The following is a 59,946-nucleotide window of genomic DNA, read 5'->3' as shown; positions in this document are numbered from 1 at the left end:
AATAAAATATATATATATATATATATTATTTATTTATTTATAAAATTTTGATTTTTCGGTTCAAACCAATTTTTTTTTAAAACCGAAAACCGAATCAAAAAATCGAAATTCTAAAATTACAAATCGAATCCGATCCGAAAAATGAAAAATCGAAACCAAAATTAAATTTCGGTTTGATTTTTTGGTTTTTTCGGTGTAAACCAAAATATGTCCACCCCTAATTCAAACGGACTCTTAATTGATCTTAAATTAAAAATATATAAACTATATTCAAGTATTCTTAACTTTTATGATTTTAAACATATCATGTAAAAAAATTAAAATTAATTTCTTTTTAGAAAATGAAAAAAGACATTTTTTTTTAAATGAACTTATAGAAAAATGACATAAATAAATTTAAACAAAAAAAATACTAAATAAATTTGATTTGGTTGCAAATATCTACAAATAAAAATTAGGAAGAAAAGAAAACCATTATTTCTATTAGTTTCATGAACACGAGAAAATTTATAAAGTAAAAATAAAAAAGACAAAAAAAATAATAAATAAAAATTTAACTCTAAAATAAAAGAGTAAAAAAGATGAGTTGTCTTAAAAAAAAAAAAAAAAAAAAAAAAAAAGGGCAAAGGAAAAAGGAAAAAGAGGTAGAGGCAATTATTTTGATAGATGGACCTCATAAAGTTGAGGTGTCAAAATAATAGGGCCTCTACAAATATGATGTGGTGCATGAGGCCCATAGTAAAATTTTCCATTAGGATATATATATAACAATATTATATATTGAAATGTAAAGTATATTGAAAATTTTTCTGAAAAAGCTAAAACCTTTTAATGCGGTAATCTAAGATATTGATATTTTAATAGATAAATATGAGTATTAGGAAAAATATAAGATTAAATCTAAAAAAAAAATTTTAAATAAAAATAAATTAATAAATAATACTTAAATCTATTATAACTTGCAATTAAAAATATAATTTAATAATTAAAAAAAATAGTGTTATAAGTTGCAATAACTATCTAATAAGTATATACGGGATAATTTTCACTATTATTATTTTGCAGCAACCCCAGCGAGATGCAGTGGGCTGAATAGGGAAGAATTAGCAGCTTGTATACGTCGTCAAGTAAACAATGATCTCTGCAAGACTTATAACATATGTTAATTACATGATTATTAATAAAATTAAATTAGAAGCACAACTTTGCTTCGAATTGTGATATTGTATTAAATTATGTAGTACTATTATCAATCTTGTTTTAGATAAACAATCAATTAGATGATTTGTAAAACTTTGTTTCAATTTTTTATTTTTTTTTAAAAGTTGAAGACGCCTGAAAGTTTATGAGTAATAACCTCAAGTTCTATCTAATATCGATAGAGGTAAGATAAGTATATAGTAGCGAAACTATATACACGCAAAGAAGCTAAAATAAGTATACATAGAGAAGCTAAAAGATGTTTCACAACAATTATATATTCATAAAAAATAATTTTTCATGTAACAAGATAGGGATTAAGTCAAACCTCACTCTGCCTTAGGAGAATGTATCTAATGGGTGGTGAAATTAAATTAGAAAATGAGGGTGGAATTCCATTTTTAGGTTCTTTTCATTAAATTCATTGAATTTTTTAAATCAAGCGTGTGTGTATATATATAGCCAAAAAGACTCTTTTTTTGATCAAAAATTTGAAAGGGATCACTTGATTTGGAAATAAATCAAAGGAGACAAAACGTTATCGGTTCAGTGACTTGAAAGTCGCTTGGCCCCAAGTGACTTACATGGCTTTTTTTTCATTATTTGAGCAGTTTTTTGTTGTGAGTCATTTCAACTCGCTCTACACTCCCGTTTCAACCCGTATTTTTATTCTTGTTCATTTTACTGTTTCACTCGAGTATTTATTCTTGTTCAATTTATAGTTTCATGTATTAAAAATGAATCAAGATATAGTAAGAGTAAATTTATATTGGGGTGGTAAAGTTTTATATAAAGCTGGTTCTGTAATATATAGTCGACGACTTGAAGTTATGCACCGCTTTGGGACTTGAGGTAAAATTCATCAAAATGAGGCGATATAATTTTGTCATCTCTCTGGGACTCCATAATCAGAGATCATATAAAACTTTATCATATAAAATCAAACCAGGTTCATATAGAACTTTACCACCCCAACATAAATTTACTCTTACTGTATCTTGATTCATTTTTAATACAAGAAATTGTAAGTTGTATAAGAATAAATACTCGAGCGAAACTATAAGCTGAACAAGAATAAATACACAGGTTGAAACGAGAGTGTAGAGCGAGTTGAAACGATTCACAACAAAAAACTGCTTAAATAATGAAAAAAAAAAACATGCAAGTCGTTGGGTCTCAGGCAACTTGCAAGTCATTAGACCAACAACGTTTTGTCCCATTTGGTTTCTTTTCAAATCAAGTGATCCCTTTAAAATTTTTTATCAAAAAAAGAGCTTTTTTGGCTCTGAACTCTAATATTTTACTCCTTTCGTTCATCCTTACTTATCTATTTTCTTATTGACACAGAAATTAAGAAACAGTAAATGATAAGGATAATTTTACCATGTTACTTGTTAAATATAATAAATTTAATGTTTTAAAAAATATATTAGATAATGAATCATATTTAATATTAAGAATAAAATAGTTAAAAATAAGTAAGTCATCCATTAGTTTTATAGACCGAACAAGTATTATTCAACGTTTCAAAATAAAAAATTACCGGTTAGAAAGTCCTTTAAAAGTGAAAAAAGCTAAAGGACTATTTCATAATTGACTCTTATTGGGAGTTGAGGAGATGTTCAACCACTTGAAGAAGAGCCTTCTATTGTAGTGAAGGTTGCTGCAGGAAGATCCTTGAGTCAATTAATTTATTTTTAAAAAAAAATTGTCTCTTTTCAAAAAAATATTATTTTACTATAATTAAAAATAATTTAACATTAAAATTCTTCTTTCACTTTTAATGAAATAATTTACAATCATACAAATATCTAAGAATTATTTTAAACCATAAATTTTTTACAAAAAAATCTTAAATATCATATTAAGGCCCCGTTTGACCATGAAAATTATAATTTTTCGAAGTTAAAGTTGGAATTGAAGTTGAAGTTGTGTTTGACCATGAATATAAATTAAAGTTGTTTTTGAAATTTTGTAAAAGAAGTATTAGTGAAAAAAGTGAAAACAAGTTACTTGTTTTTACTTTTCCAAATACACTTTTGAAATTGTATTTGAAGCTCTCATGGCCAAACACTTACAGTTTTTATTTTTTCACTAAAGTGAAATAATTTTTCGAAAAAAGTAAAAACTTTTTATGGCCAAACGGCTACTTAGGCAATGTCATATAAAATAAGATGGCCAAACATATCGACAGGTTGCTTAACTTGCCACCATCTTTCACTTTGGTACTTCAAGTGGACGTTGTTCACTTTTAGCACCTCGAGTAGCTATAAAGTGTGTCACTTTGGCATCTTTTGCTGATTCAGCTCATTGTGTTTGCTGTACTACACTAAAGGCGCGTGAGGAGCTCTATTTTTTGTTGTTACTGTAGTTCTTGTTGTCACACTGGTGATTCGATTTGTTGGTGTCTGTTCAGTTTTTTGAAGTTTGATTTTTGTTCTTTGTGGTTGTACAAACAACAATTTTGATGTTTTTGGTCACTGTTAATGTTCTCAGCGTCTGTGTTACTTGGGTGTTGGTGTTGCTGGGTTGATTTGTTGTTATTCTTGGTAAAAATGATGTATTTGATATTAAATAGTGATATTGTTGCTATTCTATTGAACAAAATTTCGGTACTGTTATTTTTCCTGCAACAGATGAATCATCTGCTGCAATAGATGAACAATCTGTTGTTTGAAATCCTATCAACTATTCCAACAGGACGACATGTCCAAAACTTTGATTTCTCCCAACAGATAATTCATCTGTTGCGATAGATGGGGCTTCTGTTGAAAGAAATCTAAACAATATTGATAGTTGACTGTTGCACAGAACAGTCATCTGTTTCAACGGATGAGTGATTTGTTGAAAGAAATCTAAACAATATAAAAAATATTTTTATTTTCTTCACTTTTTCAAATACAATTTTAAAATTGTATTTGAAGTTCTCATGGCCAAACACTTATAATTTTCATTTTTTTCACTAAAGTGAAATAATTTTTTAAAAAAGTAAAAACTTTTTATGGCCAAACGACTACTAAGTTAATCGGTGTCATACATAAAATAAAACGGAAAAAATAATAGTATAAAACATGTCCATTCCGTGGGTGGGTCCAATTTCAGTCGTAGCTAAACTACACACATCATAGTCATCAACTTGTGAAAACACCTAAGTTGACCAATTATAACAAACTAATTCAACCATTTTAAAATAATTAAATTGTTAAAATATTTTTTAGTGTTCAGAATAAGTAAAATTTTAAAGTCCAAAAGAATTGTTAATTTTTTATTTTTTTTTATATTTATCCTTTCATTTAATGAGATTCTTAAATACTTCGCATTTTTTAGAAGAATATATTAAGAATCATTAAAAGGATAAAAGTGAAAAGTAATTTACAAATTATGTCCTTAAATATTTTTCGTAAAAGATGTGTCATATCACAATAAATCAATTATTTTGAAATGAAAAGAGTATCATAAATGATACTTTCTTCATTTTAAAATAAGTATAAAAATTTTAAACAAAAATTTATACAAAGTTTATTCAATTGTATCCTTATATACGATCTTCTTTAATAATAATTTTCAAGAGACATCTATTAAATAGAAGGTAATTTAATAAAGGCTTAAATCATTAATAAGTCCTTAAATTTGTTTCAAAATTTCACTTGAATTCCTCAACTAGGACTAGTACCTATTGAACACCTATACCATCTCGAAAATTATTCCTATTAGACACTTTTGAATATTTAGCAAAAATTGTAAAGTGTGCACGGTATATTTGCGGTGACATGATAAAAACGGCTAATTAAAAGATGACATATGACATTGGAGGCCCAAATAATTATTAAAAAATAATTATAAATTATTTAAAAAATAAAAATAAAAAAGCTCTCATTCAGTCTCCTCTCCCCGCCCCTTTGCTTCTTCTTCTTCCCCATTTTCTTCTTCATATTTTGACCTTTGTTATTCTTTTTCGCTAATCGCAAAATTTATTTTTTTTCAAATTAATTTCAGATATAATCTTCTAATTTTTTTTTTCATATCTGACTTGGGAAAGAGAAAGATATGTAGAGAGACAATAATGGTGAACCATTTTAAAATCAACGACGAGAAATCGAGATGATTTAAAGATTGAAAAAATCCCAAAGTAATTTTAGATTCATATTAAGTATGTCAAAAAAATAAAGTTTTGACGATTAATCATTTTTTCTGTCTTGCAGCTTTTTCGGTGAAGATCATTACAACAACAATGTTTGATGAAGACGGAATTATGATATGAAGAAAGAATGAAGGATAGTATTGAAAATGGGAGTGGCGGAGGGATTTAGCCATTGAATGGCGGAAAACTTTTTCTTCAATTTTTATAGATTCAATTTAGTATCTATGATAAAGTATATTTGACATAATAGAAGTTTGATGATAAATCTTTCCACTATCACTCTTGACCATTTCAACAAAAATTATGTGAACTAAAATTGAATGTCAGACCAAAATAGTAGCATGGTAGATCAAGATCTTTGATCGTCATATATAGCTAGATTGATGAAGAAAAAATATCTAATTAAAATGTAAGACGTAATTAAGGAGTGTTGATTCAAAAATATTTTCATTTATTAAAATCAAAATAAAATAAAATAGCAAAGAATAGGAAAAAATTAAAGTAGCTTTGACAATAAAAAAAATGGAGGTGAAGAAGATGAATAAATGGGGGGAAATTAATTATTTTTAAAAAAATTATTTTAAATGTAAAAGTTGAATAAAAAGAAAAAAATAATTTTTAAATCTAGTTCACGTGCCTTAAGTGCGTGAGACGCACTTTTTTTGTCATGTCAGCATTTTGTGTCTAATAGGAAAGACTTTTGAATAATTAAAGTGCTCAATAGGTACAATGGTAAGTTGAGGGGTCGAAGTGAAATTTCAAAATAAGTTTAAGGGTCTATCGAAGATTTAAGCATACAATAAGTTATACATTATATTTATTGATTTATTAGTTATTATGATTCTGCTAAGATAAAAATTGTTACCGAGGGAAGATAAAATGTGCGCCAACCTTAATTACCTCATCTTTGCAACTTTACGACTCTCTTCAATTACTTTTACTTGTTACGTTTCATCTTTTGAGGGTCAAATTAATTTTATGAATTTTGATCAGTATTTTAAAATGTATCTTTTTATCATATGGATATGAGAAGGATTGCAACTCATGGTATTTTTCATATGAACATTTAAATTTTATAAATATTAAATTAATCTAATTCAACTTAACTTCAGACGCTTATGCCTCACCCAATAGGGACAACACATAACACCCCCCCCCCTCCTCTCCCCTGCACGCTCTCTTGATCACACACCTCTTCATCGACTGAATCACATATTTGGCCAGTCTAGTCGGAAGATCCAGTAAACCACGTGCCTTATTTAGATGTGTACGACATAGGGCTTGTAGTATCTCCTTTGATTGATTCAATATTTTCTTCGCTAACTATGGTGAATCACCTACTAAAGAGATAGACATGCAAGTCTTATTTGAGATACTAAGACAGACGGTAGACATTTTCCCCTCAATATAACTTTAACTTTGTCAATCTTGTATGAGTAGTAAAGAAGTATAAAATACTTCAATTGATTGTTGATCAATAAAAAACATGAAAAAAAAATTAAAAAAAAAATTGATTAAATTAATTTTCATAAAGAAAAATATGACAAGTAAAAGTTAACGCATAAAATATATTTTTCTCTGGTAAAAGTGCTCATTGAGTTATGACTCATTCAACTCATCAACTTGGGAAGACTTTAAAGTTGACCAACTAATTATTACTATAAATATTATTTATTCCAAAAAGACTTCACTAGTCAAGTCAAGAACCATAAAAAGGTTTATAAACTACGTGACAATTTTCCAATACTAAAAGGACCAAGTCCACATATTTCCAACATAGAAAAAAATTTATAAGTATAAGCTTATTAATAAAACTCATCATATTATAGAGAATTTTCATTTTTCTTCAATACTTTGAAGCTATGAATCACAAAACATTATTCATACTCTTTTTTGTCTTAATCTTTTGTCTATCCTCAACAATGGCCTCTCGAAGATTATTATCAGGTTTGTTATTAATCTTCACTTTAATCTATTTGTTTTTATTTTGATCTAAATTAATTTTCAGTAAACAAATTCATTACTTTTAGATATACATATACAATGTGGATAATTCAAATTAGTACAATGCTATTTTGGACTAAATAACAACTCTATTTTCTTTTTTTATATTTCTTTTTGTTTTATTCTTCTGATGCTTTCTATTTTTCATGAGTTTTGGTAATTGGAATTGGAATTTTAAGAAATTTTGCTATGTATTTTATTTTTCCTATTTGTGTCCAAAAAAAAGGTGTGTGCCCACATAATACTATTTTTCGCTGTAATACATATTGATTGATAGCTTATTGCCGTCAGGGTTGTGGTGGAGTGACAAGTACTTCTTCGGAGGCGGACTTAGGTTCAAAAATGTGGTGCTCCGCCACCCGTTAAACTCGATGCAAAATAGACATAATTATATATTAAATGTATAAAAATTGGTATGGAAAAAAAAAGACACCCATGAAATCAAGAAAATAGTTGGGTGTTTTGATTTCTAAACGGATTAACCTTAAAGCTTTGGATGTTAATATCTATGTTTGAACCTCCCGAACTCCCCCGATCCTTGAATCCCTGGTCACCACTATACTCCTTCATCCTTAACCAGAGGTCTCGAGTTCAAGTCGATCTCTTTGGGTATAGAGTCGCATTTATTAGGGAGCGTCTTTATCGCCAATGTGGGACTTTTAGACATGAATTTAACTATGCATAACTTTTACCTTTTCTCTTACAGAAATTACTTTCACGGTTTAAACCTATGACTTCTTGATCATATGACGAAAGCTTTATCAGTTATTTCCAGGATATATAACTTAAATTCCATTTGAATAATAGGTGGCAATGGAGGCAGTAAAATTGGTATGCTACCTAATCCCTCTAGATCAGCTCCTTCAGCAACTGAACAACCACCACCAGGTAATATTTTATGTAATTATCTTTTATTTTAATTAATAGTAAAATTCGATATTCAGAATCTTTTTCTCACAATAAATTTTGAATAAATCGATTATATGTAGTCCTTACTAAAAATAAATATTTCATAATATTTATTTTTTTTAAAGGGGAAAGGACGATAATGACCAGTCGGCCAAATAAATTCTACCAAAAGTAACCTAAGAATTGTAATTCCACTAATTAGCTATTTCGGCTCTTTTTTAATATACCAATTCATTGTTTGCTCTTTTTCTTTTTTCCTTTGTTGGCTTCTCTTCTCACTCTCTCTCGCTATTCTTTTTTAAATTTTAAAAAGTTACTTTTTTTATTTTAACAATTAACTATAATTTTATGGAGTTTTTTTCTTAATAATTTATAGTTAGAACAGAAAAAATCAGCACATTATATTTTTTATTCCTATTATTTATACTTTTATATAATAGAACTGTTAAAGATATATATTTATATATAATAATGATACAGTTTCTATATCATTGAATTTTTAAAACATAATTACAAGCCCTTTATGATTCCTTCATCAAACCACCAATTCAAGAAACAACAATGCAATAGCATCACCACATTCTAATTCAAAACTCTTCGTTCCAAAATATTCCGACAAAACTCACCGGAAAACGATTAAAACAAACTCAAAAAAATATATGAAGAAGATGAAGAAATGAGGGTGGGGGTATGAAGAAGGTGGTTTATATATATATATTATTAAAAAGTGGGGCCATATCAGTTTTTAAATTAAAAAAACATACTTTTATTTTTAAATTCCACGTTAGCTTTAGGGGTGAAAATAATATACTTTAAAGATATTAAGGAGAGTAAATAAATAGAAGTTAAGTTTAAGTGATAAAGTGAGTATGGTGGATAAGTTGCGGGGGGAGGGGGAGGGAATATGTGTTTTCTCTTATGACAAAAAAACTTGTTTAAGGTCAAAACTCAAAAAGAGACTTTTAAGTGTTATTCAGCTTGACCTCGAAAAATAATAATCAATATTTATTTATCAATAGAATTGTCATTTAAAAAAAAACTCACTTTATTAAAAAAAATTAATAATACTTTAGTAAAGATATTTTTCACTCCTATTTCTCTCGAAACAAGTCTAATAAATTCTATCAAACTAAAAGTCTTTAAAAAAAAAAAAATATGCAAGGTATAGCGCACTAAATTAGGCGATATATGAAGAGGCAGAATTAGAATATCTCCTGAGGAGGTTCAAAATCTGAAGAAAAATTTATCAAAGCGGAGTTCAACTAGGCTGGCTCCGCCTCTCTATATATATATGAGATTTTACACGTTGACGGTCGTTAAGATCGGATTTGTATAAAAGCCTGATATAGCGCATTAATTTAGCATGCTTTATTTATTTTGGTTCGAATTTTCAATTGTATTCTATTTCGATCACTTTTTAATTTTCGTTTGTCATTTAGATTTATTATTATTATTATTATTATTAATTATTTATTTTTAGTCTCAGGAGGAAAACCTTTAACCTATCGTGCATTACAAAAACCAATATGCAACGGGAAGGTATATGCCAGTTGTATAGGACGAAAAGTTCCAGTTCGACGATGCAATTTGGGTGAAAGATGTGAAATGACTCCCTGAAATTATAGAGAGTCGGAGCTGAGATTTAAAATTTATGAATTATGAATTTATTATTAAATTTATAATTCGTGTAAGTTAATTACTTCTTTCGTTTCGTATTAATTGTCCTTCTTTTTAAAAATATTTGTTTTGATTTAGTTGTTCAAATTCTAAAATTAAGAATATTTTATACATGTGTTTCTCATTTTACCCTTACTAGGAATACTAAATACATTCATAATTTTCAAAATTATTGAATGATGCATACATGATCTCAATTCTCAAAATCAAAGTTGAATTATTTATTACTAGTTTTAATTATAAATATTCAATTTCTAAACGTAACACATGAGATAAAATAATATGTATCAAATTTCAATATTTAATCATTGCATTGATTATTATACTCCAACTAATATATAAGAACAAATATATAAAATACATCTCTGCTTATTGATTTCTTATGTAAAAATCGATAGAGACTACCTAATACAAAACGTACAAATTATTTGTGCTCATAGTAAATTGTAAACAATAGATTTCAGTTTTCCAAGCAAGGAAAAGAATTCTGAATAAATAATTTGATGTTTATCATTTTAGTGTGTACTATTTTATTCAATTAACTTTTCATGATAATATATATGTTCAGGGGTGTTTTGATTGACTTTTTAAAAGTAATTTATAGACTAAAAGTTAAATGTCATAAGTTAGGGTTAATCAACTTTTGACAAAAAAAAAAAAAAAAAAAACTTAAAAGACAAAAGTAATTTGAAAATAAGTTAATTTAAACACCCCTCACGAGAATATAACACATTATTCGTCTCATGAATAATAACTTTAAGGTCAACAAGTTTTGTGTTTAAATCTAGAAGGTTTGCCAATGAGATAAGCGAGAGTTAATAGTTCAAGATCATTCATTTTTAAAGCTATTCACGGACATTTCTTGTAATAAATTGTATTGGCAAAATGATATTTTGGATCCCTGTATTATGTTGGTTTTGTAAGTTGGACACTTCTACTTACATGTTTGTCATCTGGACCCTTGAACCCATAAAAAAACAACATTTTGCACCCTTTGACCGTTGACCCTGCCTATGTGGCAAAGTCATGCTGACTAGGACAAAGAGAGTGTAATCACTCGCCTGGAGGTGCGAGTGGGGTCCATTTTTGATCAATTTTATATTAAAATAATTAAAAAATATATTAAAAATTAAAAATAAAAAGGGTCCTTTTTTTGTGTCTATCTTTTTAAATTTAAAAATATTTTTAAAAAATTAAAAATAATTTTAAAATATTTTTAAAAATTTTAAAAATAATTTTAAAATTTTACAAATAATTTAAAAATATTTTTAAAAATTTAAAAAAAAATAAAAAAGGATCATTTTTTTTCCTCCATCTTTTTAATTTAAAAATATTTTTAAAAATTTAAAAATATTATTAAAAATTTTAAAAATATTTTTAATTTTTTTTTTTTAAAAAAACTCCCTCCCCACCCCCACACCCCACCCCAGCCACCCACCCCACCCTAACACCCGTCCAGCCCTTCCCCACCCTAACACCCGTCCAGCCCTTCCCCACCTCCACCCCAGCCCGTCCCCACCCCCCACCCTACCCAGCCCCATCCCATCCCATCCCACCTCCAGCCTCTCCACCCCACCTCAGACCCGTCCAGCCCCTCCCCACTCCACCTCCAGCCCCAATACCCCTCCCAGCCCCGTCCTCACCCCACCCCAGCCCCTTCCAGTCCCCACACCCCATCCCGACACTCTTCCAGCACCCCCCCACACGTTCACTTTTTATTTTTTATTTTAATTTTCACTCTCAATTCAATTCTTTTCATTTTTTTTAATTAAAATTCAAATTTAAAATCTTTTTATGTTTTTGGGGATTAAATTAAATTTAAATTGAAAGTGAGTGATAGTGAATTTCGCTTGAAAAAAAATTAAACTTTTCGTAAATTTGTTAAAAATATTCAAATTTAAAAATAAAAAATTTATTATGTTTGTATATATGAATTTATAGTTAAAAATTTAAATTAGTTGAAGAAGAATTTTAATTATTTGGAATGAATTTGATGTTTAATTTGTAAGCAAAAATAAAAACATGATTATCCAAAATTTTCTACAATTTATAAATTATTATTATTTAATTAAATTAATTTTAATATTTAACTTGTTATGTAGCATTTTAAAAATGACTTGAAATTTAATGTAATATTTTTTTATTTTTTTTAAATGACGTGGCAGACGTGACAGCTGACATGGCAGCTGACGTGGGGGAGAGTGTGTTACACTCACCAAAAAAAGGTTTAAAATATTATTTTTTTAGTGGGTTCAGGGATTCAAATGACAAACATGTAAGTAGAAATGTCCAACTTACAAACCGACATAGTAGTACAGGGTCCAGAAGGTCATTTTGCCTATTATATTGTATATATATAGAAATCTTTTTGCATCCCATTTTATGCAGTTTCCAAATGAGGAGAATAAAGAATGGAAATTTTACATAAAGGATATAAATCTCTTAAATGGTTAAATACATAGATTATTTTTAAAATTTGTTAGTAAAGTTTATTTAAGCACTCGAACCATGGTTTTATATATTTGAGTTAGTGAATTTCGAATACACAAGAAACAATAATAATAACATACTCAGTATATTTGAAATAACAGGGGCGAGATAAAGGCTGTTTTTGATAGATCATCGGCTCAAAACAAAAACAGTTTATATAGAAATGATAAAAAAAAAAAAAAAGAAACAACATATATTTAAAAACAAATAAAAGTATAAACAAAATTAACACCAAGTAATACCACAAATGAGCAATTCCTAAATGACATACCTCACCAATACTCTAAAACAAAACTATCGAGAATTATCGTCAAGAAAATACTTGACAATTGTCGTCGTCAAGGCAATCAAATTTATTTTACAGCTACTCATCCCTTGGATAGAGACGCCAGGATAGCCTTCGTACTAAAGCTTTCGCTATGCGTGGGGTTCATAGAAGAGCAGGACCATAAGAGTCTATTGGACGCAGTCTTACTCTACATTTTCGAGAGAAACTATTTTCATGGCTTGAACTCGTGACCTCCTGGTCACATGACACAACTTTACCCATCACTCTGATCCAAAGCTCCCCTTCTTTACTATCATAGCTCTTAAGAAAAATTGTGATAATTGTATGAAGAAATGGATAGGGTTAATATATGTTCACTATTCCTACCTCCAAATATACCTATATGCAAGTAAATGTATAATTGTATATATTCCTTGTAAACATCTCCATATCTTATGGCAAGCTCCAACCATCAGAAACTCTTGGTGACTCGTTAAAATAATTTGTATTGAACCCTTGGTGGTTACCATGACTTGTGACAAGTCCATCCATTGAAAAATCGTCTAATGACCTAAGAGGACAATTTATACTAAACATCTAGTGGTCGCAGAAATAATTTAATATTAAAATTCTCCTTTTATTTTTAATGAAATGATTTACAATCACACAAATATAAAAAAAATTATTTAAGGCTATAAACTTTTTTTTTTTAGATATTATATTAAATTAAATAATGTCATATAAAATAAGAGAAGTAAACAATATAAAACATGTCCATTCCGTGGGTGGGTCCAATTTTAGTCGCAGCTAAACTACACACATCGCAGTCATCAACTTATGAAGACACCTAAATTGACCAATTATAATAAATTATTATAACTGATACTTTCTCCGTTTCAAACTAAGTGTCAATATTTCAAATAAAAATTAATACAAAGTATTTTCAATTGTATCCTTATATACCATTTTCCTTGAGCGGTCGTTTGGTTGGAAATTCGAAATAATTAATTTTGAGATTGATAATTTCGAAATTAATTATCTCACCATGTATATTGGATAACTTATTTCATTACTATGATTTAAATGATGGATGAATAATTTTTCTACTAACTAATACCTCCAACCAAATATAAAATAAAATTATCCTTCACTTTATCTCGGGACTATTTATCCCTTATAGGACCTCACAACGAACGACCCCTAATAGTATCCAATTTTCAAGAGACATCTATCGTATAGGGTTAATTTAGTAAACTGCACATTGTATTTATTGATTAATTAGTTAACATGATTTTGCTAAGATAACACTTACCTTGACACTAAGGGAGGATGAAATGTACGCCAACCTTAATTACTTTATCTTTGCAATTTTACTACTCTCTCCAATCACTTTTACTTGTTATGTTTCGTCTTTTGAGAATCAAATTAACTCTATGAATTTTGATCAATATTTTAAAATGTATCTTTTTATCATATTAACACAAGAAGGAGTACAATTCGTCGTGCTTTTTTTCATATGAACATTTTAATTTTAAACATTAAATTATTCTAATTCAATTTAGCTTTGGAAGCTTATGCCTTGCCCAATAGGAACAACACACAACCCCCACCCCCAAGACGCATTCTTCACACGCGCTTCTTTATCGATTGAATCACACATTTGACCAGTCCAAGATCTAGTGAAACACACACATTGCTTAGATGTGTGGGGCAGCAGACTTATCTCTCCTCTGATTGATCTAACATTTTCTTCGCTAACAACAATGAATCACCTACTAAAGGGACAGACACGCACACCTTATTACTTGAGATACTAAGACAGACGATAAACTTTTATCCTCTATATAACTTTGTCAATCTTGTACGAATAGTAATGAAGTATAAACTTCAATTAATTATTGATTGATGGAAAGCGTGAGAAAAAAAATGAACAAAGCAAATCAGTTAAAATGATTTTCATAAAATAAAATGTGACAAGTAAAAATTAACCGATAGGGTATCAGTGCTCATTGAGTTATGACTCATTCAACTCATCAACTTGAGAAGACTTTAAAGTTGACCAACTAATTATTACTATAAATATTTTTTAGTCCAAAAAGACTACAAGTCAAGTCAAGTCAAGAACCATAAAAAGGGTCATAAACAAAATGACAATTTTCCAATACTAAAAAGGACCAAGTCCACACATTTCTAACATAGAAAAAAAATTATAAGTATAAGCTTATTAATTAAACACATCATATTTTTCTCCAATTCCTTGAAGATATGTATCACAAATCATTATTCATACTCTTTTTTGTCTTAATTTTTTGTCTATCCTCAACAGTGGCCTCTCGAAGATTATTACCAGGTTTGTTATTAATCCTTCACTTTAATTTAATTGTTTTTATTTTGTCCTAAATTAATTTTCATTAAACAAATTTATTACGTTTAGATATACTAGTTTAATTACACGTGCTTCACACGTATAATGTTTGATATTTAAAATTAAATGATTTTGTTTATTGCAAAAAATTTTAATGAAATGTAAAAAGTTCAAATCACTTATCAAAATCCTTAACATTTTGATGGATAACCTCATTTGAACTATTCTGGAGTTTTAAATTTAATTAAACTTTAGCCACTTCTTAATAGGAGAATATTATCTGGACAATCCTATTCCAGATCATAACATGAAAACCATGAGAGAAATAATAACTATATTACCAATAAGAAGGATTACTTACTCATAACTATACCAATAAGAAGGATTACTTACTTATCTATAATCATCCAAATTATGAAAACTATACCTAGTAAAACTACTTTTTCTTTTAGAACAAATTTTCCATAATTTAGATGATATATTAAATTAATTCGCGATGAAAGTGGTTGAAATAGGAAGGTCCAATATATATACCAAGATTTTTTTTTCTCTATTGGTTATTATATTGCAAATTTAAAACTCCAAAAAAAGAAAGGCAAAATAGAAATTTTTAGTTATTAGTAATGACTTCTGTTTTTCCTTTTTAAAATTGGTTTCCATAGACAAATAAACTTGTAAAATCCTGTGAATTGGACTTAATTCTATGTATAGATACTAGAAAATACATATAATAAAATTACTTATGAAGTCCTCCGGAATGACTTAGTTGGTTCGGAGGGTGTTATCCACATGAATGATCTGATATCGATTCCCCCTTAATGTCTTTTGAGTTGAGTTTGTCACACAATACATGCCTAGTGCTATTTACCTTCCCTATGTGGTTTACATGTAATTACACATTAAGGGGTTTATCCAGTGTTAATCATAGAGTGCTCACTCGAAGCACTGAGATTGTGATGAAAGTTATAGCGGCAATGCGTTATCCTCAACAAAAAATCTTATAGAAATTAGACAAATCAATTTATATAATTCAACTTTCTTTTTTAATAGAATTATTGTCATGATAGGTAATGAGGGAATCCCAATTAGGCCTAATCACTCTGGAACAGCTCCTTCAGCAACTGAACTACCACCACCACAAGGTAATATTTTATGTGATTTTTCTTTGTATTTTAATTAATAGTAAAATTAGATATTCATAATTATTTTCTCACAATAAATTTTGAATAGATTGATTATGAATAGTTCTTACTAAAAATAAATATTTCATAATATTTGTTAATTTAAAAAATCAAGACATACTGTAATTACATATTTGTTGAAGTCTTTTATCTTTAGTCATAAATATTGAGTGATATTAATAGAGTGCAAAAACTAGAAATATTAAATAGAGAGAAGTTATAAATAAAGTTAATTTAGTTAAATTAACTTCTAGTTAACATTAGTGTTAAGAGGTATGCAAATAAAAAAAATGTGACAAATATTTAGAAACGAAGGTAGTATATGATATTAATTACCTAGTATATTAACCTTGATGATAAATGTTTCATTTTTCTTTATGATTTGTCTTTTAAAACTAAAAAGATGCTTATATTCTTTCTTTGAAGTGTAACCCAACAATCACCTGGAATAATACTGCTTAAAATCTATATATTATTATTATTCTCATTTTTAAAAGCTTAATTTCCACAGTTATCTAAATATTCAGGTTAATTGTCAATTTACAATAAATTTTGGACTCCATATTTGTAGTCCTAGTTTTTATTTAATTGCATGATTTGTTTTTTAAATAGGTGGATCTTTAATTTTTATTTTTATTTTTATTTAGCAATGGAACTTACGCTTCTTAATAGCGGGGGACATAGCTTACAAAATATTATGATACAAAATTATAAATGCATACCTTATGAATTTTTCTTTTTTTAATCTTGAAGGGCAAAGATTAAAGATCGACACAAAATAGAGTCAAAATGCAAATGACCCTTATTTATGTGACAATAAGACGAAAAAAAAATAATATAAAATAAGTCCATTCCGTGGGTGGGTCCAATTTTAGTCGCAGCTAAACTACACACATCACAGTCATCGACTTCTGAAGACACCTAAATTGACCAATTATAATAAATTATTATAACTGATACTTTCTTCGTTTTAAAATAAGTGTCAATATTTCAAATAAAAAATAATACAAAGTATTTTCAATTGTATCCTTATATGCCATTTTCCATGAGGGGTTGTTTGGTTGGGAATTTGGAATAATTAATTTTGAGATTGATAATTTTGAAATTAATTATCTCATCATATATATTGAATAACTTATTCCATTACTATGATATAAATGATGGATGAATAATATCGATACAAACTAATACCTCCAACCAAATATGAAATAAAATAATCCTTCACTTTATCTCGAGATTATTTATCCCTTATACCTCAAGCCAAACGACTCCTAATAGTACCCAATTTTCAAGATACATCTATCATATAGGGGTAATTTAATAAACTTCACATTGTATTTATTTATTTCTTAGTTATTATGATTTTGCTAAGATAACACTTTGACACTGAAGGAGGACAAAATGTTCGCCAACCTTAATTATCTTATCTTTGCAACTTTACTACTCTTGTTGGAGTCCCACATCGCTGGGTTAAAGGGTCTTTGGTCTCCTTATATGGTCTTGGACAATTCTCCCCCCATGAGTTAGCTTTTGAGGTTGAGTTAGGCCCAAAGTCTGTTTCTTTATCAACTCTCCAATTATTTTTACTTGTTATGTTTCACTTTTTAGAGTCAAATGAACTCTATGAATTTTGATTAATATTTTAAAATATCTTTTTATCATACGAGAAGGATTACAACATCGTATTTTTCATATGAACATTTAAGTTTTAACTGTTAAATTAATATAATTCAATTTAACTTCGTGTGTAGGGACAACACACAATCCCACCACCAACACACACAGAGTCTTCACACTCTCTTTTTTATCGACTGAATCACATATTTGACCTGTCTTATCGGTAGATCCGTTTAACCACACACATTGATTAGATGTGTGCGGCATAGGACTTATAGTATCTCCTTCGATTGATCCAACGTTTTCTTTGTTACGGGAGCGAATCACCTATTATAAGGTCAGGAATGCACGCCTTATTTGAGATACTACGACAGGCAATAAATTCTTTCCTTCAATATATCTTAACTTGGATAATCTTGTATGATGTAAAGAAGTATAAAGTACTTCAATTAGTTGTTGATCAATGAAAAGCGTGAGAAAAAAATAAAGAAAATTAATTTTATATGAGTAGTAAAGACGTATAAAGCACTTCAATTGGTTGTTGATCAATAGAAAGTATGAGAGAAAAAATGAATAAAGAAATATCAATTAAATTAATTTTTATAAAGTAAAATACGACAAGTAAAATTTAACGGATAGAGTATATTGTGTTTTAGTGATAGAGTATATTGTGTTTTAGTAAAAGTGCTCATTGAGTTATGACTCATTCAACTCATCAACTTGAGAAGGACTGTGACAATTTTCCAATACTAAAAAGGACCAAGTCCACACGTTTTGTAATATAGAAAAATTATAAGTATAAGCTTATTAATTAAACACATCATATTATAAAAAAAAAATCATTTTTCTCCAATCCTTTGAAGCTATGAATATCAAAATATCATTCATACTCTTTTTTTGTCTTAATTTTTGGTTTATCCTCAACAATGGCCTCTCGAAGATTATTATCAGGTTTGTTATTATTACTTCACTTTAATCTAATTGTTTTTATTTTTGCCTTAAATTAATTTTCAGTAAGCAAATTCATTATATATACTAGTTTAATTGCTCGTGTCTTACATGTACAACAATTGATTATTTAAAATTAAATGATTTTGTCTATTATAAAAAATTTTAATGAAATATAAAAAATTTAATCACTTATCAAAGATCCTTAACATTTTGATGGATATCCTCATTTCAACAATTCTAGCGTTTTAAATTTAATTAAACTTTAGACACTTTTTAATATGAGAATATTATCTGGACAATCAAATTCCAGATCATAATATGAAAACCATGAGAGAAATAATAACTATACTAATAAGAAGGATTATTTACTCGGGTCGATCCTAAATAATTAAATCTTCAAATAGTTGATTCAATTTTCAAGAACTCGAACTGCTATTGAGAGTCCTATCTAAATTTGTCTAATGAGGACCCTGATTGTAGCGAGAGGAATAATAATTCAGAGATGAACTTGAAATTTGGAGAGCGAAAGTTTAGTGCCAATATAGAATAACCATAAGTTGATGAGGTCAAGAATTGCTCGAGTGATTCTCGTAACTTGAAAACGTAAAATAATGAAATATAAGGCGGTGAAAAAGGATGTTATGAGGAAAAAATTGAAGAATTGAATTTTGCCTCTTGATTTGGATTTTTTTAATATGGATCGGATCGGATTTTGAAATAGAATAAAATGGTTTGATTATTAGGTGGATTAAATGGAGTGATTTTCCACGTGTATGTTGACATGGATTGATTAAATGATTTTTTTTAATTTACGTGTTGTGCTTGGTGGCATTTCATTAGAAAGAAGGGTATTTTTGAGTTAAAAAAAATAAAGGGATATTTTTGAGTCAAAAAATTAACGGAGGGATATTTTTGAGCCAAAAAACAAACAGAAGGGTATTTTTGAACCAAAAAACAAATGAAGGATATTTGTGATCCATTTTGAATAGTTCAAGGGTATTTTTGACCCTTTTTCATATAATAAAATTACTTATCAATTCCTTCAGAATGACTTAAGATGGTTCGGAGGATGTTATCCACGTGAATGATTTGAGATTGATTCCCTCTTAATATCTTCTCAGTTGAGTTTATTGCAAAGGACTTGCCTAGTACGATCTATATTCCTTGTATGGTTTATATGTACTTATGCAATGAAAGATTTACCCAGTATGCACAAAGTGTAGACTACAAAGTGCTCACTCTAAGGACTGAGATTGTGATGAAAGTTATAACAACAGTGCGTGATCCTGGATAAAAAAATCTTATAAAATTAGACAAATCAATTTATATAATTCTAACTTTCCTTTTTAATATAATTATTGTCATAACAGGTAATAAAAGAATACCCACGAGGCCTAATCACTCTAAACCAGATCATTCAGCAACTGGCCCACATCCACCACAAGGTAATAGTTTATGTGATTATCTTTGTATTTTAATATATAGTAAAATTAGATATTCAGAATTATTTTCTCACAATAAATTTTCTAATAGATTAATTATGAGTAGTTCTTACTAAAGATAAATATTTCATAATATTTGTTATTTTAAAAAATCAAGACATACTGTAATTAAATATTTCATATTATTTGTTATTTTAAAAAATCAAGACATAATGTAATTAAATGTTTGTTTTCGTCTTTATTTTTAGCCATAAATATTGTATGATAATAATATAGTGCAAAAATTAGAAATATTAAATAAAGAGAAGCAATAAATAAGGGTACTTTAGTTAAATTAACCTCTAGGTAATATTAGTGTTAAGAGGTATGCAAGCAAAAAAATGTGATAGATATTTAGAAACGAAGGGAGTATATGACATTATTAATTTATATAATTCTAACTTTCTTTTTTAATATAATTATTGTCATGACATGTAATAAAAGAATAACCACGAGGCCTAATCACTCTAAACCAGATCATTCAGCAACTGACCCACATCCACCTCAAGGTAATATTTTATGTGATAATCTTTGTATTTTAATTAATAGTAAAATTAGATATTCAGAATTATTTTCTCACAATAAATTTCCAATAGATTGATTATGAGTAGTTCTTACTAAAGATAAATATTTCATAATATTTGTTATTTTAAAAAATCAAGACATACTGTAATTAAATATTTCATATTATTTGTTATTTTAAAAAATCAAGACATAATGTAATTACATGTTTGTTTTCGTCTTTATCTTTAGCCATAAATATTGTATGATATTAATATAGTGCAAAAATTAAAAATATTAAATAAAGAGAAGCAATAAATAAGGGTACTATAGTTAAATTAACCTCTAGGTAATATTAATGTTAAGAGGTAGGCAAGCAAAAAAATGTGATAGATATTTAGAAACGAAGGGAGTATATGACATTATTAATTACCTAGTGTATTAACCTTGATGATAAATGTTTCATTTTTCTTTCTGATTTATCTTTTAAAACTAAAAAATATGTTTGTAATTCTTTCTTTGAAGTGTAACCCAACAATCACCTGGTATAATACTGCCTAAAATCTATATATTATTATTATTCTCATTTTTAAAAGCTTAATTTTCACAATTATCTAAATATTCAGGTTAATTGTCAATTTACAATAAGTTTTGGACTCCATATTTGTAGTCTTAGTTTTTATTTAATTGCACGATTTGTTTTTTAAAATAAGTGGATCTTTAATTTTTATTTTTTTTTCATTTAGCAATCGAACTTAGCCTTCTTGATAGTGTGGGACATAGCTTACGAAATATTATGATGCAAAATTATAAATGCATGTCTTATGAATTTTTCTTTTTAATCTTGAAGGGCAAAGATTAAAAATCGACACAAAATAGAGTCAAAATGCAAATGACCCTTATTTATGTGACGATATTTGATTAGACAGCGAATTTAAAGAAGAAATAAAGATTTTTCAAACTTTATAGCAACGAGTCTAAATCACGCGATAAGAAATTTTAAAAACTTGCCATTAAAGGTCAAAATAGGCTTTAAAGAATAAAGTATTTAGTATCTCTGAATTATGACCAAATTTACTACGACATACTCTAATTTTACGAGGTTTTATTACCCCTGAATTAAATTTTAGCGTATTTTTGTCAACTTTTTTAGCTGATGTGACATCTTTTGTCAATCTTTTTAGCTGACGTGACATCTTTGACGTGAGCCTCATTTTATGTAATAAAGATGTCACGTAAGCATAAAAGGATGACAAATTACGCTAAAATTGAGTTCAGGAGTTAATAGGATCCCTATGAAGTTGGAGTGTGTCGTAACAACTTTAGTCATAGTTTGCAAGGAGGGTATTGAATGCTTATCTCGACTTTAAATCATTTTTAGAGATGGAAAAATGTCATTCTGTTTGATCTCGAAAAGTAATCATCTATGCTTATTTGTTTGTTTGTTTGTTTGTTTATTTATTTTTAATTAAAATTTAGGGGCGGCTCAAGCACTTCGGTGGCCCAAGACGAAAATTAAATGGAGGTCTTAAATTTTTAAGAAAAATAAATATATTTCTTTATTACTTTTTTAAGAAACTAAATATCTTTTTTTATTAATTAAGTTCATATTTTAAATTTTTTGAGATGCAAAGTCGTTAATATTTTTTTATAGCGATTTCTTCTAGTAATTCTTTTTCCTTCAATATAACTTACGCATTTAATCATTCTTAAGACATAATACTTTAAAGTTTAAATACACATCAAACTTCTTCTAATAATTCCTTACTTTTTTATAAGAAATTTATTTTTTCTATGAATAACATTTAATATTTTTTTTTATAAAAGATACATATTTATTATTAAAAAAATGGAGGTTCCTCAAATTTGAAAGCTTAAGACGATTGCCTATTTTCTGTAGATAGATGCAATGGGAAGATTTATGGTAGTTGTATAATCCACTCTCCAACAGTATTCCCCAGAGGCTGCGATGTTGGTACTAGATGTAGATACGGCAGGACTAGGCCCTAATTAAATTGAAATAATATCAGTAGAGTCGGAGTTAGGATTTGAAATTTATGAATTATAAATTTCGGAAACAACCTCTATAGCTACCTCGCAGAGGTAGAGGTAGTGGTAAGGTATATGTACTTTATCTTTCCTAAACTTCACTTGCGGGATGGATATGTTATTATTGTAGTTACTGATTCATAGTAAATTGTAAACGATAAACTTTATCATTTCAATTTACTTAGCGATATTCAAAGAAACGATAAACATCTAGTGGCGGCTGGTTGTATCGATTCGAACTTAATGGCGATCTGTCAAGACTTGCATAAGGACTCTAAAGCCACACTAACTTAGGTTAAAATCTAAATAATGACACTGAATTGGTCTACTTTTGCAAATCTCCCATCCAAACAAGTTTGAATGGGCTGAGCATTCAAAAGCCCAAGAGTTCCTTGTTAGGCTATTCAGAATAGTTGCTACACGTGAAATACAGATAACAATTTCGAAATAAAATTCGAGATCAATTTTATTTGAGGTATGAGTTAATTTGAGATTATATTATTCCATCATTTATTAAAATTATGAAATTTATTATTCATACAAAATGGAAAAACAAAATAATATTGTAGACCGGCGTGAGATATCTTTATTTATCTTATCGAGTGTACTTATTGTCATTTAACTATGAGGTGACGAGTTCAAATTCTATAATAGATTCTTCTGATTAGCCCTTTAGCAACTCGTGTCCATAACAGAAGTTTTAGTGTTATAGGCGCCAATGAAATATTAAAAAAAATATTCATACCAAATAAAAACTTAAAATAATATCATAGAATATTCATGAGATATTTTTACTTATCTTATCGAGCGTACTTGTCATTATTTCATCAAGAGGTTACGAGCTCAAACTCTATAATAAATTCTTATTATTAGAATATCTTCAACAAATCCCTGTATAACAGAAGCCTTAGGGGTTGTTTGGTTGGGAAACAAGTTATCTCGAATTTACTAATTTCGAGATTAGTTATTCCATATTTAAGGAGAGATAAAATTAACACTACAATTCAGATAACTTATATCGAAATAAGTTATCTCACGAATTTTATATCAATCAAACATGGAATAATCTAATCTTAAAACTAATCTCGAAATTAGCTATCACTTATTTTTCCTACCAAACGGGACCTTAAGGATCATTTGGTAGGAGGTATAAAACGGAATATCTCATAAATAAAATTTATATCATATTTAATTGATGATATAAATTTATACCGAAATTAATTTATACCTTCAATCAAATATTACATAAAATTAATACCGTCACATTTAATCTTGATATTACCCATATTACCCATCAATCATGTGACTATTTATACCACCGCCCATATATGATAGTATAAAATAGTCGAGAGATTATACTTCTGGGACAATTTAGTTTACGTACCAAACCAGACCTTAATTAAAATTTATTAGTGTAATATAAAAAGTGGCGGGACCCACCAAAACTTTTCAAATACTATAAATACTCCCACACGCATACTCCATTTTGATTCTCCCCGTAAAATTTATTCTGGTGCCGGAGAAATGGAAAACGGAGCTCCGTCAACCGGAACGCCGCCTTCACCGCCACCGTCTCCGATGCCTAAAGTCGGCGTAGCGGTATTTCTATTGAACGGAAGTAAAGTTCTGTTAGGAAAACGCCTCTCCGCCATCGGTCATAGTACTTTTGCACTTCCCGGCGGCCACCTGGAGTTCGGTTAGTAACCTAAAAATATCTTTAACTTGATTGTCTAAGTATAAATTCACATATTGGTTACTTTAGAATTGTTTAATAGTTTAAATTTTAAATTTAAATATTTGAAAATTTTATTATGTACTATCTTTGTCATATTTATATATTGAAAAAGTATATGTTAAAATGTTGGTCAAAATTTATGGAGTCAGAGGTGTAATATGTTAATTAAAAAGAAAAGAGGGAGTATAATATGATTTCATTGCTTGTCTTTACTTTGTATTAGATTTTTGATGATGCTTGTGATCTCAAATAGATAGTTTATAGTATTGCTGTGTATTGTTCTTTTATTATCTTGCTGTGTTATCCTATTTTATTATTTATTTTTATATTTTTTTGTTTATTATACTGTTATCTATCTCAACCTCTCTACTTCATATGAGATGTAGTATGGACTGCATATACTTTCCCTCTTTTGTGGAAATACACTAGGTATGTTGTTGCTGTTGTGAATTTTAATTTGTCTGATTTTGATTTAACACGGAGTTTAAAAGAGTAAAGAAAACTTGTAAATATTGTAGTTTTAAATTAACGATATGTATAATGTACCAAAAATACTCTTTAATTTCATAGTACCACGTGTAAAGTTGAAATTAAAGAATTGTTAAAAGAAAAAGGAAAAATTACCTAAAACAACACGTTAACTTTTTAATATTACTTAAAATCCCATCTACCTAAACTAATTACAAAAATACCTTCTAAACCACTTTACACACTATTTTTCTGATACATTACTATCCACTTCAATAAACAACAAACAACTCCTAAAATTTTGCCTTAAATCACGATTTCATTGACTTAGATTACACCAAATCCCATGTTTAATGCAAAAACATCTTCCATTTGAAGTAATGGTCTTCCATTGATGCAAATTACTCCATAAATTTCGTGTTTGATTTTTAAGTTTATTAGTTCTAAAATTGAAGCAAATCGTTTTTTTAATTTTATGTTATTTCACCATTTTAACAAAATTAATGGAGTCGGGTATTGGTCTTATTCAGTTGTTGCAACTCTTACTGAAGTTAATGTTGAGTTTGTGCCGGATAACTTTGATTTTGAAGACAGTGATTTTAGTGAAAATAGATATAAGCATCGAAACGATCTGACAATAATGAAGAAGTTACGGGATGTTGTTGAAAGTAATGAGAAAAAGCTTGTTGTTGTTGTTTCAAAGAGAAAAAGAATGTTGTTTCAAAGAGAATAAGAAATAGAAAGAAAGTTGCGAAAAGAGACCCACTATCAAAGATATGATTTTTATGTATTTGATAGATGAATTTCGCCCATATACATTATAATTATATATCATAATACAAAATATAACAAACGATAATGTAAACGAGGCATCCGATACAGAGCTGTAATGTTACAGAGATATTGCCTGTTTTATGATACATAGTAAAAGTTGTATGTGTTTTGGGTTATTTTTCACCTGATACATTAAATATACTGAGTTTGATACATAGGTCAAATTTTACTGAGAGATATTGCATGTTTTCTAATACATACTGAAATTTGTATATTATTTGAGTTCTTTTACATATGATACATTTAATATACTGAATTCAATACATAGATTTAACTTAGTGAGATATTTCATTATTTCTGATACATAGTAAAAGTTGTGTGTGTTTTGGGTACTTTTACACCCGGTACATCCAATGTAATCATGTTATTTATGTTAAGAAATATATTATAAAAATAAATATATCTTTATTATTCTATTACGTTATATTATGTTCAATATTTCTGAACGCGCGTGATGAAATATGTTATCAAATCCGTTCCACCTCATCCTATGAGGTTTGGTAGTGCAATCATAAATTTGCTATCGATATTAAGAATTTTGCGGGTAAAAGTACTCAAATTGTTTAAGCAGACATGCTTTGGTGTATTTCTTGATCTGCCCAAATCGAATTTTTAAGGACAAATAATCAAATACTTGTTGATGCTTGAGCTTGTACAAGATAATCCAAATGAATTACTTGTTTATGTAATGGAAATATACTATAAAATTAAATTCTATAATACATCAAAATATATCAGGTCTCAAATGAAATATACTACAATATTGTTTAAACCATATTTAACGCTAGACCAACTAAAAACAAAGCAACAAATTAATCAGACTACGTGAAACACGCTATGTATCTTAAAATATAAATATCAATTCTCTTTCGAAAAAAGTCACAGATGCATCTTTTGTGACCTGATACATTAAATATAAGCAGTAATGTATCATATTACAACACCAATATACCATCATTCGAGCTACATTACAAATTCAAAAATATTATTCTTGAACTCAACATAAACCTTTACTTCATTGTCTTCCGGATCATAATTGGCGATGAATTTTCTTTGACAACGTATCTGACGTCGATTTTTTTCTTGATTAATCAATATCAAATTTGATTGCGATTGTCGAAATCAACTCAAAAACGAAACACTTTCTCCAACAACAATTTCATCACTTTTATAGTTTTCATATTGAAGTTTATTCATTCAAACACTGTAAAATCTCAATAGAATGGAGATGTTCAGAACATATTCAAAATAAAGAAATCAGGAAAAGAAAACAAAGATGAGAGAATTTGTTTTCTGAAATTTTCATCGAAGTGGATTGTTTTTTGAAATCAATCTAAAAAAAGAAATACTTTCTCCTACAACAATCTCATTACTTTTGTATGTTCATATCAAAATTTATTCATTCAAACATTGTAAAATTCAACAGAATGGAGATGTTCATTTCGTATTTAAAATAAAGAAATCAGAAGAAGAAAACAAAGATGAAAGAATTTGGAAGAAATTTCATCGAAGATTATTGTTTTTGGTAATTCAAAATTTAATTATGAAGCTGACACTAATTTTTAGGATTCAAGAGACATTATTCCAATCAGAATTGCGTTAATTGTGTTGTTATTTCCATTTTTACCGTTATTTTCCTTTTTTTATAGTCAATTAGTTGGGAAGTTATGTATCATAGCTTTCATTTATGTATCTATAAGGAATTTGGTGTAACATTATTTTTTAAAAATGGCAGTTCCTATTTTTATGGGATTTCATTAAACAGGATAATGCTTAATTACCATTTATTACAAATTTAACCGCATTAAATATGTTAATTATGTATCATATAATCGAGTAATGTATCATATATGGGATTTTCAGTAATTTATAAAAAAGTTGGGAGAGATGGTAATTATGTCGGAAACACTTGGAGTTTATGTTGTTTACACAAAGAAAAATACGTTCTTTTTAAAACGGACCAAAAGATAAAGTAAGATAAACAATTAAAACGGAGTAGTAGTTTTTTGTTTGATTAAACAAAGAAGAAAAACTGGAGTATTAAAAAAACTTACTTTTTTTTCAAAAACTTGTTAAAAACTTAGAACAATCACCTTTATTTGGAAGAATATCTTCCAAGATTACCCCCCGAAAAAAAAAAAAGGGAAATCACAAACAACCACAATACAAAATTTCAATTTTTTTTTCTTCAGAATTGTCTATATGAGGAGTTTTAGATAAGATATAATACATGAACAAACACTCAAACTTGGCTTCAGCTGACAAGTATGTTCTTCTAACTTTGAGTATGCACATCTAGACACCTTGACTTGTCTGTCATGTGTCAGTTAAACCAGTGTTCAGGAATGCGCTCGCATTGTCGCATAATGCGATGATGCGAAGCGATGCGAGCCCCTCTCGCTGCGTGTGGCTGATGCAAGCGCATCATGTTGATTTTATTTTTAGGGTTAATTTTAAATTAAAAAAAGAGTCACTTCGTGTTGATTTTATATTTAAGGTCAATTTTAAATTTTTTTAAAAAAAAGAGTCTCCTGCAGTGTCTACCAATGCTACAATTTTCTAAGGTTAACTTTGAAGTCCACTGTTGCGACTTCTTCTTCACTGTGCGGCTACCACTACTGCGACTTCTTCACTACTTCACTTCAATGATGCGCTCACATCGTTTCACGCTTCGCGTAATGCGGAGCTGTGTCCCTTTTTTTCGCATCACGCATTCCTGAACACTGAGTTGAACACTCCAACTTGCAAAATGATCATCTAGACGACTTCAAAATTTATTTGTTTCGGCAGCATCGAGCATCCACGAGACACGGTGAGAATAGTTGAAGTTTTTCGTTGCCGATTGAGATCACGTTTGAGGTGTCTAGATGCGCACTCTCAAAGTTGGAGTGCTTACTTGCCACGTGAGCCTAAATTTAAGTGTTTGTTTGTGCATTATGCCTTTAGGATATTTTCAAAGACAGGTTCTTGCACTCGCAAAGACACATATCTAAAGTCACAGTGTTAACGCTTACTTAGGAAAAGTTAAAATTAGTATAAACATGTGCCTCGAGTAGTATTAGCAGCCCCTTCCACCTAGAAAGTATGCATAAGTTGGGTATCCTCTAGTTATTGGATTCTTGAATTACTAGTGATTTGTTGCTGCCCTTTCATCTGCAACAACCTATGTTGCTTGGACTATTCAAAAATCTCAATGGGTGGGTGTTGGATCCTTCAAAAATAGTGCATTTTTGAAGGATCCGACACAGGTGTGGCATCATTATTGGAGAGTCCTAGCAACATAGGCAACAACAGCTTCCCATACTTGGTTCTGTTCAATTCGACACATTTTTGAAAACACAATATGCATATGTTCACATTTGAGTTCAGCAATAGGATCAAATATGTGTTCATAGCCTGATACAACTTTGATTTGATAGAAACTTCATGGTTCTGAATAAGTGGTTGAGGCAATAGTTGTCCATAATGTATATTGACCTCTAGTATTAGAGGATGTAAACCAACAGGCTTCACATTGGTACATTCATTACATTGTCACACAACCCTGCAGACTGTTTCTTTTGAACCCAAACTGTTTTGATTGTCTTGTCTTGTTCACTTGCCTAAACTTCTCCTTGTGTTCTTCTTTTCCTAAGATTGCCTTTGTGAGTTTCTGTCTGATTATTAACCACAGGAACTGGTCTATTTCTTGTTTCTTTTACGCAAAGTACATTTTAGATTTGCTGTCCTGGTGATTACAGCCGAGGCTCTTATGCTCTATTGGAAACAACCTCTCAACCTCCCAAGGTAGGGGTAAGGTCTGTGTGCACTCTACCCTCCCCAGGGCTCATTTGTCGGGTTACACTGGGTATGTTGTTGCAATTGGTGATTACACGTTGTACAAAAATCTGGTGAATAACCGTATTGAATTTTCCATCAGTTGTCATTGTCTTCATCATTATCTTAATTTACACCCTTAATCGAGACCCTAGTGGGGAGTGGGTGAAGCAAGTCAACTTCCACTTGCACATTGCACTTTTGCTGCACTTGCTGTGTTGGGGACAATGTAGCTTTATCTGTATACAAAGGTTCCCCTGCATAATAGACTATTGAAAAAATTAACTATTTTCCAAAGACGTTTGCAGCTAATGGAGGCGATAGAATCTGAACTTGGAGTCAGAGTCAGAGCTAGGATTTCAAGTAAGGGGGTTCAATATTCAAAGAAAACTAAGGCGAAGGAGGTTCAACATCTAATATAACCACATAAAAAATAATTTTAATCATGTATAAATAGTATATTTTTCCGTCGAAGGGGGTTCAGACGAACGGCTGGCTCCGCCTCTGCTTGGAGCAGCAGGATTCTGATTCAAAATCAAACCATGGGATCAATCTAAACAAACGAATTTATCTAAATACCATTTAACGAAACATCCTCAAGTGGAAGGTTAATCATAAATAACTTTGATTCAAATGGTCAAGATAGAAGTACCCTTAATATATAATGAAGAGAGACATTAGCAACTCATCGGTTGATGGTTGTCCGTGCAAACATTTTCATAAGAGAAAAATCCAAGAGTCTTGTGTCTGCACCATCTTAGATCGACTGCATCGATCTCCACAAATGACTCATCATGTTGTTTTATGCTATGTTGCTCGGACTCTTCAAGAATATCAATGGGTGCATATCGATTTCTCTAAAAGTGGTGTATTTTTGGAGAATCCGACACGAGTCCGCCATCGAAAGTGAAGAGTTTCTGCAACTTAGGTTTTATGACTGAATTAAATTGTATGGGAAATGAGGTCTGATTATTAGTTGTTGAAAGGTTTAGGATAGTTTCAAGGTATAGGGTGGTCTGGCTTTTCACAACTGATTAGAGTGTTTATCACTGAAACCAGCTATATTGCTCAGACTAACCCAAAAATATTGCTTCACCCGTATCGGATCCTCCAAATATGCATTACTTTTGGAGGATTTGGTACACACTCAACGGGGCTTGAAGAGTCCACGTAACGTAGGAAGCCAGTGTAGGAACTGCCAGCTGCAGCCAATGGCTGGCACTCAGTTGTGATATTTAAGACTGTCAATTGTACCATTATGAATAATTTTTACTATTAAGTTTCATAGAGAAGGTGTGCAATTTGGTTGAATCTTAACTTGTGCCTAATCGTGGGTAGACCTTTATAAATCCGTTCTTGCTTTCATTTTTATGAATTATCAACAATGTCAAAACTAAACGCGTATATATCTTAAAATGCTTACCCAATTTTATTTTTGATCATGTATTTGTTACAGGGGAAAGTTTTGAAGAGTGCGCTGAGAGGGAGGTGAAGGAGGAAACCGGATTAGAAATCGATAAAGCAGAGTATCTAACAGTGACTAACAATATTATCTCGGAGAAAGTGCATGTCGTTTGCATATTCGTAAGAGCAGTCCTTGCTGATGTTAACCAGAAGCCTGAAACACTTGAACCTGAGAAATGTGCTGGTTGGGATTGGTATGAATGGAACAATCTCCCTAAACCACTCTTTGGTCCTTTAGAAGATATGGTCCAAAGTGGCTTCAACCCTTTTCCAACTAGTGCTAGTTAACTGTTTTGCTAAGCATTTAGGATTTGATGCACTGTTTTTTTTTGTAATGGCAAGTGATTCTAGAATGTGATATTTTTGAAGGGTTGTTTGGTGCACTAAGCTTTTGCTATAGCAACGTCCTCGTTGATAGTCCCTTTGTGAGATGTCTGGCAGTCTCTGATTTGTCTTCGAATCGTAAGTCTCAGCCTCTCTCTCACAGGTTGGCCTTCCTACTTTACTAACTAGAGTATTTCATTTGTGTAATGGTTTATGTGGTCGCCGATGGTGTGATCACCTATGATATACTCTTTCGTAGGTTTATCTGCAATGTCTGGTGGTGCCCTCATGTGCATGTTCCTCTGTAGGGTGGTCTTGTCTAATCGAAGTCAATTGACTTGCATGGAATAAGCGAGTCCAACTATTTTCTGAAAGGTGCTATTATTTCTAACAAACAGGTGATCCAAGTCATTCTAAAGTTGGACAAGACTTCCCAAATCCCAATTCTATCTATTTGGGCTCAGCTAAACAAAGAAAATTATTGAAACTCAACGTTCCAATTAGAGAAAAATTTCATAAATAATTATCATTTGCGAATTTCGGAAACGTAGCTACAACTATTGTATTTGTATCAGATGAAAGAGCTATATCACATATCAGTTGTATTAAGGCGGTAAGTATCGATTGTATCAGCACATACTATATCAGCTAAAAACACAAAAGAGTTGTATCAACACGTACTATATCAACATGCGTGTATATTGTGTATTGCAAACACAATCTAAATCTTAGTTTGTAGATCATCAAGGAGAGATTGGTTGTTTAATAACATTTTTAAAAGTAGTAGTTATATGATAAACACGCCATCTTTCAAAAATTAATTCTTAATCCTCCATATATGAAGTTAATCATGCTTACTCATCACCTAACTATTATCAATTATAAGATGATTTCAAGATTGTTAACTGGATTTTAAGCTCTTTGGTTTTAGGTCTTGATATTGACATCTCTAGCTTATTCAATATAATACTTTTGTCCTTAATCTCCTAGTTGTTGATTGTAGATGAAAATTAGTTGGTCCGTGACATTTAGGTACCATGCAGAATTCCCCCACCCCTTAAAAATAAAATTCTAAGTATTTATTTTACTAGTGAGTTTTTGGCCAAACTTTATTTTAAATCTTGTATTTCTATTAAGAAATTTATTCGTGGGATTACATTAGGTATGTTGTTATTATTGTAATTGTATGTACAAAAGTTAAATTCAGAATCATATTACTGACACTTAATGTCACTATCTTAAATTTTAAGAGCTTAAAAACACTGAAGAATTCACACGAGGCCACCAGCTTTTCAAAAAGTTGAAATTAGATGCGAACTTTGTCTCTAATCTTTGCTAAATTACTCGTAGCGAACATAATCTTTTGACAATCTATTGCTACAGAGGATTAACAACTTTAATTTCTTGTTTAGCCACTCAAATTGTTTGTGCCTAATTCTTGTTGAAAGTTTAAATCTGAGCTTCGTTTCTGTTGGTGTTTATATTGATGAAAGATAGCAGATATTTCATAAAATTAACAAGATATACATTAGTTGGCCGAACATCACACTCAAACACACGATAGGCATATTACATACATAGATATCTTAACTTGTCCTCAACTGACAACTAAACAACCCAACTTTAAAAATGCACATCTAGAAACCAAAACTTGGTTCACAATGTGTGTCTAAGTTAAAGTATTTAGATGGTCACAATGAACTAAAAAGGGTAGCACGGTGCACTAAGCTCCCACTATGCGCAGGGTTTGGGGAAAGACCCGACCAAAAGGATCTATTGTATGCAGTCTCACCTTATATTTCTTCAAGGGGCTACTTCCAAGGCTTGAACCCGCGACCTCCTGCAAAGATCAAATTAAAATGTTTTTATATGTATTATATATGTCAATACAAAAATAAGGTTAATTATAACTAATCACTTGTTGATAGATTAGTGGTGTAACCACAAATTCAACAAAGCTTTTGACCCTATATATGTTTATTAACTAGCTACCTCACATGTGGTGCAAATTGAACAGTCGGTGTGGAGGAAAAAAATTTCAAGAATCTTATTGACTTTTTAAGCATATGTTATATGTACAACTACTACTATACTATAGTATTTATAATTTTCAACAATAGGGAAGACTTTGTATTAACCATTAATCCATTATGAACTGTCTACCATAATCTCTAATGATAAGCCATTTCCTAAGATTTTATTGGCTCAATGTTAACAATCATGATTAATACACTTTTTGACATTGTTAACCTTCTTTCTTTCATTTTGGGAACATTGTTGACACTATTGTTTCCTCTTGTTAATTGGGAGTTTCACACTTCCCTTCTATAATTGACATGACTTTCTTGTCTGTTTGGTGATACCAGAACAATAAATTCAGTGTATTCCTACGTAGAGAGGTCTAAAGAGAGTAAAATATACGCAGTTCATACTATTACCTTCGAAGAAGTAGAGAGGTTGTTTTCGATAGACCCTCGGCTCAACGACAAAATGACAGCAAACAAAACAGTAATAAAACATAAAACTAAATGAAATAGCAGAAATAAGACACTCACAAAGTTGTACTATACACTATCAAACTAAAAGCACACACCTCGATCACCCAAACCCTCCTAACTAGAAACTCCAACCTTTGTACAAAGCCCTACGACTACTAGCCAGGCTATATCAAAGCACTCTTATCTACTGACTACGACTCACCTACACGCAGTAGCCCTCTAACCTAATTCGCGTCCTCCATGTCTTCCTATCTAGGGTCATATCCTGTCTGTTTAGTTATGATTTATCGAAATTATTTTTTCAATTCCACAAAAAGAAATTTATGATTTGCATATATTCTAATCTTCTTAGATTTAACTTATAAAATTACACAAAATATGTTGTTATTGTTATTCTAATTGGCATGACTTGATCATTTTATAGTTATAATTATTTAATCGTATTGTCATCAAGATTTATTAGGACTCATTTTCAAAAATTTGACTAATTCATATTCGCGCCATATAAGAATCAGTGAAGGTGAATCACTCCACCGATTCGAAGACTCATGATTAAAAATGAAAAAGTTATATTTATTCCATCATAATATTTTGGTGGTGGTTAAATGATCATTTATTAAAAATGCAATCATTAGTTGGAAAAATTGCACCAAAAAATCTCTACTTTCAAATTTCTTTTTGGAGCCAAATAAGTTGGAAAAATTGCACCAAAAAATCTCTTTCAAATTTCTTTTTGGAGTCAAATAGACAAATACGGAAATTAAGGAAAAATTTTCATCTCTAAAATAGACTAATTCAACGAGTCAATTTTCAATGTGATTGTTATAATTAAACGTTTATTTACCATCTTGTCAAAGTCTATAGATGATAACAAAGACATAATTTTATTTCTTAACTAAATTTACTAAACAATTGTCATGTTCAGTCGCGACGACTCCTACCCGAGCCAACACAATCCCCTCTATCTTGCCATACATAGGATATTGGCGTTATCAAACAATGATGCATCCATGAAATGAGACGGAGATTTGTCCGAACTTAGTCTAGTCCTGTTAAAGATGAGGGAGAATCAAACAACTTCTTGTGTTAGGTCAATTTTGCTTCAATTTTCATGTAGAATGGAAGTACTATATTGTGGCTCCAAAAGTCAGTGGATAAACCACGCCTACTGCTTCACTGTTTTCTGCATAGGCAGAGAGGCTACTGCACATATACATATAGTACTAGTAAAAGAAATTTGGGAGCGCTAAAGTTTTCATGAAAAGGCCCGATCATAAGAATTTATCGTATACAGTTTTACGTTATGCGTTTCTATAAGAGACTGATTCCAAGAGTTGATCCTGATCACATTACAATAACTTTATCAGTTATTCGAAGCACCCTTGATATATAGTATTCCCTCAATTTCGGAATAAGTGAATTATTGGAGTATTTATTGGTGTTTCAAAATAAGTGAATTTTCATTGAATTTTTTTTGTCAAATTTACTCTTATGATTTAACAATCAATTAACTTTTTAAAAGGTATTACAATGTTAGTTTTTTCTTTTTGGGGGTAAAAATAAACAGTTGTGTTAAATTTATGTCTTTAATGCTTTTTCCTTAATCTGTGTGTCAAAATTCAACAATTCATTTATTATGAAACGGAGGAAGTACTAGTTAAAAAAAAAATCAAGTGCACTAAAGTTTCCACTGTAAACAGAATTCAAGAAAGGATCCGATCACAAGAATCTATTGCACACAATCTTACGTTATGCATTTCTACAAAAAACTGATTCCAAGGATTGAATACGAGAAAATAACTTTACCAGTTACTCAGAGGCTACCACGATATATAGTACTCCCTCCATTTAAAAAAAAATGACTTATTTTAACTTGACACAAAGTTTAAAAAAATAAAGAAACTTTTGAATCTTGTGGTCTTAAATTAAAGTTGAGTTAAATATATAAAATATCCTTTAATCTTGTGATCCTAAATATGTCATGTGAAAAGTTGAAATTAAAGTATTGTAAAAAAAAAAAGAATCATTTTTTTGAAATAAATTAAAAAAAATAGGTCAGTCGTTTTTAAACGGAGGGAGTACTAATACATACAATTAAATTCAAATGTAATTTTAATCCCCCAATTCAACTTTGATAAAGTAAAGAAACTTACAGAACACAATGGTGGCTAAATGGTCCCTATATATATAGTTCTTCATAGATTAGTGTGCATACATTATTTTGAGTTTTCATTTTCTATATTTGAATTCTAATTAGACAACCACTGGTTTTACTGAATCTTGAATTGCAAAAGTCAGTAGTGGGTGTGTTTGGTGTTGGCCTTTCACCTGTCTTTTAATCCCTTAGATCACTTTTACTTGTTATTTTTTGATATTACACATTATTAAAATAAATAATTATTAATAAAATTATTTTATCATATTATCTTTTAGGGATTGTTTGGTTTGAAAATAAATTATACCAAAATTAATTATGTAGGGATAAGTTGTGATGGAATAAGTTATACTGGAATTAGTTATGCTGAGATTATGTTTTATTGAGTGTTTGATTTGTTGTATTCAAAGTAATATGCATGGTATAATTTCTAGGAATAAATTAATTGATTATCAAAATGCCCTCCATCTTATTTAACTTATATATATATATATGTTTCTTTTCAAGCTTTAAATATTTATTCTTAAAAATAAAACTTTCATCTGATTTAGCTTTAATTTTCTTGCGTGTGCCTTCTCATGATTATGCCGTGTGTGTTTAAAAAAATCTTACTACATCTTATTTAGTTTGAAATAAAAATTTTCAACTTAAATTTATTAAAGTAAAAGATGATTTGTTGTTTATGTCGATTCATTTAAATACATATCACTCATATAATATAGAATATTAAAATTTATTTTAATTAATATATAAAATATCAATTTTTAAGTGATTAAAAAAATATGTAATTTAACAATGGAGTCGACATTTTTATTATTTTTTAGAGAAATTAAAATATATAAATAAACATAATAATTATTCAAATAAATTTAATGTATAATATATTCATAAATAAAATATTTCTTAAATGTGTATGAATCTCTAATATTTCTTGTTAAATTACTTATTTTGTTTTAAATTCTATAAAATATTGATAATCTCATTTTTGTTAAAAAAATTCATCATCAAAAAATGTGAAAAAGAATTATTCTCATTTTTTATTATTTCGTATCATTAATATTTGGAGAGTCAAATTATATTTTTTAAAAAATTAAATTTTTAAATATTTTTAGCTAAATATAAAAATATTTTTTTTATTTAATAATTAAGCATGTATTAAGTTAGAAAGCAAATGTCAACATACTTTAGTAACTTGTCCATAATTTTATAAAAATACCTCATATTTTATTAAAAAAAAATAAAGTAACACACACACACACATATATATATAATTTAAAAAGAATTTGGAGGACAATTGTGTCTTATTCTAATTTTATTCCAAGGATAACTTAACATGGGATAATAATCCCATCATATCTATGGATAATTTATTTCGGGACTAATTATTAGTCCCGGGATAAGTTATTCCAAATATTGACAACCAAACAAGTGAAATAAATTTTTATCCCGAGATTATTATCGTATCTCGAGATTATTTACATCCAAATTGCAAACCAAACGACACCTTCAAGTAATATATCTTGAAAATAATTTAAAGAATAAGTAATTTATACTAAGATTTACTAGTATCTAACTTTTTTGAAATATATACAGAGAGAGAACAGTTGTTGCATTAAAGCTTTTTCGGTGCGTGGAATCAAAAGAAAAGATCAAACCCCAAGATTTATTGAATACAGTCTTAACTTATATTTCTATCGGAGGTTATTTTCACGGTCTAAACTTATACTTTTTTCTTTTTACAATAAGTTAATTATTGAATTTTTTACACACATGTTAAGAAAAAAAGCAAAGATATAAATTTATCATGTTTTTTTATTTTTACCCTTTTCAAATTTCAAAACCTTAATAATAATACATCACTCTTAATACACATTTAATGAAGGATAAATTTGAAAAAAAAATTTCAACGTCTACCATTCACTTATTTTAAATACTAAAAAATACTATAAGTAATATTCTAATCAGAATATAATAACTTACAAGGTCCCCCTTTTTTTTTTTTTTTTGTTGATATAGAAGCAAGTAAAATGAAATGAAAGAAGTATATTACAGATATCTTCAACTATCGACAAATAATAAGAAAAGGAGAAAATTAAATATGATAGAAACAAAAGACAACAATAATCTTTTTTTTTTCTCTTCATTCTTTACATTCCACCACTACTATTTATCTTTCCCATTTTCACATTCTCTTTTATGTTTGCTCTCTCTCTCTCTCTCTTGTTCTCTTTGCTCCATTTTTTCTTGATACAGTTAGGTAGGTCTGCTCACCTTCTTTTTGTCAGGATTCCCTGTGCCACTAAATTCCTTCATGTCCAAATTCCAAAAATATTGAAACACAAAATCTTGTAGTAAAAAAAAAAATATTCACTTTCAAACCCCATAAAAACCCCTAACAACTTCACAAATTTTCCTAACTTCCTCAACTTCTCTCTGTCTTTTTTTTTTTGTGTGTGTGTACTTACAAATTTGAAACAAAATGAGAACCAGCATGGCTAAGAATCATCATGAGTCTTTTTCATTTTCAAGAAGGTACTTTAACTTCAAGAAAAAAGTTGAAGATGAAGAATATGATGATGAAGATTACTTGACTAACTTCCACTCTTCTTCACTCAGAGGGAGTGAAGAAGAGTATTTTGGGATGCATGCACTGTCGACTGAGACAGGGGCAGCGCATGCCTCTAGAAGCAAGAAACTGTCTAGGTCGACGGTTTCTATGCTTCGTTCCGCTCTTACTTTTGGTAAGAGCCGAACACAAATAGGGTTAGGGAGTAAAGTTGTTGGTACATTATTTGGTTATAGAAGGGGACATGTTCATTTTGTATTTCAAGAAGAGCCAAAATTGGGGCCAGCATTTTTTGTAGAAATAGCCACTCCTACAAGTCATTTGGTAAGAGAAATGGCTTCTGGATTGGTTAGAATTGCATTGGAATCAGATAAGAGGACAGGGAAAAAAAGTGTGAAGTTACTAGAAGAGCCACTTTGGAGGACATATTGTAATGGTAGGAAATGTGGCTATGCAATGAAAAGAGAATGTGGGCCTGATGAATGGAAGATTTTGAATTCAATTGGGCCTGTATCAATGGGGGCTGGTGTTTTACCAAGCGATGGTGATGGAATTGGCTCAGATGGTGAATTAATGTATATGAGGGCTAAATTTGAAAGAGTTGTTGGATCAAAAGATTCTGAGGCTTTTTACATGATGAATCCTGATAGTCATGGTGGTCCTGAACTTAGCCTTTATTTGCTTAGGGTTTAAACCGTGGTGTTCAGATCAATTTGTGTATCGCGTATACGCCCACCAACTTATGTATCTCGACTATTTTACTGAGTACCTAGCATAGCCTTTATTTGCTCAAGGTTTAAACGGTGGTGTTCAGATCAGCTTGTGTATCTCGATTGGTATATCGTGTATATGCCCATCGACTTATGTGTATCGACTATTTCACTGAGTACCTGCTACGCTCTAGTTGAAATATTATGTATTAATAGTATATGATAATAACATCTTATGAAAGACATAAGAGGTTAGTTTTTGTATTTTGTATGATGAGTTTGGAAGGGCTTAAATGGGTATAATTATGTATTTTTGGTTTGTTTAATTATGTCATGTGAACTATATATGTATAGATTGTGTTTTCTAGTTTTGTTGAAGTGGAAGATAATGAAGTAAACTTTTATATATTCCCTTTTCTTTGATGAGTTTTATGAATTTTATTATTTTCATTTAGATTTTGATGACTAATTTGTATCTTTTTTCCATTTTGATTTTAGTCAATGAGATGGAATTGAACTTTTTCTAAATTCAACTAGATTACACCAATGAAGTAAATCTAATAAAGAGATTAGTTAAGTATGTTTCATCTAATCTTGATTAGGTAGGTCATAGACTTCCTTGTTGCGTCATTTTTTTTTGAAGTTAGACATTTTGATCGCTCAGTCAAAAATATTTACGATCACTAGTTAGTATACATATATTATATATTTATTATTTTTAGTTTTTTTTTTTTTTTGAACGGACGACTATTTAAGTTAATTTTCTGACTTCTTGTCAAAACTTTGAAAAAGGTTTTGAAAGATAATTAATTTGGATTAGTTGAAATATGCTAAACTTATTTGATACTATCCTTGTTAAGACAAAATATACTATACTTGTCATCAAGTTTGTTAATTGTATGTTCACCTACCTCAACTTCAAATGTAAAAGATTTACTTATAATGTCATACCAAAAACGAAAAAATAAATTATGGAAAAAAAAAATCAAATGTGGTATCTTATTTAAACATCGCTATTTAATTTATATTACACTTTTAACATTTTTTTTGAATGTCTATTCCCTTCAAACAAATGGTACATGGAGTTTCATATAGTTTAACTTCAGTTATACGTGCATGAATTTCAATAAAAAAATCTAAATATCAATAAAAATTGAATGAAATTCACCTACATAAAATTGAAGTTCATATAAATAGCTAAATTTCAATCATATATGTCTAAATTTCAGACAAAAATAACTGATTCAAGTCATATATACTTGAACTTTAATTATGTGAAACTAGTTAATTTGAAAAATTATAACACTATGAGTATGGCTTAAATAGTGATTTCAAAATCGAATATTTCCTAGTCGGATTGGATATGGCGTCATCATTCGCTGGAATTGAAATATCTGTAAGATCGGGGTCACAATTTATATCTATTAAATAAATTGTTAGAGTTTCTAAAGTAATACACTCTCGCGGGTCTGTATATTCTTCATGCTGATCAACAATGATTACAATATCGATTACCCCTGTCATATATTTAATCTCGCCCAAATATATTTGTAAGCGAGGTAATTGTCTTTTCAATATTACTGCATCTCTTTTTGGGAGACGTATTTTATGAAAATTATACTCCCTCCGATCCATTTTACTTGTCCTAATTTAACATTTCATATTAATTAAGAAAAATAATTAATAATATGGCTACTTTACCATAGTACTCTATTAAATGATGTTTACATTTTAGTTTGGATAAAAAATAATTAATACTAAGGAAAAAAAAGAAAAAAAATTATTTTATCTTGATTAATAAAAAATAATAATTAAAATAAGAAATTAAATTAAAAAATTCGGGACGAATAAAATAAAAGAGAAAAAATATTTACAAGACCAAATACCTAAACTAGTCTTCTAGTAATAATAATTATCATATCACTTTCCTCTCACCAACAAGAAAAATATACAAACTAACTAACACGTCCAAAATATTAATAGTAAACTACTCATAGCTTGTTTGAAAGGTTAAGAAAACTAAAGGGAAAACGGTCTCATATATATCCAAATTTCGATGAAATTTGTTATAACATGTGCGAATTTTATGGAGGGTCTTATGATCCTCTTAAACTATTTTTTAACATATTATGACTTTGTTAAACTATTTATTAACGTATTTTACTGACATTTATATACGCTAAACTCTTTTATTTATTTATTTATTAATAAATTTTATCTATTTATTAACTTATAAATGTCATTAAAATACACTAATAAATAGTTTAGGAGGGTCATAAAATTTCCACAAAATTCTGACGTGTTATAATAAATTTCATCAAAATTTAGATATATTTCGAATTTTTTTTCCAAAACTAAAACTCTAGAAGACCCTAATTACAATTTTTTTTTTAAAAAAGGAAAGCGATGGAGATAAATTAAAGTAAATTTCTTGCAAAAAGAGAGATGATTACTCCATTACATAATATGATAGTGCCATAGATTTTGGTGAAAACAAATATAGCAACATGATTATATGAACCAAATAATTCACTTCCAATAATCTCCAACACGTGTGTTGATGTGTGCTTTTCTTGAATTAGAAGCCTATTGTTGATATTTGACTTTTTGGTTTTCCTTTTTAACTTTTTTATTTTTGTTTTTATGTTTATCTTTATAACAATAATTGGGGTTGTTTGATTTCAATATAATATGTTCACGTTTGTTAGGTTGAATCAAATTATACCTATTTATCTTACTCTTGTTTTTTTGCTAACTTAGGGTTATACTTTTACTATTTATCGTCAAACGTAAAATATCTCAAGGCGGAACAAAATGAACCACTACTCGATCGATTATAAGAGATAGATTAATTAGATTGGAAAAAAAAAAGGAAAAAGGCCAACTTCGAAAAGACTTTTGTATCTGACTATTTCAATCGTGTAAATCATATTTTTATAGTACACATTAAATGTTATATAAGAATATTCAAATAAAACGATAAATTAAATCAATCATCCGTTAAATATACGTAATTTTTTGAAATATCAGAACTCTAAAATGAAGAAATTTCTAATATAAGAAATGTTTTCTCTTTATTTGAATCTTACATAGTAATTAGTATATTACTATAAATTCAAATTAATCAAGCTAGATATTAAGTAATAATACAAAAGAAACTAATTGAAGTTACGAACTCAAATACAAACAAGAATTGATGCTATGGTCATTTCGACTTGACACTCATATTGACTTCCATATAATAGTTGTAATCTAACTATTGCAATTTTGGCTACATCTAAAGTCTAAACAATAGAAATCTCACATATGGCCTCCACCTCTTATACTTTTGGTCATCTTTTTTTTTTTTTTCTCACCCGATGTTTGGTAACTGTATTGAAGCCTCTATTAATTCGGATTACGTGTTGCAGGGCTTATTCTGGGAGTAGCGCTCCCAACTGAATTTTTTCCATACCCAGAACTCAAAAACTAGATTTTCTCCATACCCAGGACTCAAATTAAATACTTCTGGTTTTATACTTTGGTTATCGTTACTATACATTTGATTTCACTATTTTTTTGTTTTCAATATTTTTTGTCTCGCTTCCATTTTCTTAAAATAAATATATTTTTTTAAATTAATGATCTGTCAAAAACTACCTTTTTACTCCATAAAAATAAGAATACGATCTGTATACACTCGACTCTCTCCAAATTTCACTTACGGACAATACTAAATGTGTACTATTATTGTTGTCGTAAATGACCTTAACTTCTTTTTTATTTCTCTTTCTCTATTCATTCGGTCTATTAGAAATAACCGTTGTACCTCTAACATTAAGATTAAGTCTGCTTACATTTCACCCTCCATAAACTTTACGTTGTGAGATTCCACTAGATATTGTTATTATTGTTCATCCATTCATTAGCATATTACTTTTCAAAGAAACAAAAGTTAAAGTACTGACTAATGAAATGAAATATATATCAAGTAAACATCATGTCAGTCTTACAAAATGGAAACATATTTTTATGAGTGGGAAAAAGTAGATGAATACTCACAATCAATTGGTCTCCTTTAGAGGGTTCAACTTAGGATACACCATTTGATCTTGTTTACATGGTCTTTATTACTTACTAGTTTTATTGTTTGTCATTGTCTGCCTATTTTTGTTGCTTCTCTTTATTTTCTTTCTTACTTTGAAAAAATATTCATTAGATCTAATTAGAAGTTTCGAATTTTAATTTTATTAAATAAAAAAGCTTCACATGACATATCATCTCGTGAGCAAATTTGATAATAAATGTACGTTAGCAAATTTGATAATAAATGCATGTTACACATATCAACAAAAATATCTATGACTATCCAAGTCGTCTGGTTTCTTTTTTGTGCATGTGTCTCAAAAGCTACAAGAAAAAGTTGTAACACACTAGTGAATGAGAGATTATCCTTATATTCATCGTCTTGATGAACCATTGACTCTGATATCGATTTTATATACTCTTAATATGAACTTGAAGTAAAACTTTGCAATTTTATCCTAAAGGTCTCATCGCACCAGTAACTATAATTTATACTTTATATGTAGTTTCTTTTATTTTTTTAGTTATCAACATGTAATTTTATTCACACGCCCAACACCTTATCAACATGATATAGAATCTTTTTTGAGAAAAAAATATCATTGGGGCACAGTTCTTATTTATTATTTTAATTTTTGGCATGTGTGTTTGTTGTTTAGGTCCTTCTTGAACACAAGTTGTTTAAGTGGCTTTTTTTGTGGCTTGGGATTTGTATTTGGTGTCTCATTCCCATACATGTAAATCTTGGGATAAAGATGCACACTCTCCAATTGCACAGAAAATATAGTTATAATGTCAAATGAAATTCAAATTTTAAAAATCAGACCAAAATTTATCCTTGTCTATAGTAATCTAAACAAATTTCTAGAATGTATTTCAATAGGTCTTTCACATTTTACTGTTTTTTCACTTCATTGACCACTAGACATACTCGTTGGGTGTATTTGATACGATTCAATTCGATCGGTTTGTTCGATTATTAATGAACTACTAGCAGTTGAGAATATATCATGAGATTGCAAGTCCAAATCCTAGCAACGATAAAAAAACAATAGATGATTTATTTCTATTCGTCCTAATTTTGATGAACAGAATTAGCACAAAGCGGTCATCAAAAACAAAAAAAAAAACGAAGAAGAAAGAATTGTATCAAACTGATTACTCCATTAGTTTTACGTATTTTATTAATATTGCAAGTTTTATTTGAATACGAAATAAATCCTTGTAGTTTTGCCCTAACTCAAATTTTACGCTTAGCGAAAGCCTTAGTACACCGAACAATCCTTTTTATGACATGCACGGGTAAAATGATGTTTTTTGTTGTTTGTGCATGTCTTATTGTGGATTTTGATGTTCTAAGATCTTGATTAATGGGAAACTTTTCTTTGTAATAATCACCTTTAAGCTCCATAATCTCAATAATTAAGGGAAAATTAAATACAGCTGGAAGCAAGATTAGACATTATGATAAGCACCTAACCATGAATTGGAGAAACAATGAATATGTTGTTCCAAGATTCAAAATAGAACTCATGTCAAATGTTTACAAAATCGAATTGATAGACAGCGCGATGCACTAAAGCTCCTGCTTTGTGCAGGATTCGAAAAAGAGTTGGAGCATAAAGATTTATTGTACAAAATCTCACCTTGCATTTGTACAACAACAATAATATACCCGGTGTATCCCACATAGTGGGATCTGGGTAGGGTAAAATGTACACAGCCCATACCACTATCTTCGAAGAAGTAGAGAGGTTGTTTTCGATAGCCCTCGGCTCAGGACAAAAAGTCAGTAAACAACATACCTGGTGTATCCCACATAGTGGGGTCTGAGTAGGGTAAAATATACACAATCCAAACCACTACTTCCGAAGAAGTAGAGAGGTTGTTTTCGATAGCCCTCGGCTCAGAACGAAAAGCCAGTAAACAAAGTCGTAATAAAAGAAATTATTTGCACGATTTGAATAATTCCAAAAGTAAGATGAAACTAAGAATTTTTAAGGTTGATGAAAGGCTTGTAACTATGCTTGGGTTGCAGCCCAACCATAAGGCCCAATATCAAAAAGCTCCAAACAACCAATGTTATATAATGGCCCAAGTTGGCTCAAAGGTCACTTTTGAAAAGTATTGACAGGAACAAAGTTTTGGGTCCTCCTGTTAATTTATCTCTACAATTTGACCGCTAGTGTATGTCCTTAAGAGGTCAAGAAAGGCCCAAATGTGCTCAAAAGTGTGACAAGAAAAAGGAAAAATTAAGTAGAGATAAATACTAGACATAGTTAATGTTTAAAATAATTACTATTTGTAGCTAAGATTTAGATTAAATAATATATATATATATATATTTCGTTTGTATTTGTGTATTTCAGGACTCATATACAAATCTCTAATTTCTTATACGTTGACTTCCTCAAATTACAAGTGATTTCAAACAATATTTTCAGGAAAATGTTGAGGTTATTAATACCTAAGTTGCTTGGACTTATCAGTTTTGGTGCCGCATCCGTGTCACGCGACATGGGTGTGGGAATGGATGTGGGATCCGTACCCGATCTAGTGAGTCGATTTTTGATACTTTGATCTAAATCAACAAAGAAATCTGGAATACCTTTAATATTGAAATTTTTACTCCCTCTGTTTCATATTAGTTGGCCTTCTTGCTAAAATTATTTGTTTCATTTTAGTTTTTCAAATTCTAAAATCAAGAGAAGTTTATTGTGCTTTTCCAATATTACTCCTATCATTAAATGACTATGTAAAGTATATTTAATCAAATTTATATTTTCAATGCACAATTAATAGGGCTACTTTAGTAAAATGAACCTATATTAAATGTTTTCTAAAGTGGAACGTCAAGTCAATAAGGCAACTAAAACGAAACAGAGGGAGTACATCACTCCTTATCCTTTTATCTCCTTCCAAGATTCTTTTCTTGATCAATATTTTCTTCTCAAGTTTTCCAACCCACATGATATCTGATAATTTAGATTTTATTACTTTATTTTTAACTTTTTGAATTATTTTAGCTGAATTCTTGCACCCATATATCTATATCTAAATCCATACGTACTTCCGAATCTTAAAATTTATCTCACAAAGAATCCGACCTCTTGATCCGCATCCCATGTGAAATTGCTTAATTTGATAGTTACTATTTCTTGTCAAATTGCCAGCAAAACACACAAAGATAACTCTTTGTTTGTTTGACTCTATAGAATGTGATGCATGTTTATGGTCTTCAGGTTAAAGTCAGCAAATAATTTCTGGACAAACTCCTAGATTTATGGTTGACATTTTCCACCAACATGCTTCGTGATTCAAGATTTGAATAACTTTATTTAAATTCTTATATTAAGAAAAAAAAATTATTAATTGTTTCAAGCAAAAGAACTTCAAATTCAAGGAATGATCAATTCTGTGGAAAACATGAAAAAAACAAATTCTACAAAAGCATGTGGTAGGTTTTCACATTGAGGGGTATTTACTAAACTTTGATACATTATTTTCTCATGGATTATATATATATATATATATATATATATATATATATATATATGTCTGCGCGCGCAGTGGTGGAGCCAGGATATTCACTAAGGGGTTCATAAGTGAATATACAAACTAACCGAAGGGAATTCAACATCTAATATATATATACATAAAAAATAATTTCAAGTATACATATATAGCATAATTTTTCACCGAAGAGGGTTCATGCAAAGGGTAGCTCGGCCCCTGTGTGCGTGCGCGCATGCGTTCGTGCGTGTTTGTGTGTGTGTGAGCTTTTTCGTTTCAATAGCTAATTTTTGTGGCATGTTAATTATCTTTGGGTTTTATTAGTCATATTAGAGTCACCCACAACCATTTGTTTTCACCGTGCCTTAGATGGTGACACCAATATTGTCGTGTTGGTCCAAGGCTAGAAATGGTTTAGAGAGCCTGTAGGATGACAGATAGGAAGTGTGGTGATTTGTTGTGATCTTATGTAAGGTATGAGACATGAGTCCCACATCAGTTTAATGGAGAACTGATATGGGGCTTATATAGTTTTGAGCTGACTTCCCATCTCCTTGTGTTGTATTAGTGATGTTATAGTCATCCACCGTCCTTCATGCTCATCGTGCCTTGGATGGTAACGCAAGTATTTCCATATCGGCCCGGAGCTAGAAATGGTACTCTAGAGCACAACTGTCGATAACAAACGAATGTCTTCAGCCTTAATATATAGCTAGCTTTTGCTGTATGATTCTCCCTGAATTGTATTGTATACGTCAAATTGTTGCACAACCTGCTTATGTAGGAAATTAAATCATATTCTCTATCAAAAAAATTGTGATATAACAATGTTTGTGTACTAAGACATCAAATTAGTCAAGTAAACAAAGTTAGGACTAAATTAAGAGGCCTAATTATCTTACTAAATCTTGAAATTCTTTTTAACATGGGTACTATATATATGGTACCTTTTCTTTTCCCATTTTCTTCAACCTTTTATTTTAGCAAGAGGTCATTTTCTACTTTCCAATAGTTTGGTGTTAATTCTTTTTCTTTATGAAAAGTAACACCCTCTCTTAAAGTCCAAAATGGTTAATTAGTAGGTTAAATAATGAACTTGAAATCTTAGACAAGTTATAAAGACTTCATTTTGTGAAAATAGTCAACTTTGCGTACGCAATAGAGATTCTTCTGATCCGATACTTTTTAAACGTGAAACCTACGCAAAACGAGAGTTTTATGCACCAAACTACCTTTTTAGAGATACTTCTTATTCGATATATAGAAAATTGCACACTATTTGACTACTTCACAATTTCACATAATAGAACACAAACACCACCTCTAGTCCTCTACTATTATTCAAGAGGGACAGCTTGCTTTTATTACATAGATTACAATTGGTCAAGCAATTGAACATCTACTCAATGGAGTAAATGATAAATAATATTCATACATACTTGCCAATTGGAGGTCATTGATACATCTTTAGAGAAGCCAATAGTATTGTGGTAAATATTGTATAAATATGATTAATTGTACATACTAATAAGACTATAACTATTTCACAATCTTTCATTTGTATATGACTATATTATGTTAATAACACTTTAGTATATGTATTAGGGTTCAAATTTATGGAACTTCGCAAATTAACTAGCTAGTTTAAAGACAAATTATAAAGTTCATGCATGAAAATTACACATTAAACATTTTTGATTCGATCTCAAGGGTGATAATTTATGAAGGGCAATCCGATGCACTAAAGCTCCCTCTATGCTCGGGGTCCGCGGAAGAGCCTCACCACAAGGGTTGTTGTCCCAAGTCTTACCTTGCATTTCTGTAGAGGTTGTTCTGAGGATTGAACTTATGGCCTCCTGATCACATGGTAGCGACTTTACCAGTTACTTCAAGGCTCCCTCCGAAAAGAGAGTGAATTATTTTATTTTTTTTCTATTTTTCATTTTGTCTTAAGACACTAGCACCTTTGAGCTAGGCCAACAAATTAAATGTCCCGCTAATAAAATGTGGGTAAAGTAGTTTTAGGCTGTGGAACTTAGGGTCGTTGGATATGTGGGATAAGACTACACATACATTTCATGAATTGAAATATTCAGTAAGACTATTTTGTCCTAAGGGCTTTCATATGAGATAATACGTAATTTCATTATTTTAGTATAAATAATTGAAAATTTTTCAACTTAATAATACTTCATATTAATATAAAATAAAGTTAACCCCAAAGTTTATTTCAGAATTATTATTCTTTTCTCACGTACTAAACTACTTATTGGAAAGTAGAAAAAACTTGTAAGTATTGAAAACTACCACCTTGTTTGTTTGGACAAGAAAATGAAAGTTTGAAAAGACAGCAAAGAGATTGATTTAGCAGTCAGAGTCAAATGCCTAATTGCCTATACAGTTTGTATGACTGTTGAAGTATTAAAATATTCATTTTTTGGTTGCTTTTTTCATGCCTCTTTGAATATAAGAAAATAATGAACCATATTATAGAGGACCTTTTACACTCAACAATGACACGAAAAAGTTAACACGCACACAATACTCTAAACCGAGTAGATCAAATGAATCTCCCCTCATCTATGGAAACGAATTCAAATTTTGAAGTTTATGAATTTCTATAATCATCTGAAGTTAGCATATAATAAAAGTTGATTTCACAATCATATATTCAGTGAATTTCTTAGAAGATATACAAAGTTTGGACAAAATTTATTGGATTCAGATGAATCTGTATGTTAGTGTATGGATTCGCCTCTTCCTATTCGCAAAGTTGGTCCAATCGAAGTGCTATAAAGAGCTTTATGTCCCACGCATCTAATCAACTCATGTCATTCATCGATTCAACCAACTAGACCATAAAGTAATTATTCAAGCATCATAAAGCTCACAACCAAATACAAAAGGAAAAAAAACAATTCACCATGCTCCATAAAAGACCATTATGTATAGCAGTAACATATATATCAATAAACCAATGTTTTATATACATTTCAAACCAAAAAATAACAAACCAAATTAAACAACCTATACTAATGTAACAAAACTTACTATCTTTTGCAAAACCTTTAATCTAGTCTAAGTGTAAGAGGAAAAAAAATCTTCTATATCAAAAAACAAAGTAATAAACGTATACCAATATATAAATTTCTTTCAATTTTTGATGCACAGACCCTTCGTGGTGGGCATACGCATAGCGGGAGCTTCAGTGCAGTGGGCTAGCATAATCAGTCCTCGATGGCATTGTGTCTCTTTGATGGAGCAGAAGGAGGAATTGGAACCCCTTTAGGTAACATAGTAAATAGCAAATTTTGAGTCTTGTATGCATTTTCTTTTTTGTATACCTTCATATGTTGAGATGAAAATAATCTTGAATTATTTTCTTCTATCATCATTTTCCTCCCAAATCTTGATGCTTCAACACCATAACCAACAAGAAGAAGAGAAATGACAAGTAACAAACAAATTATTTTACTTGAAAAATAATGGGATTTTGAAGAAGAGAGTGAAGAGGCCATTGATGAGAGAATTTTCTTGAATTTATTTCCTATAGGGATTCTTGAAATTGGTTTTTTTATTTTTTAAGTATATGTTGAGTTAGGCTTATTTATATGTGCATGGGTTGTAAAATGTTGAGTCAGAGGGAGTTAGGGTGGGGGTGGGGGGGTGGCGTGGGTGGGGGGTGTTTAAGTGATTCACACGGCAATTGACTAAATTAAATTATTTTTTAAAATAAAATGTCAACTGGTTAAGAAGAAAAAAAAGGAAATATAAAAAATAAAAAGATTTGAAAATGCCGGCAGAGACAGTTTTCTTCTTTTATAATTTTTATAATAATACTATATTTATTTTTTCTACGGTATAGAAGAGGTGGTTTCTACGTAATTACCAAAATACCGCTCTACTCCTATTTAATTACATATCATATCTCAATATATAATAATTTCATTGTTTCATTATAATAGTTTAAATATTTAATATATTTTATTAATTTATATTAATTAACTATAACTACATATTGGAAGTAATTTTTATTTATTTATTTAATTGACTATCATGTTCAAAACTAATTTGTTACCATAAATCACAATAATTAATAAGTTAAAATATTTAAAAGACATATAGAAATTTTATTGACTCTCGTTATTTTAGCAATGCCACATAAATTGAGATTAAAGAAAAAGTACTGCAAATTATAATAATTAATAACTTAAAATATTTAAAAGATATATAAAAATTTTAGTTGACTCTCAAAATTGTATCGAAGCCACATAAATTGGAACACAAGGAGTAAATATATTATTTGATAATTGCGTAAAAATTATTATAAATCACAATAATTATCAAGTTAAAATAATTTTTTAAAAATAAATAAAAATTCTATTCAACTCTCAAAATTTTATCAGTGCAGCATAAATCATGACAAAATAAAAAATTATCTTAATTAATTGCAACTAAATATTTAAAGTAAATCAATTTTATTATTTTAATTGACTTAAAATAAAAAATTATCTTAATTAATTGCAACTAAATATTCAAAGTAAATCAATTTTATTATTTTAATTGACTTTTATATAGAAAATTAGTCTTTTTATTTATTTATTTATTTTAGTAAATTTAAATTTTAATTTTTTTTTCTTCTTATATAGAAATACTAATATTTAAACTTAACTTTAAATTTTTAAAGTACAAAATTAATAAATTTAATGTAATATAATAAATTTCTAATGAATATCTTCTTAGAATTTGTGTTGGGTCAATATGTATCAAGTTAAAAAGAAATAAATAAAAATATATAGTAAAATTTTATTATTGTGAAAGATAAATATAATGCACTATCGAATAATGTTTAATAATATCATACTTTGCATATGCAAATATAGCATCCCGTATTTAATTAATATACTATTCCGGTGAATTATCGATGATTACTATTGAATATGATAAAATTATATTAATTTTTATAGTAATAACATAATCAATCGCTCTTAATTAATTATTATGAGTCATCTCGGTATTAAGAAAGTAAATAATATTTAATGAAAAATAAAATAGACATAAAATGCGAAATTAACTCTTAATGTTTTAAATTAAATTTTCGTCTTTCGAACAATGATTTTACTATATCACTCCTTATTATAAGTCATTTATGTATTAGAAAAGTAAGAATAACAAAATGATATGCCAACATAAAATATTTGATTGACAATCAAAATTATATTAGTGTCACATAAATTGGGACGGGACAGAAGAAGATATAAAACAACATATATTAGTTGAAAATGAAATAAAAAGTACTGTAAATAACAATAATTAACAAAAAAAAAAAATTGACTGATTTCTGCTTCAGCTGCTTCAATCGTGATTTTAATGTACAGTGATGTTTAAAGAGGGTAAAATGGCAGAATGAGATTTAAAAAGGATAAAATGTATGTAGTAAAGTGTGAGTAGAATAAAGCATAAGTAAATTTTATTACTATATTTTAAAGAAATTAAAGAAAAAGCAGTATAAAGATTATTTGTAAAAGATTTTTACAAACTAATTTAAATATAAATAAAGTAAATTTAGGTAAAAAAAACGTGTATCTATCACAAATTTGTTACCAAATACTTCACATTTTCTTAACATTAGCAAATTTTCTATCAAATATGTGTAGTCATCTTTCTCAACTTTTTATAGCTCCTCAATATTAATTAACACTTCTCTGTTTTTAAAATAAAATAAAGAAAAAAAAATCTCAACTCTTCCTTCTCTATTAAAAAACAACACTCTTTTCCTGTGTCAAAAATAATAATTAAACAAAACAATAGCGAATCTAAGCTATGTATTCTCTTTATCGGGTAAGTTTACATGATTCTTAATCTTTGCGATCTTGAAAATTAATAATCTGTTGAATATTTGATTTAAGTTATTTCATCAGATTTACACCTATTCTTTCTTTATATTTTTTATCACAAAATTCAACAAGAAGGTTAAAAAAAGATTTCAATTGTGATCCCCTCGACTCAATCATACTAATAAAAATATTCTATTGCTCAAACTTTCTACTCCAAGAAAAATCCTAAAACTTCAAAATTACAATCCACATATTCTACTGTTGGACCCGTGCTGACACGGGCCATGCTCTTCTAATATATTAATAAATAATAATACATGATATGTATTTTCATATAAATTGTTATTTATCACTTAATTACAGTATATAAATTCATACACGCGTGCGCGCACACACATATATATATTCTCCTAATCAGGCGCGGATCTAAATTGCGTCCTTATGAGTTAGAGTATTAGCTACGGATTTGGCTGAATAATAGTAACTTTAGTTCAAACACTATATTTGTCTTAATAATTTATAGAATATGTACAGATTATTAATTTAGTCTTCAAGTATCTTAAAAAGAATACAATCCAAAACCTGTAAGTTTTGATTTTGCATTCGCCTCTATCTGCTTGTAACTATTAAAAAGAAATTTAATTACTAAATATTTATTAATAATTGATTATATTGAACGCAATTATTATTATTATTATAGCATTAACCTGAGATCGTTATAACAATCTATAAACGTTAAGTTATGAATCAGCCACTAATCATTTTATTTTTATTATTAATCATGATAAATTAATATAAGTTTGGTAAACATATCAAAGTGTAGCTTACTTAGTTTTTCTTTGTTTGAATATTGTTTTTTTCACTTCATTTTCAAGTCAATGAAAGGGATTTTCTCATGAGTTTCCCTTACGTTAGAAATTTGTCCCTGTGTGGTTAGGTTTGAAAAAATTGGAGTTCAGAATTTGCAAGCATTTAATAGTGTTTACTATAATTTTTTTATATGATGCCACATGGTATACTTAGAATTTGTCAAATATTAGAAAACTACACTTTGAATTCTCGTCCAGAAGTAAAAAAAAAAAAAACACTTCGATGCACTAAAGATTTTGCTATGTGAGCGGTCCGGAAAAGGCTCGAACCACAATGATTTATTGTATGCAGTTTTACCGTATATTTCTACAAGGGACTGTTTGCACGGTTTGAATCCACAACCTCTTGATCACGTATCAGCAACTTTATTAGGACCTCCAAGAAGTATTTTTCTTAAAAAAAAAAAAAAAAAGGAAGAAGGAAATAGTTTTGAACCAACATATATGGAGAATACTATGTTTAATTGTGTTAGGTTTACTTGATGTTGTAATGTATTCAATGGGGTCTGCAGAATTCACTATCTTAATTTGGATATTGATTTGTTAACAAAAATTCCAAGTCAGTAACAGAAAATAAAGAGTACTTGCTTGTAATTTAGATTGACAAAGTAATGACACACTAACATGGGTTATGATGAGGTGGTCACTGAAATCTCTCTATAGTATAAATTAAAGGTCTTGAGTTTGAGCTTTTGAAAATAAAAAACATTGTGATGGTAACGTCACCCGCAGAAATGAGACCTACAATGCGTATTTTTTTTGGACTTTAATTCGGGTATTGAACGCCAAGTGAAAAATCAAAATATATAACATCTATTTTAATTGAGTTTTAATACAAATACCAGACACCATTTTGAAAAAGAAAAAACAAGTTTACATGCCATGGGAAATACTTAAATAATATGTTAAACTATATTGTATAAGTACATATATAATATATTCAACATGATATAATGTAATAGAAATGATAAAAAGATGTTAATATAGTTTTGATCTAGTGATCAAAGAAAAGATATAATTGAGTTTATAAGAGTAAATTTAGTTCAAACTAAATTATAACCATGAAAATATGAGCTTATGTACGTTAAAAATGTGAATTTTGGTTTTTAGAGTTTAGTATTTATTTTAGGGCTCGATTAATTCAGATTCGCGTTAAGAAATCTCACTTTAAGAAGTAAAGTGCTTGTTTATTGGTCTAATCATGTTAAATTAATTGTTTACTTATACTACAACAATTATTTGGCCAGTGTAACAATTTTTCTAATTAATTAAGCTAATATTTCAATTGGTGTATCTTTTGCGTGGGAACCTAACATTAGAAACCTATTAAAATGGTCCATTAATCTTTAATTACTTTTTCAAAAGCTATATACGTCAATTATTGACATTTGTGTTTAGAACGTAATCTCAGTTAATTAACTAACATTTTAAAATTAATATAAGATATGTTCCTTCAACTCCCTCAATTCGGCTAATTAATAATACTGGTTACGTGCCTCGCACGTGTAACGTTTGATTATTTAAAATTAAATGATTTTACCTATTGTGAAGATTTTTAATAAAGTGTAAAAGTTCAAATCACTTTTCAAAAATCTTTTACACTTTCCTATAATAATGTAAATATAAACATATACACATATATATTTTATCACAAGAAATTTTAAGTGGTTGATGGATCATTATTTTTGTGTTTGCCACGAACTTAGAGAGACGCATAAATTTGAATCATATTTGTGTTACGATTATTTTTCTTCTTTTTAATATTTAAAATTTTTCCTTATTTTTAAAGTCAAATCTTTACAAAATCATTGATTACATTCTTATTCAATACTTAAAATTTTTAAAAAGCTCGCACTTTTAAAATTTTTTTATTCTAATAGTTTATATTTATTTCTAGTTGTGTTAGAAGTCATTAATTTTTAAAATATATAAATAAAAATTTCCATAAATAAGAACTAATAAAAGTTACTATAATTATAGCAAATCTTTTTTCCCAAAAAAACACGGAGCCTAATTTTTTTTTTCTTTTTAAAGTTTATTAAAGTCAATTTTAAACCTAAACAAAATAAGACACACAAAATATAATACTGATAGTGTAAAATTTTTTTATTTTTTTTTAATTCTTCTATCATAGAAATATTTTCTAATTGAGTTCTTTTCTGGTCCTTTTATTTTAGGAGTCTTTTATAATATGATTTTTTTTCTAATTGAGTTCCTTTTTAGTTTTTTTTTTTAAAAATTTATTTTAGGAGTCTTTTTATAATAAGAAAATATTAATTGATTCTTCCTATATGTTTTAGGAGTTTAGTCAATATTATAAAAAAAAAAAATATAAAATTGGACGAAAAAGGTGAAAAGACGATTTTTTCTAAAGCAAAAACTTTTAATGAAGGATAAAAAGTTCAAATTACTTTTCTAATGGTCTTCACACTTTTAATATATTATATATAGATACGATATCGAGAATAAAAATACATTGACCACCCAAACGGTCACACTGACCCCGCCAGGCTTCCCTCACCCACTCCACAGCCCGTCTGGAGACAACCGATCGATTTTCCACCCAAAACACGTCCGGACTTCGGGCCCACCCCAAGAATCGTGGGTTAACACCCATCGATTTGGCTCGAAAATGGTCTGTTCGCGCCGTTTTTCCCGTTTGGCCACCCAAAAGGCCCTCTCGACCTCGCCGGGCCTCCCTCACCCGCTCCTCAGCACGTCTGAGGGCCGCCAATTAATTTTCGATCCAAAACACACCCGAACCTCAGGCCCATCCCGAAAATCGTGGGCTAACAGTGATTGAGTCAAGTCTTATATTCTGATCGAGTTTATCGAACTCTTGAACCGTGGTTGTGAAGTCCCAATTAATTCTGGTTGGTCAACTTGCGAGCCTTGAAGAAAGACAATCTCTTCTTTTTACAATAATAATAGTAAACTAATTTTACAATTAATCATGAATTGTTCCTAGGACTTCTTCATCTCGATTGACACTATAAATAGACTAAATTTCCAATAATGCAGTAAAGAAGGATAATCCAAAAAGATCTTCAGGAAACTCTCGTATTACTAAACACTCACAAATAAGTGTCATATGAACTCAAAACAATTCTGGCCAATCTACTTGAGAGCCTTAAAAAAAGACTCTTTTCCGCTATGATAATAAAATAATTTAATTAATATTTAATCAGACCGTTATATAGTGGTGGAGTCAGAATATTCACTAAAGGGATTAATAAGTGAACAAACGAATTAATCAAAGGAATTTAACATCTAATATATATACATAAAATATAATTTTAATTATATATATAGTATAATTTTTTGCCAAAAAAAAATTTGGATGAACTTCCTCAGCAAAGGATAGATCCACCACTGCCGGTATATACTAATTACTAAGTTAGAATATATTATGAATCTTACTTTAGGTTAATAACTGTTTAGAAACACTTTGACTAGAAAAGTTGAAATTTGGAAAGAAAAGTAAAGGCCAAAGATAAAAATCTGCCACGTCATTGATAGTAGTTTGTGGGGCCATCGTAGGTGTTAGGAAGTCAAAAGTCAACAATTTTAATGTATGATTATTTTTGTCCGTCACACTTGACATGACAAAATCATTAAGAAGATAATGATTAAATATGATTATTTTACCACAAGAACCTTATTAATTAATGATTGGTATTAAGTTTTAAAAATAATTTATTAAACAAGTAATTAAAGTTAAAGATAAAACATGAAAAAAAAGCTAGGGCAAATAACATAAATTTCAACAATTTGAGACTTAATTACAAAAAATTTTGATATTTTGCATAATTACAAAAAATCTCAATTTTGAATCTATCGAGATACATAATTACAATCCGATACATTCAATAAAGATACACTTTTTTCTTTGTAAAGATACATAATTAGCTTCTGATATTTTTTTTTTTGATTTTGAAGTTATCGAGATATATATAATACATCCAGCGAAGGTATATTTTTTTTCATAAAAATACATAATTAGCTTTCGATATATTGTTTGAATTTTATGTCTGCCGAGATACATAATTAACTTTCGATATATTCAACGAAATAAATAATTAGTTGAAATTTTTGTAATTACTTTGTAAGGATGGAAGTTTGTGTAAATATGATAAGTTAATGCAAATATGTATATTATTTTTTTTTTTATCTTTTCTTGATATGTGATAAGTAAAAAATGAAAATTTATTTTTCATTAGTAGACAGGTAAAAAAAGTAAACGAAGGGAGTAAAATCTTGGTTGTTGATTGGCGTCGTTTGACGAGAATGCTATGACATTGGACAATGATGGTTAAAAAAAAAAATAATAAAAATAATAATAATAGTAGTAGTAGTAAAAACATTGTACTATAAGAAAAATTCTATTTTAGGGAATTAGAGTTGTTGAGATATGGAATTGGAATTGGAATTGGAATTGGTCTTTCTTGAGGAAATTTTATATCCTTAATATCCAATAGTAATAAGGAATGTAATAGGATGATTGAGATTTCTACACGTTTCATCAGAAATTTTGAGATGTGATCAAATGATTGATAACCTTATATGCTTCATTAGAAATTTCAAGTTTAACTTTAGGTAAAATTGAAAAGAATTATTTTATCTCTTAGCGAATAATGGCGATTTGGTGGAGATAGAACTTTTCATTTAAAATTTTTTAATGTTTACAATATATGATAAAAGCCTATTTGTACCTGGTATTTGTACCAAACTAATACATTCATATTGGGTTTGACAATTAAATGTAAAAGCTTATAATGAATCTCGTGGTCATACAAAAATTCATAAGGTCAACCAACCCAAGAATTATTTTTAAAAAAGGTTTAGTCAATTATTTCATCCATATATGATGCAATTGCTTATGTATTTTAATTGATTACATAAAGTGTGGATATGTAGTTTTTAAAAAATCTCTAATTTCCTTTGAACTTTGAAATGATTTTTTATTTCATTTTTTGCTATTTCTATTTTCATTTTGTGTTTAAATCTCAATTTCAAAAGTAGCTCGGGAAAAGGCATCATTTCCACCTCATACTATATAAAAAAAGTTGAACTCATATCTAAACTATATAAGTGACCTATTACACACCTTAACTATATAAAAGTGATATTATTACCTTCCTGTGACCCCCATTCTAAGGCGTATGTTATACTTATTTTAGGCGCGTCTAGCCTATTAAATAACAAAAGTAAACGGCTAAAAACATCAAGGGAAAAGACATCTTTTCCACCCCAAACTATAGTGAAAGTTGAATCCACACCTAAACTATATAAATGACCTATTACACACCTTAACGATTAAAAAAGTGATACTTTTTACTCTTTAGATCTGACGCGACAAATACATAATTATTTAAATAAAAATTGGCACGTTTAAATTAAAAATTAATGCAAAAAAAAAATTAAAATGCTCCTCCCCCAACCCCCAATATCCATCTCCCCACCCCCACCCCAAAACAATCATCTTCTTCATCACCCCCACCCCCAAACCATTATTTTTTTCATCACCCCCACCCCGAAACTCCAATCCCAACCCCAAATCATCTGCTTCTTCATCACCCCCACCCCAACCTACACAGTTTCTTCATCACCCCACCTCCAAATTCCAAGCCCATCCTCAAATAACACAATTCATCCTCCACCTTCATCGAATCAATGTCAATTTCACAATGAACAAAATCAAATTATCTTTGATGTTTAAACGGGCAAAATTAAATTTTATAAAAAAAAATATAAAATTTTGTAGTAAGGATGTTTTCTGGTGAATTCTCATCAAAAAAGTCGGATTCATCGTCAACTTTCTCCTCTCTGTCTGTTAATTATTAATCCATCAAAAAATGTAGCTTGCTACCATATTAGTTTTTTTTTTTTTTTTTTTAAATTATAGCTGAAAAACAAATAGAAAAAGTACAGAAATGTGTTGGTCATTACCATTTAAAACACAGAGGCCAACAGTCAAGTTGCCATTTTTTGAAACAATAATGGCCATTATAGCTGAGAATTTTTTTATTTTTTTTTTTAAGAAAAGATGATGGGTTACGGATGAAGAACAATGTTAGAAGAAATTAATTGTTATGGTAATTTTGTTGGTGGGATAAAGTTTATGGTGGTGAATATGGTGTAATGGAGGTTTTGGACATTGACAACAATGGAGGTTTTAGACATTGAAGAAGAAGGGCAAAAAATTAAATTAAAAAGAAAAAATAAAAAATTATGAAAATAATAAGTTTATTATTTTTT

The 59,946-nt window shown here is 29.2% G+C and overlaps 4 protein-coding genes across 15 annotated transcripts in view; all 4 read left to right on the top strand.

Annotated features, from left to right (window-relative positions):
• LOC107848548 (WAS protein family homolog DDB_G0292878) overlaps positions 1-5,617 on the top strand; it is a gene marked incomplete at its 5' end in the record, with an annotated part of 11,714 nt that extends 6,097 nt beyond the window's left edge. The window contains 1 exon segment of one of the 2 annotated variants that reach the window (XM_016693340.2): positions 5,403-5,617. In XM_016693340.2, the coding sequence (XP_016548826.2) occupies positions 5,403-5,461 (59 nt within the window). 2 annotated transcript variants of the gene reach the window in all.
• A 1,434-nt stretch (positions 5,618-7,051) lies between these two features.
• On the top strand, positions 7,052-10,066 carry LOC107847078. Of its 2 annotated transcripts, none has more exons than XM_016691324.2 (3): positions 7,052-7,288; positions 8,153-8,233; positions 9,741-10,066. In XM_016691324.2, the coding sequence occupies exons 1-3, from the start codon at positions 7,204-7,206 to the stop codon at positions 9,869-9,871; spliced, it is 297 nt and encodes a 98-aa protein (XP_016546810.1). In that variant the 5' UTR covers positions 7,052-7,203; the 3' UTR covers positions 9,872-10,066. The 2 variants fall into 2 exon arrangements, with proteins under 2 accessions (XP_016546810.1, XP_016546809.1); XM_016691323.2 differs by having other exon boundaries at positions 7,077-7,288; positions 9,735-10,066.
• Positions 10,067-14,858: 4,792 nt separating this feature from the next.
• LOC107848275 (nudix hydrolase 1) lies at positions 14,859-31,746 on the top strand. Of its 10 annotated transcripts, none has more exons than XM_047399398.1 (6): positions 14,863-15,039; positions 16,122-16,196; positions 20,174-20,248; positions 20,719-20,793; positions 31,144-31,345; positions 31,521-31,746. In XM_047399398.1, exons 1-6 carry the CDS (start codon positions 14,955-14,957, stop codon positions 31,549-31,551), a joined length of 543 nt encoding a protein of 180 aa, XP_047255354.1. In that variant the 5' UTR covers positions 14,863-14,954; the 3' UTR covers positions 31,552-31,746. The 10 variants fall into 10 exon arrangements, with proteins under 10 accessions (XP_016548485.2, XP_047255354.1, XP_016548480.2 ...); XM_047399404.1 differs by lacking the exons at positions 14,863-15,039; positions 20,719-20,793 and adding exons at positions 18,793-18,803; positions 22,686-24,530; XM_047399402.1 differs by lacking the exon at positions 14,863-15,039 and adding exons at positions 18,793-18,803; positions 22,686-24,530 and having other exon boundaries at positions 20,729-20,793; positions 31,144-31,571.
• Positions 31,747-38,252: 6,506 nt separating this feature from the next.
• Positions 38,253-39,810, top strand: LOC107846832 (protein MIZU-KUSSEI 1). The gene has a single exon (XM_016691107.2). The coding sequence runs from the start codon at positions 38,608-38,610 to the stop codon at positions 39,385-39,387; it is 780 nt and encodes a 259-aa protein (XP_016546593.1). The 5' UTR covers positions 38,253-38,607; the 3' UTR covers positions 39,388-39,810.
• The last annotated feature ends 20,136 nt before the right edge of the window (positions 39,811-59,946 follow it).

This window comes from Capsicum annuum, chromosome 11 (assembly GCF_002878395.1).
Source record: "Capsicum annuum cultivar UCD-10X-F1 chromosome 11, UCD10Xv1.1, whole genome shotgun sequence".
NCBI classification, from domain to species: Eukaryota; Viridiplantae; Streptophyta; class Magnoliopsida; order Solanales; family Solanaceae; genus Capsicum; species Capsicum annuum.
Note: the sequence above shows the minus strand (reverse complement) of the source record. Positions and strands in the feature narration are given on the sequence as shown.

Bases quoted from the DNA above. Each gene is read 5' to 3' on its own strand.
- LOC107848275 (XM_016692994.2), top strand. From the start codon at position 14,955: ATGTATCACAAATCATTATTCATACTCTTTTTTGTCTTAATTTTTTGT. The intron at 16,197-20,173 runs GTAATATTTTAT...TTGTCATAACAG, and splicing joins TGAACTACCACCACCACAAG to GTAATAAAAGAATACCCACG. The intron at 20,794-31,143 runs GTAATATTTTAT...TATTTGTTACAG, and splicing joins TGACCCACATCCACCTCAAG to GGGAAAGTTTTGAAGAGTGC.
- LOC107846832 (XM_016691107.2), top strand. From the start codon at position 38,608: ATGAGAACCAGCATGGCTAAGAATCATCATGAGTCTTTTTCATTTTCA.
- LOC107847078 (XM_016691323.2), top strand. From the start codon at position 7,204: ATGAATCACAAAACATTATTCATACTCTTTTTTGTCTTAATCTTTTGT. The intron at 7,289-8,152 runs GTTTGTTATTAA...TTTGAATAATAG, and splicing joins CTCTCGAAGATTATTATCAG to GTGGCAATGGAGGCAGTAAA. The intron at 8,234-9,734 runs GTAATATTTTAT...ATTTATTTTTAG, and splicing joins AACTGAACAACCACCACCAG to TCTCAGGAGGAAAACCTTTA.